At 44.0% G+C, this 72089-nt stretch overlaps 1 long non-coding RNA gene and 1 pseudogene across 1 annotated transcript; both read right to left on the reverse strand.

Annotated features, from left to right (window-relative positions):
- Window positions 1-8871: 8871 nt before the first annotated feature.
- On the reverse strand, window positions 8872-37239 carry LOC135057704 (uncharacterized). Its single transcript, XR_010244313.1, has 2 exons — window positions 37127-37239; window positions 8872-10341 (listed from the first exon to the last, which is right to left on the reverse strand). It is a non-coding gene; the product is annotated as an uncharacterized LOC135057704 (long non-coding RNA).
- An 18994-nt stretch (window positions 37240-56233) lies between these two features.
- LOC134892080 (5S ribosomal RNA) lies at window positions 56234-56352 on the reverse strand (annotated as a pseudogene).
- Between the last annotated feature and the right edge of the window lie 15737 nt (window positions 56353-72089).

Below are 72089 nucleotides of genomic sequence, written 5' to 3' on the forward strand. Positions count from 1 at the left end.
AAAATTTTACCGCAAGGCCTGACATCAGTGACAACCCACTGGAAGATGCAGAACTTACGTTCTACACGGACGGTAGTTGTCATAGACAGTCAGACTCGGGAGACTTGTGTACTAGATACGCAGTCGTAGATGACCAAGGCACCATAGAAGCGGAACCGCTAGGCCCACCTCACTCAGCCCAGGTTGCTGAACTGGTCGCCCTAACCAGAGCATGTGAATTGGCTAAGGGCAAATCAGCCAATATCTACACCGATTCTAGATACGCATTCGGGGTAGTCCATGATTTCGGAGCCCTATGGCGCCTCAGAAATTTCATGACGGCAGCTGGTACACCGGTAGCGCATGCAGCTCACATAAAAAGGCTTCTAACAGCGATACAGGAACCCGACAGAGTGGCTGTTATCAAATGTAAAGCACACACATATAGCCAAGACCCAGTATCACTTGGTAACAGCCGAGCAGACGAAGCTGCTAAATTAGCAGCTGCTACCCCCAGACAGACAGACACCACACAACTGATGGTATTTAATACCATCAACACACAGAAGTTGTGTGAGATGCAAAATTTGTGTTCCACACAGGAAAAGGCAGTCTGGAAGGCAAAGGGATATGGCCAGGAGTCCTCAGGACTCTGGACGGATGGACAAGGTAAACCGGTGGCCCCCAGAGCATATCTTCCATGTTTAGCTGAGGCAGCTCACGGGCTGACTCATCTGGGCAGGGAAGGGATGTGCAAGTTGGTAAGAGCATATTGATGTGCCCCAGGATTTTCATCTCATGCGAGTAAAAGGGCAATGTCATGCCTTACCTGTCTGAGAAAGAACATCGGAAAGGCAATACCTACAGAACCATCTCATATCCCACCTGCCGGCGGCCCTTTCCAGGTAATATAGATAGACTTTATTCAATTACCCCCTTGTCGAAATTTGAAATATGTACTTGTTTGTATAGATGTTTTTTCAAATTGGGTCGAAGCATTTCCGGCGGCCACAAATACCGCTATGTTTACTGCTAAGAAAATTGTGCAGGAATTTGTATGTAGATATGGTATCCCTAGAATTATCGAAAGTGATAGGGGTACCCATTTTACAGGTGATGTCTTTCAAGGAATGTGTAAATTGATGGGAATTGATAGCAAGCTGCACACTCCATACCGTCCACAGGCGAGTGCGAAAGTGGAAAGAGTGAACAACACTATTAAAAATAAACTGAGTAAAGTGATGGCAGAGACAGGATTGACATGGCCAGAAGCTTTACCCATTGTACTGTACAGCATCAGAACCACTCCCAGGTCCCCTCTTAATCTGTCTCCCTTTGAAATCTTGTTTGGTCGACAACCGCATGTTATGATTAACCCTCAGGATGATTTGAAGTGTAACAATGAAGTGACTGTAAAATACTTGATTAACATGAGTAAGCAGTTAAGGAATCAAAATGATAATCTGAAGTTAGTGATTCCTGATTTACCAGATAGTAATTGTCATGACATTGAACCTGGGGATTATGTAATGATACGGAATTTTCTACGCTCAGGTTGCCTTATTGACAGATGGGAAGGACCATACCAGGTCTTATTGACTAGCACTACAGCATTGAAGGTTGCTGAGAGAGAGACTTGGGTTCATTCGTCCCACTGTAAGAAGGTTGCTGATCCAGAGAGACCCCGTGATAAGGAACAGACGGTAGAGGTTGTATCACTGGAGTGTCTGTTCCAGGAGGATTGAGGCGGCACCTGAGCATTGAAAATCACAAGACCAAAAGCAGTTGTCGATCCCCTGTTCCCTTTTATTGTTTTTCTCCAACTTCCCATCCCCTCTCCCTCAAATTATTTCTCCCCCTTCTCATTCTTCTCCGTTTCCTCCTACAAGATGGACTTGCCCCAAGAGACTGTGATCCGGATTTTCCTGTTGACCATGATGTTGACCAGAGCAGTCTGTTTCGGCGAGAGTACCATGGAGGTCGAGAGAGGTTCTGGAATGGGTTCTGATGATAAAGATGGAGGCGTAGTTTTCCAAGAACAACTTAACCAACAAGTAAAGGCGAGTATCAGAAAACGATCCGATAGCATTGACCATAGAAGGAATTGTGAAGGATTGTTAGCTGAAGAAAACTGTATCTGTCGGCTCTGTAACAATGTCATTGAGGATGGGTGCATAAAGAAATGCCAATCCAGTTTTAATATCCATATGGACCGGCATCCATTGAGTGACTATCACTCCTTAGTGGGTAGTGTGTTAAATAAAACAGATTGTTGGGTATGCTCTCAAGTACCTCAAGGTCATAGCAAGTCAGGGCTAGTACCATTTCCTTTAACGTTAGGGGAGGTACTTGAGTTAAGTGGTGGGAGACCGGTGGACAGGAGGTTTAATATCTCCAGCCCTCCTAGTTTGAAGCTCCACCAATACCATGTGGATAGGTCCCTATTATGCTTTAACATCTCCAATCCCCGAAAGCCGGGAAATTGGGAAGTGTCATGGAGTAATCAAACCATGACCTTTTCACACAGAGCAGATAGAATGCCTACAGATACAGAGCTTATACGCCACATAGCCAGTAGAGGAAAATCTTTCCGGTATAGGTATACCTTAGGAAATAGGATTACGAGAGTTGGAGAGGTATCACCAGGATACTGTGCACATATCGTACAACCTGATACGTGTACTAAGCAGATGGAAGAATTAGGGTTAGGAGATTTCACATGGAAGGTGTGTGATATGGTTATGTCCTACTCCGTCCCATATGTTCTCCCCGATGATGCATATTTCATATGCGGGAGAAAGGCGTATAAGTGGCTTGCCCCAAACTCTGAAGGATTGTGTTATATTGGAAAAGTACTGCCTGAAGTAATGACTGTATCACATGTCAAAATGAAAGACATACACCGTGTTGCCCAAACTCCTTATACTCACACCCATTACGAGCACGTAGTTAAACGGCACCTGATAGAAAGAACAGAGCATCCGGCCTCTGACATGATCCATGAATCCACCGGGATTCAGTTTCTAATCACGTTAGATATCACTCGCACCGCTAGAGGAGTGTTGAATTATAAATACATATCTGCGCTCGCCAATTTGTTAGATAATATCACTGAAATGTATGATGACACGTTTAGGTATACTGGAAGAGAGCTTCAGGCTTATAAAATAGAACTGGTACAGCATAGAATGGTTCTCAATTACCTCACAGCAGTGACAGGCGGATATTGTGTCACACTGGCAACACAATACGGCGTGAAATGTTGCACATATATTACGAATAGCACCGAGGACCCGGTCGAGGTCATAGACCAAAAGATGGACGATATTCTCCAACTGAAGTGGGAATTTCGCAGGAGACACAATCTCACTCTTGCTGCTGTAGGTAATGAGCTGACTGGTTGGGTGTCATGGTTGAACCCGCGAAATTGGTTCTATGGTTTAGGAGACTGGGCTCAAGGAGTCATAATGGATGTTGGGAAGTTTCTCCTATGTATCTTAGGTGTTATCATAACGATTGGTTTGATATTTAGATGCGGTCAGGCTTTAATGAGGTGCAATCATCGTACTAGGGTAATGAGTTTAAGGAGTGAGGAAACTGTAATTCCAATGGACTTGATTTATGACCCAAATGTAGAAACAATGATGTGATGAAAATGCGATTTCTACGGTCCGTTTCTTTCACCTGTTTTTCCGTTTCCTCCAAGGTAAAAAGACCCACTTGGACGAGGAATTTGATGAGCCGATATACAGACAACAGATGGATTAAAGAAGAAGTTTTGACAACCTGATACACAGATTTTTGATGAACTATGCCATGGATCCCCAGTTTCCCTAGAAATTTTAAAATTACGCTAGCCCAACACTTTTGTAAATCTATGGACATTGACAGCTTTGCTCGCACCTTATGAGCAAAAGCACAAAGAAGACTGCATTCAACAGACACCAAACAAGACCTCAATCGACGAATGTACATTTACCTGACATAGAATACCACCGCATTTACCGTAATTATGTCTTTTCTTCATTTCTACAACCCTCAGGTAATGACACACATAGTCGATAGGGAATACAGGCACAGATATCAGCAATCACATATCTCCCCCATTCATGTATCATCAACTAAAATGTGCTCCCCCATTTTGTTACAACCAAAAAGCCGAAAAGAGCTCGGTAAAGTTTGACAGCCCATCCACAGACCCGTACCACGGGATAAGAAGGAATTCAAATGTATACTTCGCAATACCTCGAAGCTTGATTTAAAACACGTACGGCACGATGATACATGACCCCCAAGCACGGATTCATACACACATGCTTCTGCTATCTCACTAGGTCATACCCTTTTCCTACCTTCTCCTCTCCTCCCCTACCCAACCATGTAAATGTATTAACCCCTGACATATATTTTTCTCCTTTTGAAATGTTTTAGAAGGTGGCAGTTATTGTTGACTGCCAAAGGGTGGACTGTCAAAGTCAGAAAAATATCTGTATGCACACTACCATATTTGCACCTCACACAGGTCCGTGCTGCGCATGCGTACGCTCTCCCGTACGTGCGCATACTCACAGTCGCGGGCACCCGCAGGCGCACGGTATGCGTATTTACGGTGGAGTTTATGTGATCGTAGCGTGCGACTCAATCGTTACATATTTTAACTATATAATGTATTTTGTAGATCATGGTCCCTTTGATAGATTCTGAAAGTTTGGTTAATATAGAATGTTCATGAACAGAGGAATCCCTCTTTGTTTGATACGAAGGGTCAGACAGGAGTAATACAGTGGTGTTTAGTACCCATCGGAAGAGTATTTAATTAGCAATATTCCGGTGTTGGTTTGAAGCAGATTAATCGCTCGTGCGAATAGTTATGGACATAAGAAGTTTATGAACATTTACTTTATTTGCACTTACTTATCCATGCGGCGGGAAACCCAGTTTCCCTCCCACCTGAGCTGTTGGAAATAGTCACAGCCCACCTGTATGAATCAACCTATGACCTTTTGTTATGATGCGAGGAGGAATTCCTGTGTCCAATGAACAATGAGATTGTAGGGACCATTGAATTGCATTGTGTGTGGGGCATAAATAGAAAGGCCGATCACATCCAGCTCTCACTCTTCAACGGTTATCATTGCTGAAAATCGGGAGCTGGATGTCCAGAGGCGCATGCGATCGTTTCCTTTGTGCGTAAGTTTTTCTCCGCAACTATATTGATCTTCTTGTTATTGTGGGCCAATTTCTCTCTCTCTCTCTCTCTTCTCCTCTTTCTCCCTTATTCTCCTTTAAATAGTAATTGTATTGTATTTCCTGTGTAGTTATCTGGTTAGGTAGTCTATGTTATATTGTAGTGTATGATTTGTATTTGTACTAATTCTTTTGCAAGTATATCATCTAAAATATATATATATTAGGCGTTGGACCCTAAGCCCAGGTATCTGTGTATTTCTTATAGTGTTAAGTATTCTCAGAGCGTCGGTGACGCTAGAACAGCTTTAAAGGTAATAAGGATATACTGTGTTGCATTTACACTCTATCATACACTAAGGTTTTATTGCACAATACACTGTTTATGGTTTAGATACAAAGGTTTAACATTGTGAGCGTCAGCGCCGCTGGTGATCTCCTCGTGGTCCCGAGCGTCCGCTACGCTATAGCGAATCATTACGTTAGTCGGCAGCCAATAGCGTGCCTGCCTGTGATCTCTTGGCCGTGAGCGAACGTGACGCTTGAGCGTCTCGACTACGGCTAAGCGATTGTTACGCAACGTGCGTACCCTTACGGTACTTCATACGTAGATAGCGTACAGCGTTCTTAGACCTCATAAAGGGTATTACATAAGATAAATATTCTGCTTTAACACGCTATATAAGAAACTGTTCATAAATAAATAAATAATTGACAATGAACAGGTTATTTAGGAGCAAATCACCTAAGGATATTTGAATGCAATATAAGCTACAAGCTTCAAATACAGTAAAATACTATTGTCCTATTAAATGTTGCATAGGTTTTCAGATTTCTATAAATTCCAGAATCTTGAACAAAAGCCATATTAACCTTTCACTGCTGACACTGGCTCTGTGAGACCCAGCCATTCTGATTGTTGTTCTAGCTGGTCGAATTTCGGAGAAGGAGTGCTAAACTTTTTAGTACCTTCATATCGTGTTGCTTGCAGTCCGTTGTCAGATAAACAATAACGATGTGCTAGTAACGATTGCTGCAACAGCCCTTCCTTTGTCTGCCGGGTCTGAGAGACCCAACATCAGTACTGAAGTAACTATTTTGAGTGCCTGTAGTCACTGCTGTACGGATAAATTGCCACCGCTAGGAAAACGAAGGAGATGCAGCAAATGCACCAATAGAAAACCACAATATTACTGTGAAAAATGTAGTAATATTCTTTGTATACAGCATGCAAAATGTATGAGTGAGGAATTCTTTGTATACAGCATGCAAAATGTATGAGTGAGGAATGTTTAAATACTGGACAGGTAATGTAATAAATAATAATAATGTTTTCTGGGTGAATGAATAAAATAATTAATAGTTGGAGAATAACAAGAGGTTTCTACTTCCATTCCTGATGTCACTACTGATCAATATCCATAGCATTCCTAAAACAGCACATAAATCCAAATGGGTCTCACAGACCCAGCGTCAGTGTTCAGGTCACAAAATGTGGCATCAATACTTGAGGGTTAAAAACCTCTCTACAGTGCATCTGGCCCCCATACACTTGGTCCATCAATCATTCAGAAAATTGAGTTTATTGATTCTGGAATTCTGCCAGCAGATGCATAATAAAACACAGACATATAAACACTGGAAATGTTGAATATAAACAAATAGCAAATCAGTCACCAGGTGCCTTTGATGTTATTTTGTACTTTACTGCAATGAATGGCTTGTGCATCATGAGACTGATTTATAGTTGTACGTAAAGGGTCCTATTTACATAGAAGTAAAAGGCATATGCATGTTTATGATAGCAAGCTTGTGTTTTCTGACACACACATGTTAAATATGCAGAATCAAGTATACTTACACTTATTTTTCCCTGTCTGGGAGACTTCCAGGGTAATGGAGGTTCCACTGTGTGTGTGTGTGTGTGTGTGTGTGTGTGTGTGTGTGTGTGTGTGTGTGGGGAGGGGGGGGGGGGGGCAGGGATGGCAAATGACATAAATCGTGGCATCACACATTAAAGATGGACTATGATGAAATGATTCACCGAGGAAGTGGGCGGGATGTGGGAAGGTAATTGTTGCGATGTGTAGCCAATACACTACAATTGCGATAGCTATTGTGGCTAAGTTGCGGAATGCTTTGCATTCTGGAGCTTGGTGCGTTTTACAATTTAGCAACCACCATAGAAACCTAGAGGGGCTTCATTTGCATTTGAAAATGGAGCAACTGCAGCAGATATTCGAAACATCTGCTACAGTCCACTCTTCTTCAATCCTTAAGGTAAGTATTTTTTGCTGGAATGTTTATACTTTCTCCCAACTATAGTGTATTGATATTGATGGCAGAGTATTGCTGTGTTGGATAGGGATGTTAGTCCACACAACGGCACTTAACCAGATTGTTGGTTTATTCAGAAAACAGGAGGTAACAGTCCATTATTCACATATGAGGTTCTGCAGCAGCAGGAACTTACATCAAGGTGACAGGTTGATACAGCAGTTACACAGCGGCTATATCTAAGCAGGGTACGGCTGCTGTCAGACAAGGTCTCACTACGCAGGAGACTATAAGCTGCACATTCGTGCAGTCAGACTCTCCCAGGAAGAACTCAGAAGAAGTGCGCGGTCCCGTCCGGACAGTATCATCAGGCACCTCCTCCCGCATGAGCTAACACTAGGAGGTATATTTCTAAGGTCCTGATTTCATTCAAATTCTTTCGAGTTGTTTTTTTCTAAGTGGCTTCTCGGTAATTTACTAAACCTTAAACTCAGCAGTGTTTGGGGCATTCGTATTTTTTTCACTGCCGTCTACACAAATACGAATGAATACACCATCGGTCAAATGCACCTGTTATTTAATAGAACACAGTAATTTACCAAGGATTCGTATTTATGAAAGCGGTCAGAAATACCCTAAACTCGGCCGCAAAAGGCCTCGATTCGTAGAAATGTAGACATTTCAAATAGGGGTGTAGTATGGTATGCAGGTGGCTGGGCTCCCGGCGACCAGCATACCGGTGCCGGGAGCCCAACCGCCGGCATACCGACAATGTGGCGAGCGCAAATGATCCCCTTGCGGGCTCGCTGTGCTCGCCACGCTGCGGGCACGGTGGCGCGCTACGCACGCCACTCTATTTATTCTCCCTCCAGGGGGGTCGTGGACCCCCACGAGGGAGAATATCTGTCGGTATTCCGGCTGTCGGGATTCTGGCGCCGGTATACTGTGCGCCAGGATCCCGACAGTCGGCAACCTGAAGACCACCCTCAAACAGAACTGCTTTTGATGGCGTGTTTCTCATCTCTCACCACTGCCCAATTGCTAAGGTAAGTGTTATAATATCCCTGTATGGTTGTGAAGATAGTGTTTATGTTTTTGTGTTTTTGTTAGGTTTTAAACAAAATTACACTTTTGTCGGTGTGCAGTATACCTTTATAATGTTCAAAATTGAAAGCACATTTGGGTTAAACATTATAGTACTACACTATTGTATGTTGATGTGTGCTTAATTGGTGTATGTTTGCCCATGCTTTCACATCTCCCTAAGGACATTTTGTACAATTTGTAAAATTGTTATTAAGGACACTCTTCTTTACATCTTAACCAATGCTGCATTTGTAAGCTATGTTGCTTGAATGTCACCATGCATATTAACTACTTAAACAACTGTTTTATATTTATTCTAGAAATAATTGACAGACACCAGTGTTTGTTTTGCCTTGGTTTTAGTTTTTGAAAAGCGAACAATAAACCATGGCCTTAATTTTGCCAAAAACATGTATAATGGTAGTTGCATACAATTACCAATTTCCAATTAAAACACATGATTCTTTGTAATTATTTTGCAGGTCTTCTTTTGGATGTGGATGGGCCTTTGACACTTGTGTCTAGTCGTGTTCGACCAGAACGTCTTGGTGGCGAGGTGACAGGTGACACTAAGGGGGTTGTGGCTGTTGAGCTGGTACTTGTTTGCTCTGATTGATGCCTGAGATGCTGGGTTAGTGTAGTTAGAGTGTCATTCAAGTCTCTAGTAGCTGTCGCGTGGCTTTCCATTATTCGGACCATGCTCTCTTGTGTCGTTTGTGTGGCCGTTAACATTTGCAGGTATAATTGGTGGAGCCTGTGATTTTCATCCATAATACTTTGATAGGTGTCTAGCATCCTATTATTGTCTGCCGTCAGAAATTCCATGGTGTTAGCCTATTCTGGTGAGTTTAGTGGTTTGTCTACTGTTGCTTCTATATAATCTTGGTATGTGATGGGCCACACTAGCGATTAATTGTGTGTGCCTACGCAATCACTCTAGATTATTGCTTTGCTAAGTGGTCCAGCTGTCCCAGAAAGCCTGTTCCTGAGACTGTGGTTGTGGTGTGGTTGGGCTTATGTCCGGATGTGGTATCCTTTGCCTGGGCGGAGTAGACAAATGTGTGCGGGTTGGGTCAGGCAGGGGTATTGGTGTGAGGTGTAATGTGTATGTCAGGTTCTGGACTGGTGGAGCTGGCTGAACAATGGGATCCCCTGAAATGAGAGACCAGTTGCGTGTAAGTGTAAGCTTATTATCTAATCAAGAATATCGAATGTGTTTTGTTCCCTTGGCCTACAAATATTAAGTTACAGAAATTTTTAATTACTGGATGTTGTTTTTATTCACATTGTTTTTTTTTGTTTTTTTTATAGTTTCCAAGATGTTTGGACTATAATGTTTGGACTATAATGACTAACATAAATGTTGAGTGGAATGTGTTTGGTTGGTATGGGCAATAAGCCATCTGAAATAGAAAAGGCATCTTTGAAGAATTTGGACAATGTTTGGCATATGGTAAAGTGTGTGTGTGGAAGTATGTGACATTTTTGTGTTGTGTTTTAAAGCTTACCAGGCAGGTGTGGCGATTGTGGGGACAATGACTGTGGACTGTCGAGGAGTTGCAACGGTGGGGCGGCTGATACCTCCAACATGTGTCGACGTGGTGGTGTGATGTGTACTGGCCGGGAAGACACACCCAGACTGCGTTTCCGTGATGGCAACACGTGTGGATGGGCCTAAATTTTTTTTTTAATATTGTTGACAAATTGATGTGAAAACACACCCAATGCTAATGTTCTTCCCAGCATCATCAGCATCCTCAGCATCAGTAGGAGTGGAGACTGGCCCAGAGGCTGTGTGTGACTTTTTGGAAACTGCAAATGAATATGATGCAATTAATATAATTTTATTTAAAAAAAAATTAAAATAAAAAAAAATAAAAAAATATATATATATATATTTCTACTCATTCATTAATTAATGATGTATATCCGTATTACCAAAACATTTTTATTTGTTAAATACATTACAAAAAACTGTGCACATACTATCTAACAAAATATAACACATACTGCAACTAACCATATATTGGCAAAAAAAAAAAAAAAAACACTCTTGCATTTGGAAAAATATAATGCAGATGAAAAGACAGTATGGTTGCTTAATTTTTTAAACAAAATACCCAACCCCAATAAATAAAAGGTGTGCATGATCCAACCACAAAAAGCATGAATAAAAATTCAGTTTTACGACAAAAACCATAAAAAAGACAACCCCCCCAAAAATAAAAAAGGTTGTCAGCATACACAATGCCAAATTGACTACTAAAAACATGTCTCCTTATTAAAGACCAATACATTATTTTTTACGAACACCACAAAGCTAATTATTTTTCATAACAATAAAAGAACATCATAATAATTATTTAAACAAAAACACAACTTGCCAGCCAGCTTGGGCCGATCAGAGTCCTGGACAAAAGTCCTCCTCACTGCTTCCGGAGGAATCAGGTTCTGCAGGGGCACCTCATAATCCAAATAAGAGGCCACAAAAGGACGTCCGCCTCCTGTTTGGCGTGCAGACTTGGCCATTTTGGCTTTCACACGCCGCTTGATATCATAGAACCTCTTTCTACATGTGTCCTCGGTTCGCCTCACCAAGCCCTCACTATTAACAGCATCAACCACTTTCTTCCAGATGGCTGATTTCTTACAGGAGGATACCTTGGCATCCTGTGGCCGAAAAAGCTGCCGATGGTACCTCATAATCATCCGCACCAGGGCCTCATTTTCAGCAAATGTGAACTTAACATTGCGGCCTGACTTGGTCCTGGTGTGTGGCTGCGGAGCCACACACCAGGGGGAGGAGGTGGCATCCTCTGCCACCTCCTCCCCCTCTCCCTCATCACTAACCTCCTCCACCTCACCTACCTCACTGACCCCCTCCACCTCACCTCCCTCACTAACCTCCTCCATCTCACCAACCTCTGCATGAGACATACTGAAGACAACACAGAACACTAAAAAATAAAGACAAACAAAACACACTCCTCCTCTATCTCTACACAGTGCGCGCGCACACACACACACACACACACACACACACACACACACACACACACACACGACTTAAATCGAAAAAACACTGAAAATAAAAATGACACTAATAACTAACAAGACAACAATAAAGACTAGACACCTTTCAAACACAATTCAACAATCAGAGGGGCAGGTATATCAACCTGGGGAAGGCATAAGGAAGTGATAAACCAGTGATAAATGCAAGGTGATAAACACACCAGCTTATCAGCTCCCATATGTAAATTAACAGTTAGGAGCTGATTGGCTGTTGCATTATCACCTTGCACTTAACACTGCTTTATCATTGGTTTATCACTTCCTTATGCCTTCTACAGGTTAATATATTTACCCCATTATTCGAAATATAGACTAACAAATCACTCACCAACTCCTCAGACCACTATCTCTCTCCTCTCCACTAACTAAACCCACGAGGTGCGGACGGTTTGGGGCATATTTATATGGCTGCGCTTTGACACTCCCTCGTATTCTACACAACCAATCATGCATCACCTTCAAAATCAAACGTAAATGTAAAAATGCAGCCGCACTGTACTGAAAACACTGCCGCACTTGAAAAATACGAATCAGGCATCCGAACATCCATGTACGGCCGGACACAAACACATACGGCCGGAAAACACACACAAGAAATACGAATGACATCAACATCGGAAAATACAGATTAGAGAAACACGGTAGTTTAGTAAACTACCGATTACAAATACAAAAAGTTGCAATTTTGCACGGCCGATGCCATTCGAGTTCAATTTCGACTGAAATCGGCAGAAACATGATTTTAAGTAAATATACCCCTAGGAGGGAAACACTAGAGCAGGAAAGCTGATTCTAGAGTTGGGATGGAGACAGATCACTGAGTGCTCTACTCTCCAACCCCCCCTCCCCCCCCGACCCCCCTAACTCAGGGCTGTCTCTGGCGGTCACATATATAAACATAACACTTTATGGACTGGGGTCCATTTAGTACCATGGGGTATAGATGGGTCCACTAGGATTTGATAGTGTGGGCTGGCTCCTCCCTCTATGCCCCTCCTACTAGACTCAGTTTAGAAAATGTGCCCGGAGGAGCCGGTCACGCTGAAGGAAGCTCCTGAGGAGTTTTTTGCATTTATTTTTATGTTTGTTATTTTCAGGCAGGGCTGGTTAGTACCAGCCTGCCTGCTTCGAGGGACTTAGGGGGGGGGGGAGGGAACGGCCCACCTCTTGAAGGGTTAATGGTCCCGTTCCCCGCTAACAGGACACTCAGCTCCTGAGGGACCTATTCGCAAGCCCCACCATGGCGAGCGTACAGTACTGCAGCACGCCGCCACCCCTAACAGAGCCAGAAGAATGAGGAGTGGTGAGTACTGAGCCTGCGCCTCGACTAGCGGGGCGCCGGCAATTATGGCGGCATGAGGGTACGGAGATGCACGGCTTCTACGCGGGCAGAATGCGTCCCTGGACACAGTACACAACTGCGTCCCTGTACACTGTACACAGTACCCATACTGGCACAACAGCCTTAAAACGGTTCTCTCCATTTTAAGCACAAAAATTACCTCAGCCAGTATAAAAAAAGCGGGAAGACCTTGCGCCATTGAAGGGGCGGGGCTTCACTATAAGAGAATCTAGCAGCTCACCAGCGCCATTTTCCCTCTGCAGTGGACACAGACGCTGACAGGACAGGGGCAGACAGATCCTCCAGTGTGACTCCAGATTACCTCAGCAGTACCAGGGGGTCATAGAAGGGGGGGGGGGAGCAATTATTGGTGTACTAGGTCCCCTATCAGGGTACTTAGAGTGCAACCTGGCTAAGCTTTTTTAGCGACAAGGGCGCGGTGGGGGCTGGCTCCAAACAACTCTGTGTCTCCCTGAAGGGCTCTTTGTGGGTTAATTGTGCTTAACCTTTCCTGTGTGTGTGTGCTGTCACATTACATTATGTCAGACAGAGAGTGTGTGTCTTGTACCGCAGACTGTTCCTCTTCACCAGGGGGCTCACTACTGGGTACTCAGGGTTCACAGGCTAGCGAGGCTGAACCGGATTGGGTTAATTCTCTTAAGGGAATGATTTCAACTCTTTCTTAAAAATTGTCCTGCAATGAGAAAGAGACGCAATACTTAAAACAGACTGTGGATGAGTTTATGAACAGAGACTCAGTCCCCAAAACAGCGTCTCAATCCCCTCCCATTTGTCCGCAAAAGTGATCTCTTGCCCATATCCTGCAGTCTGACGCTGACAGGTCAGACATGGAGGAGGGAGAGGTTGACTCAGAGGGGTAGATGCAGCTCTGTCACAGGGTATAGAGGCTCTTATAGAGGCTATCAGAGATATTCTGCACATTCCTGATAAAGTGTCAGAGGAGTGTGAGTAATCTTATTTTAATGCGTCAAAGAAATTGAATACCCTGTTCGAAGAACCATGGGTTAATCCTAATAAGAAGTTTCAGATCCCTTAAAGGTTGCTCTCAACTTTTCCTCTGGAGGATAGTAAGAAATGGGAAAATCCACCGATAGTGGACGCATCAGTCTCTAAGGCTGTCACGTAAAAATGTATTGCCTGTTCCTGGTGCAGCCTCCCTGAAAGACATGGTTGATTGTAAAATTGAGACTACACTCAAATCATTGTACACAGCTGCTGGGGTGGCCCAAAGACCCACTATTGCATGTGCGTGGATCACTAAAGTAATTGCTAAATGGTCAGATAACCTAATTGAGGGGTTAGATTCCTTATCTAGAGGGGATGTTGTCTTACTCCTGCAGCATATACAGGACTCTGCGAACTTTATGGTGGAAGCCATAAAGGAAATAGGTGTGCTTAACGCACTCACCACCGCTATGGCAGTGTCGGCATGCAGGGGCTTGTGGCTATGCCAGTGGACTGCTGACACGGATTCCAGGAAAGGCGTGGAAGGCCTACCATTCACGGGAGAGGCCTTGTTTGGAGATGAATTAGACAAATGGATCTCCACAGCTACTGCGGGTAAGTCTACGTATCTTCCTTCCGCAGCCCCCCCAACCAAGAACACTTATTCAGCTTCTAAGTTACAGTCCTTTCGGATGGCCAGGTTCAAGGGCAAATCCAGAGGTGCTTCTACGTCCTCCAGCAGCGCAAGAGGTAAACCACGCAAACCAGCAACAGCAGGTGCTCAGGAACAGAGCTCAGGCTCTGCTTCCTCAAAAACTTCAGCATGGCGGTGGACCGCAATGCCTGGAGGGCTGTCAGGTGGGAGCACACCTACAATTCTTCAGACAGATCTGGTCAAATTCATGCCAGGATCCCTGGGTCATAAATCTTATTACCCCCAAGCTACAGACTGGAGTTCCAAGAGCTCCTACCTCTCAGATTCTTCTAATCAGGCTTGCCAGTTTCACAACATGCCATCCAAAAACTGGTACAGACTCACGTCATTGTTCCAGTTCCACCTCATCAGCTAAACAAGGGGTACTATATAGTTACATAGTTGTTGAGGTTGAAAAAAGACAAATGTCCATCGAGTTCAACCTATATTATAATTTATTTTTTTTTGTTAATTAAATGCTGTGTCCCTGGATATTTTTTTCCGCTAGAAATTTATCTAATCCATTTTTAAACTTATTGAGTCCACCATTACTACCTTATCTGGCAGACAATTCCAAATCCTTACTGCTCTGACTGTGAAGAACTGTTTTCTCCGTTGAGTATGGAATTTATTTTTTTCTCGTGTCCTATGTAGTGTTTTTTCGGTAAACAAATTGTTTGATAAATCCTTGTATTGTCCCTTAATGTATTTATAAATATTAATAATGTCCCCTCTCAGTCGCCTCTTTTCCAGTGTGAACATATCTAACCTTTTAAGTCTTTCCTCATAATCCAGTGCCTCTAACCCCTTAACCAATTTAGTGGCTCGCCTCTGAACCCTTTCGAGTTCCAAGATATCTTTTTTATAGTGCGGTGCCCAAAACTGTACACAATATTCCAGGTGTGGCCGCACCAATGAGTTATACAGTGGCAGGATTACACTCTCATCCCTTGTCTCCATACCCCATTTTATGCATGCTAGCACCTTATTAGCCTTTGTTTCTGCATTTTGACATTGCGTACTGCTACCAAGTTTATTATCGATGAGCACTCACAAATCTTTTTCAACTACCGTTATCCCTACATTTTCCCCAGTTAGTTTATAAACTGCGTGATTGTTCTTAGTCCCAAAGTGCATAACTTTACATTTGTCTATATTGAACCTCATTCTCCATTTATCTGCCCAGACCTCCAGTCTAGATAAGTCATTCTGTAGAGACTCAACATCCTTGTCTGAATTAATTATTCTACATAGTTTAGTATCATCTGCGAAAATTGACACTGTGCTTTCCAGTCCCTCTCCTAGGTCATTAATGAATATCTTAAACAGCAATGGCCCGAGTACTGAACCCTGCAGTATTCCACTGAGTACTAAAGCCCATTCAGAGTACATCCCATTAATCCCCACTCGCTGTTCCTTATTAAACAGCCAATTACTCACCCAAGTACAAATAGTGTTTCCTACCCCAATCTCTCTTAGTTTGAGAATTAGTCTCCTGTGTGGAACTTTGTCAAAGGCCTTAGCGAAGTCCAAAAAGATCACATCCACTCTTGACCCTGATCAATATTATCGCTCACTTTCTCGTAGAAGCTTATTAAGTTAGTTTGACATGACCTGTCCTTCACAAATCCATGCTGATTCCTAGTAATAACCTTGGAGGTATCCAAGTACTCTAGTAAGCTATCCCATAATATACCTTCTAGTATTTTCACCACTATAGATGTCAAACTTACTGGTCTAAAGTTCCCGGGAAGCGTTTTACTACCATTTTTAAATATTGGGACTACCTCTGCTATACGCCAGTCCTTTGGTATCATTCCTGATCTGATTGACTCGCTGAAAATCAAATATAGAGGTTTTGATATCTCTACATTGAGTTCCATAAGAATCCTGGGGTGGAGTCCATCCGGCCCAGGAGATTTATTTATCTTAATTTTACTTAGTTTCTCCCGGACTACTCCCTCGTTTAACCAAGTACCAAGCAACGGGTCGTTATTATAGTTTATGTTATGCTCTACTCTCGTCAACCTGTCCTCTTTCGTGAATACTGATGAAAAGAATTTATTAAATAAATCTGTTTTTTCCCTATCATCATTAATCAAGACATCCAACTTGCCCTTTAAAAGCCCAATATTCTTCCTTTTTAACCTTTTACCGTTTATATACTTAAAGAATTTTTTGGGGTTTGTTTTACTCTCTGTTGCGATTTGTTTTTCGTTTTCAATTTTAGCTGCTCTGATTGCTTTTTTGCATTTTTTGTTACATTCCTTGTAGAACTGGAATGATTCCACCGTTCCGTCAGACTTAAATGCTTTGAAAGCATGCCTTTTTTTTATCCATTTGTTCTTTGACCTTCTAATTAAGCCACAACGGTTTGAATTTCCTACTTCTGTTTTTGTTGACTTTGGGAGTATATAAATTAGTGTACTTACTGAGCACAGTTTTAAAAACTTCCCACATTTCAGCAGTATTCTTACCATGAAATACAATTTCCCAATTGATGTCCTTCATTGCTTGTTTCAGCAATATGAAATTAGCTTTCCTAAAGTTAAAAGTCTTAGTTAAATCCTTATATTGTTGTTTTTGGAAGCTGATATCGAATGTGATCATACTGTGATCGCTATTTCCTAGAGTCTCCCCTACTTTAGTATTTGTTATTATTTCCTCATTATTAGTTAGTACTACAGTATGTCCAGTATAGCCCTTTGTCTAGTTGGTGCCTCAATTAACTGGGACAAGTAATGATCTTTTAGCATGTTTAAGAACCTGTTTCCCCTATCTGTATTTACTGTTTCTGTGTTCCAGTTTATGTCTGGGTAATTAAAGTCCCCAACAATAACGACGTCCCCCATACCTGCAGTTTTTTTCGATTTGCTGCATGAGTTGTAATTCGTCAGCCACACTAATATCTGGCGGTTTATAGCATGTCCCTATTAAAAGTTTTTTTGTATCTTTACCCCCACTCGAAATCTCAACCCATAATGACTCTACGTTATCTCCAGTCCCCTCGTAAATGACTTCCTTTATATATGGTTTTAAGAATGGTTTAACATAGATACAAACACCCCCTCCCTTTTTATTAGTCCTATCTCTCCTGAAGAGGGTGTACCCCTCAATGTTTGCCGCCCAGTCGTGAGAATCGACTCACCATGTCTCTGTAATGCCTATTATATCATATTGGTTATTAAGTGCAATTGTCTCTAATTCCCCCATTTTACTTGTTAGTCTTCTCGCATTTGCAATTATACACTTAAGTTTAGTGATTCCCTGATCCACAAGTTTTGTTGTACATAACATTTCCTTAGGAACCTGGGTTTCCCTTAAATTACCATTGCTGACTATTTTTCTCCTTCCCCCCTCTCCACCCCCATTATACTTTATCCATCCCACTATTTTTCGCTGTCTAGTTGTCCCACTAATTCTTTCTAATCCCTCCCCCCAGGCACCTAGTTTAAAATCTCCAACCTTTAAACCATCCTTCCCCCCAGCACCGCTGCCCCCTCCTCATTCAGGTGCAATCCATCGCGACAAAAAAGATGGCGTCTGACTGAGAAGTTCGCCCAGTGTTCTAAGAACACAAACCCCTCCTTCCTACACCAGTCTCTAAGCCACACATTTACCTCCCTAATCTCCCTCTGCCTTCCTGGACTAGCGCATGGCACAGGTAATATTTCAGAGAATATTACCTTAGATGTCCTTGCCTTTAATTTTTGTCCTAGGTCCCTATAATATTTCTTAAGGACATCACACCTACTACTAACTTTGTTGTTGGTGTCAATGTGCACCAAGGCCGCCGGGTCTTTCCCGGCCCCTCCCAACAATTTTTCTCCTCGATCCGCAATGTGCCGTACCCGATCACCTGGGATAATAGAATCCCCTACCACCACAATTTGACTAGGTACCTCACTTTCTTTTTTTCCCTTTGTCCAGGAGGGATCACTCCTCTGGTTGCTAGAGGGAATGGTATCCTCCAGTGCCGTCATTTCCTCACTGCTAACTCCAGAATCTTCATACAGTCGGGCAAATTTATTGGGGTTTGGCAGGTAGGAGATGTCCTGTCTTCCCCTCCCACTCTTCTTCTTCCTTCTAACCGTGACCCAGCTAGCTACCTGATTGTCCTCATCTGCCGTTGGCCCCCCCTGCAACTCCTCCACCATTCTATCTAAGCTCAGTTCGAGATTGTGAATACTCCTCAGTCGCATAATGGTTTGCTCTAGATCCAAGGCAACCGTTCGCGTACACCTCGTGCAGATATATTCACCCTGGGCCGGTTGCTCCAGGTGCGCATACATCATGCACGACATGCACTGAGTGAGATTCTCAATCATGGCCGCCCCCATTTTGTATAAAAAAATCTAACTCCCGGTACCTATATAAAAACAATACAATACCGACTATGTATTACAATAAAAATAGTATTATTCCAACTTGCTTGTAGGTCCAAAACCGGACGGTTCGGTAACGCCAATTTTGAACCTCAAGTCGTTTAACCCATACTTATGAGTGTTCAAATTCAAGATGGAGTCTCTGAGAGCGGTGATCTCAGGTCTGGAGGAGGGGGAATTCCTAGTGTCTCTGGATATCAAGGATGTGTACCTTCACATTCCGATCTGGCTGCCTCATCAGGCTTATCTACGGTTTGCACTGCAGGACTGTCACTACCAGTTCCAGGCCCTGCCATTTGGTCTCTCCACGGCACCGAGGGTGTTCATCAAGGTGATGGCAGAGATGAGGTTTCTACTTTGCAAACAGGGAGTGAACATAATTCTGTACCTGGACGATCTCCTGATAAAAGCAGGGAAAGGTTGCTGGACAGCATTGCTCTTTTGACCAAACTTCTCCAGGATCATAGGTGGATTCTGAACCTTCCAAAGTCTCACCTAGAGCCAACACGGGGGCTCCCATTCCTGGGAATGATACTGGATATGGAGTTGCAGCAGGTGTTCCTTCCGTTGGAAAAGGCATTAGTAATCCAGTCGATGGTTCGCGATATCCTGAAGCCAACCCGGATATCAGTGCATCTATGCATTCGCCTTCTGGGAAAAATGGTGGCCTCTTACGAGGCTCTTCAATACGAAAGGTTTCACTCAAGACCCTTCCAGCTCGATCTGTTGGACAATGGTCTGGATTGCATCTACACATGCACCAGAGGATCCGTCTGTCGCCAAAAGCCAGGATCTCCCTTCTGTGGTGGCTACAGACTTCTCACCTCGTTGAGGGTCGGAGGTTTGGAATTCAGAACTGGATTTTGCTAACCACAGATGCAAGCCTCAGAGGTTGGGGAGAAGTCACTCAGGGGGTGCAGTTTCAAGGAAGATGGTCCAGTCAGGAAGCCGTCCTTCCAATCAACATTCTGGAACTCAGGGCTATATACAATGCCCTTCTGCAGGCCTCACATCTTCTTCAAGATCGGGCCATTTAGGTTCAGTCGGACAATGTGATGGCAGTAACGTACATAAACCAACAGGGCGGAATGAAAAGCAGAGCAACAATGTCAGAGCTGTCAAGAATTCTCCTCTGGGCAGAGAGAAATGCTGTGGCGTTGTCAGCGGTCTTCATTACGGGAGTAGACATCTGGGAAGCAGACTTCCTCAGCAGACACGACCTGCACCCAGGGGAGTGGAGCCTTCACCCGGAAGTGTTCAGGTGCTTGACAAGTCGAAGGGGAGATCCACAGATCGACATGATGGCCTCTCATCTCAACAAGTAGCTCAAGCGGTATTGTTCCCGGTTGAGAGACCCACAGGCGGTGGCAGTAGATGCCCTGACGACTCCATGGGTCTATCAGATGGTGTACGTGTTTCCTCCACTTCCTCTGATACCAAGAATTCTAAAGAGAATAAAAAAGGGAAAAGGTTCAAGCAATTCTAATTGCTCCGGACTGGCCAAGAAGGCCTGGTATGCGGACCTACTGGAGATGCTCCTCGAAGATCCGTGGCCTCTACCTCTGCACGAGGATCTTCTGCAACAGGGCCCGTTTGTCTATCAGGACTTACCGTGGCTACGTTTGATGGCATGGAAGTTGAACGGCTGATTCTAGCCAGGAGAGGGATCCCTAATAAGGTTATCCTGATTATGATCCAAGCCAGGAAGGAGGTAATGTCTAAGCATTACCATCGTATTTGGAAGAAATGCATATCTTGGTGTGAGAGCAGAAAATTTTCTGCAGTGGAATTCCATCTAGGACGTTTTCTGCTTTTTCTACAAGTAGGAGTGGATGTGGGCCTATTTCTGGGCTCCATAAAAGTCCAGATATCGGCCTTGTCCATTTTCTTTCAGAAACAATTGGCTTCTCTACTGGAGGTCCAGATGTTCTTGAAAGGTGTCCTGCACATCCAACCTCCCTTTGTGCCTCCCATGGCACCTTGGGATCTCAATTTGGTGCTGCATTTCCTCCAATCAGACTGGTTTGAGCCGTTACAGGAGGTGGACGTAAAATATCTTACGTGGAAGACCATCACACTGTTGGCCTTGGCTTCAGCAAGATGTGTGTCGGAGCTGGGGGCTTTGTCTCACAAAAGTCCCTATTTAATTTTCCATGAAGACAAAGCTGAACTCAGTAAGTTGGTGTCTGCATTTCACATCAACCAACCGATTGTGGTTCCGGTTGTCACCGACACCTCTGCTACTTCAAAGTCTTTGTATGTTGTGAGGGCTTTGAAGGTGTATTTGAAAAGAACAGCTCGTCACAGAAAGTCGGACTCACTGATTGCTCTTTATTGCTCTTTATGATCCCAATAAGATTGGGTGTCCTGCTTCAAAGCAGACTATTGCACGCTGGATCAAACTTACTATACAGCATGCTTATTGCACGGCAAGTTTGCCATGTCCAAAATCTGTACAGGCCCACTCTACTAGGTCGTGGGTTCTTCCTGGGTGGATGCCCGGGGTGTCTCGGCTTTAAAGCTCTGCCGAGCAGCTAATTGGTCAGGTTCAAACATGTTTGCTAAGTTCTACAACTTTGGCCTGTGAGGACCTTCAGTTTGGTCAATCAATTCTACAGGAACCTCAGCACTCTCCCACCCGGTTTGGGAGCTTTGGTACATCTCCATGGTACTAAATGGACCCTAGTAGGACGTAAGAGAAAAAGGATTTTAATTACCTACCGGTAAATCCTTTTCTCGTAGTCCGTAGAGGATACTGGGCGCCCACCCAGTGCTTCGTTCTTCCTGCACTGTTACTTGGTTACGTAATGTTGGTTCAGCCGTTGCTGTTTCTGTTTCAAGTTTGGTTAGCTTGACTTTACTCTTGTGTGTGCTGGTTAGCAATCTCACTACTATCCTTATCTATCCTTCTCTCAAAGTATGTCCGTCCCTCGGGCACAGTTTCCTAGACTGAGTCTGGTAGGAGGGGCATAGAGGTAGGAGCCAGCCCACACTATCAAATTCTTAAAGTGCCCATGGCTCCTAGTGGACCCGTCTATACCCCATGGTACTAAATGGACCCCAGTATCCTCTATGGACTACGAGAAAAGGATTTACCAGTAGGTAATTAAAATCCTATTTTTCTTATAACCGAAAACATATTTCTGCTGCAGGTTCCATTGGTTTCCACAGGGAAACATCGGGGTGTAGAGTGGATCTTGATCCAGAGGAACCAACAGGCTAAAGCTTTAGGCTGTCCAAGGATGCATTGGGGCCTCCTCTATAACCGCGCCCCCAGGCACTGAGAGCTCAGTTTTGAGTTGGTGCCTGCAGCAGCAGATCACCTAACAGGAGGGCTGCACTGGGCAGCCCTGAAAAGCTTTTTTCTGAAGAAATTTTGTATCTTGGCTGGGCTGTCAGCACTGTATGTCTGTGTGACTATTCATCACTGCAGCTCCATCAACTCCCATGGCGCGTCGCATACTGCCGCGGCCTGGTTCCCAGGTACTTGCATTGGAGATGTCCCGACTTAGGCACACAGACACAGACCGCTCTCCTGGATCGCATGGCTGCTATGGGGAGGAGGTAAGACAGTCCACATTTTGTCAGGAACATATTCAGCAGGTGTGATGATGGTCCCTTAGTTGACATATCAGCAGCATTGTTCTCGCTTGCTTTGTAATCCACATTGACAGACTTCTCAACTAACCCACAGATAAAGTGATGGCTAATGGCAATGTGTTTGGATGGTCCATAATACTTGGTGCTGGAAGACAAATCAATTGCACCCTTATTAGCAAAACAAAAAGTTAATGGTCTCACTGTGGTACAGAAGGCTAAGCTCATATAAAGTCTCCTTTATCCATAAAGTGCCATGTACTCCACCTCAGTGTTGGATAGGGCAACAGTGGGTTGATTCCTGCTCGGTCAGCTGACGGCTGCGCCTGCCAAAATGAACAAGTATCCCGTATAGGAACAATGGTATTCCTCATCATATCCCCAATCGGCATCACAGAAAACTTTTAAAGTTAAATCTTCTGATTTTGTAAATACCAACTTTAATAAACTTGTACCATTCGGGTATCTTAAAATTCTTTTGACTGCAATCCAGTGTTGCCTGCATGTGTGATGTCGGGGCGAATTCCAATACTTGCATACTTCAAGCTACCAACAGCATTTTGATAATGAATTTCTCTCATTTCCTCTATCTCCTCCTGGCTAGTTGGTAACATGACCTTTACCATTTTTATGCTTTTATCAATAGGACTGCTCACTGGTTTTGCATCAGACATTCCATACTTGCTAAGTATTGCCTCAATGTATGTCTGTTGATCAATTGTAACAGTCCCATCTTTCAGGTTTTGTACAATCCTCATGCCTAACAAATTATTAGGCATGAGGATTGTATTTGCAGGGCCTAGATCCTTTACCTTGAATCTTTGTTCAACTGATGTTTTACACCAGTAATGTGCTCTTCTTGACCTGCTAGCAATAGATTATGTACATACACACAACAGCTTTTCTTCTATGGTTTTCTGATATAAGCAGTGATCAGTCTCTGACCTAACAAAGTTCATTTCTAGCAGCACAGCATCCAGCTTTACATACCAACAATGACAACATTGCTTTAGTGTAAAGATTTCTTTAAGAGGCAAACTTTTCCCTCTTGGAACATACTCCCATTATTATGTTCAGGTAATTCCATATAAATCTCCTCAATTAACTCTCCATTTAGGAATGTAAAATAAAAGTCTAACTGATATAACAATAAATCATGAAGTGTAGCAATGGCAGTAACTAACCTCGAGGTGCTGTACCTTGCAACAGGCGAAAAAATCTCTCCGTAGTTGATCCCAGATTTTTGTGTGTATCCTTTATCAAAAAGGCAGGCTTTATAACGAGCAATAGTCCCATCCGCATTCAGCTTTTTACAAAAGATTCACTTGTTCTTGATTGTCTTACGGTTACTTGGCCTGTCAACTACAGTCTATGTACTGTTATTATCCAGAGCTGACAGCTCTGTATCTATTGCTGACTTTGATTCTTTCCAGTTGCTACTTGATTTTGCTTCCTGTATATATTGAGGTTCACCGTAATCTATGTTTGCATTTTCCTCACTGTATCTATTGGATGGAACACCTTTATTGCTCCTCATGGAACTCCTGTTTCCTGATTGAGTGTCCACATTAACACTTTCAGGTTCAGTTCCTGTTCCACTGTTTCAGTGATTGGTGCTGTCTCATGGAACACCACATCTCTAGACTTTAGAAGACGTTTATTTGTAATGTCCCAAAACCTGTAACCTTAGCTTTCCTCGCGGTATCCTAGCATGATACATTCCACTGACTTTGGATCTATTTTTCATCTTTTCTCCTTAGGTATATGTGCATAAGCTTTACAGCCGAAGACACGGGGATGATTGACTGTTGGCTTTTTTCTGGACCATGCCTCCACTGGCGTTTTACCTTTTATGGCTACTGTGGGCGCACGGTTTTTAAAGGTATACTGCAGTAGACACTGCTTCCGCCCAAAATCTTTTCTCAAGGCCTGCGTCACTCAACATAATCCGGTCTCTCTCAACAATTGTACAGTTTGCTTGCTCACTCACACCATTTTGTTCTGGCCTGTAGGCAATTGTTAGTTGATGCTGTATGCCATATTTCTTCAGGAATGCAGCTAAGACTCTGTTGTCATACTCTCCGCCATTGTCGGATTTCAAGACGTTTAATTTCAGACCCATCTGAGTCTCCACCAGGCTCTTGTATTCCATAATTTTACTGACAACATCACTTTTAGCTTTAATAAAATATACATGTGGCATCCTTGTGGCATCATCAATAAATGTCATACAGTATCTGTAGCCACTAATTGATTCCATCTCCATTGGACCACATACATCAGTATTCACTAGAGCTAGTGGTATTTCTGGTCTACTAACTGACTTTGTGAATGGGGTGCGAGTCTGCTTTCCTTTTATTCAAATCTCACACACAGGTCTCTCAGTATTACTCACAGTGATTCCAGTTGCCATTCCATTGAGTAGTTTCTGGATATTGTCATATCCCAAATGACCTAGGCGCCTGTGCCACAGCTCTAATGACAGGTTTGAATCAGAGGCCGCCATTGCAGAACACTCCTCGGTATCTAGGACATACAGTTGGTTGCACTGGGTTGCTGAAGCAATTACAGTCCCTTTCTCATTTTGCACCATACATTTGCCCTTAGCAAACTGGACTCTGTAACTGTTTCTCTCCAGGACGCTTATAGCAATAAGATTGCTCCCCAAATCTGGCACAAACAAGACGTCTTGGATGTCTGTAATAACTGTTTCACCTTTAATTCTTAGACGTACTGTGATTGTCCCAATTTTTTGAAGCAGTAAGTACGTTGTCTCCAATCTATTTTATTGTAATGGGTTCACATGCTCTCAGTGAATTGAACCACTCTTGATTACAACTGAAATGCCTAGTGGCCCGCGAGTTCATGTACCAGCAATCCTTCTTGTGACTATCTGCCACATTCGGTGCTGACTCATTTGGTTTGCGTGCCACTGTAATTTCTCAGTCTGCAATCTGAACCCTTGTGCCCCATCTTGTGACATACAAAGCACTTAAACTTGAGCTTTTTGGACTTAGGGGGTCATTCTGAGGTGATCGCACGTAGCAACTTTTTGCTGCCCATGCGATCAACTAGACGTCGCCTTTGGGGAAGTGTATTTCTACATAGCAGGACTGCAAATGCTTGTGCAGCCCTACTATGTAAATAACGTTTCCTGTAAAAGAAGACCAGGGTAAGAGTTACTTACCCTGTGTGATTGATCCAGCGATGCAGGTCCCGGAATTTACTTCAGACATCCGCCCTCCAAATGTCTGGACACGCCTGCGTTGGACTCACCACTCCCACAAAATGGTGAGTTGCCGCCCCGGAATGCCTTCCTGCTGTCAATCTTCTTGCGATCGCTCCAGCGATCGCTTTCTTTGTTCCTCTGGTCATTGCCTGGCAACGGCCGTCGCTGGGCAACGATGCGCATGCGCATTGCGGCCGCCGCGCTGGCACAGACCCAACCCATTCGCACGTCTGTGACAAAGAGCAGCATGTGAACGGGTCAGAATAACCCCCATAGTACCTTTTGTGAGTTTGGCAGAACCCTCAGCATGTGTCTCGACAGGAATACATTCTTGGTACTATAGCAGCTTGGCTCTTACAACTTATGTTGTCAGCTTGGTATCATTAGACGCCAACACTATTACCAGGAAATTGAATTCTGGTCTCAGATTTTGTAGCATCGCTATCGCCCCTTCCTCATCGTCCACCTGTGCTCTCACAGATGCCAACTGCTGAGCTAATGACAATATTTTATGTAATTGGTCATGTCTTTACATGCACTTAACTTTGTCCCGTACAGCATACGCCTTAAGTTTATTCTTCTCATCACGCATTTTATGCTAAGAAAACTGGAGCTGTACTCCCTTCATCAGACCCTGTGTGTTTTGCTTTTAGAATAATGAATGAGTCCATATAATGTGATTTTAATGATAATCTACAAAATATACAGATGCAGAATTGCCTCTTCTAATCCCTTAGTTCTATATAAATATTTTGAAGATAAGTGCTGAGCTATAAGAGAACGAATTTATTGACCACAAAAATGCAGACTTAATGACTATGGAGAGCTTGATTTGCATGCATAGAGGTCACATTAATCACATCTTAAGTGCCGCATGGCAAACGTGATTGAGACTTGTCCCCCAGATTTGCGTTGATGATTAACAGAATGAATTGATATGACTATTGTGTGTTTCACATAAAGAACCGGTGTAATTCTGCATAATTTCACCCCTAAAAATAACGAACTGAATAAGGCATGATCTGTACATTGCTGTGAATGTGATCACAATACCACACACCTCTTTTTCATTTACATAATCCTACTATGTATTCTGAACTCGTCATATCTGAAACCACCCCAGTGATATCAAAAGTCAGATATGTGATCCGCTGTCTGCACATTGCACAAGAGAAAGCAAATAGAATATTCCTACGGCACGTGCTACAGACATGGCAAAGAATAAGAAAAGGAGTTTCTCTGACGTCCTAGTGGATGCTGGGAACTCCGTAAGGACCATGGGGAATAGCGGGCTCCGAAGGAGACTGGGCACTCTAAGAAAGAATTAGGACTACCTGGTGTGCACTGGCTCCTCCCTCTATGCCCCTCCTCCAGACCTCAGTTAGAATCTGTGCCCGGCTCGAGCTGGATGCACACTAGGGGCTCTCCAGAGCTTCTAGAAAAGAAAGTATATTTAGGTTTTTTATTTTCAGTGAGATCTGCTGGCAACAGACTCACTGCTACGAGGGACTTAGGGGAGAGAAGCGAACCTACCTGCTTGCAGATAGCTTGGGCTTCTAGGCTACTGGACACCATTAGCTCCAGAGGGATCGAACACAGGCCCAGCCTCGGTCGTCCGGTCCCGGAGCCGCGCCGCCGTCCCCCTTGCAGAGCCAGAAGCAAGAAGAACGTCCAGGAAATCGGCGGCTGAAGACTCCGGTCTTCATTAAGGTAGCGCACAGCACTGCAGCTGTGCGCCATTGCTCCCCATGCACACCTCACACTCCGGTCACTGATGGGTGCAGGGCGCTGGGGGGGGGGGCGCCCTGGGCTGCAATAAGATTACCTTACATTGGCAAAAAATACACATAATATAGTCATTAAGACTATATATGTGTAAAATCCCCTGCCATATATCCATAAAAAAAGCGGGAGAAGTCCGCCGTGAAGGGGGAGGGGCTATCTCCCTCAGCACACTGGCACCATTTCCTCTCACAGCTCCGCTGGAAGGACGCTCCCCAGGCTCTCCCCTGCAGTTTCCAGGCTCAATAGGGTAAAAAAGAGAGGGGGGGCACTAAATTTAGGCGCAAATACTATATATATATATAGCTGCTATAGGGTAAAATCACTCATTATAGTGTACATCCCTGTGATTTATAGCGCTGTGGTATGTGCTGGCATACTCTCTCTCTGTCTCCCCAAAGGACTTTGTGGGGTCCTGTCCTCAGTCAGAGCATTCCCTGTGTGTGTGTGGAGTGTCGGTACGGCTGTGTCGACATGTTTGATGAGGAGGCTTATGTGGAGGCGGAGCAGGTGCCGATAAATGTGATGTCACCCCCTGCGGGGTCGACACCTGAGTGGATGGATATGTGGAAGGAATTACGTGACAGTGTCAACTCCTTACATAAGAGGTTTGATGACATAGCAGATGTGGGACAGCCGGCTTCTCAGTCCGTGCCTGCCCAGGCGTCTCAAAAGCCATCAAGGGCTCAAAAACGCCCGCTACCTCAGATGGCAGACACAGATGTCGACACGGATACTGACTCCAGTGTCGACGACGATGAGACTAGTGTACATTCCAATAGGGCCATCCGTTACATGATTACGGCAATGAAAAATGTGTTGCACATTTCTGACATTAACCCTGGTACCACAAAACAGGATATTATGTTTGGGGAGAAAAAGCAACCTGTGGTTTTTCCCCCTTCTGAAGAGTTAAATGAAGTGTGTGATGAAGCGTGGGTTTCCCCCGATAAGAAACTGGTAATTTCCAAAAAGTTACTAAGGGCGTACCCTTTCCCGCCAGAGGATAGGATACGTTGGGAGACATCCTCTAGGGTGGATAAAGCGCTCACACGCTTGTCAAAGAAGGTGGCACTACCGTCTCCGGATACGGCCGCCCTAAAGGAGCCTGCGGATAGAAAGCAGGAGGCTATCCTGAAGTCTGTATATACACACACTCAGGTATTATACTGAGACCAGCTATTGCTTCAGCATGGATGTGCAGTGTTGCAGCTGCGTGGTCAGATTCCCTGTCTGATAACATTGATACCCTTGACAGGGACACTATATTGCTAACTGTAGAGCATATAAAAGACGTAGTCTTATACATGAGAGATGCACAGTGGGATATTTGCCAACTGGCATCTAGAATAAATGCAATGTCCATTTCTGCCAGGACAGTATTATGGACTCGGCAGTGGACAGGTGATGCGGATTCTAAAAGGCACATGGAGGTTTTGCCTTACAAGGGTGAGGAATTGTTTGGGGATGGTCTCTCGGACCTCGTTTCCACAGCGACGGCTGGGAAGTCGACATTTTTACCCCATGTTCCCTCACAGCCAAAGAAAGCACCGTATTATCAGGTACAGTCCTTTCGGCCCCAGAAAGGCAAGCGGGTTAAAGGCGCGTCCTTTCTGCCCAGAGGCAGAGGTAGGGGGAAAAAGCTGCACCAAACAGCAAGTTCCCAGGAACAAAAGTCCTCTCCCGCTTCCTCTAAGTCCACCGCATGATGCTGGGGCTCCACAGGTGGAGCCAGGTGCGGTGGGGGCCCGTCTCCGGAACTTCAGCGACCAGTGGGTTCGCTCACGGGTGGATCCCTGGATTCTACAAGTGGTATCTCAGGGGTACAAGCTGGAATTCGAGACGTCTCCCCCTCGCCGTTTCTGCAAATCAGCCTTGCCAACTACTCCCCCAGACAGGGAGGCGGTGCTGGAGGCGATTCACAAGCTGTACTCCCAGCAGGTGATAACCAAAGTACCCCTCCTTCTACAGGGACGGGGTTACTATTCCACAATGTTTGTGGTACCGAAACCGGACGGTTCGGTGAGACCCATTTTAAATTTGAAATCCTTGAACACTTATATAAGAAGGTTCAAGTTCAAAATGGAATCGCTCAGGGCGGTTATTGCAAGCCTGGACGAAGGGGATTACATGGTATCACTGGACATCAAGGATGCTTACCTGCATGTCCCCATTTACCCTCCTCACCAGAGTACCTCAGATTTGTGGTACAGGACTGTCATTACCAATTCCAGACGTTGCCGTTTGGTCTGTCCACGGCACCGAGGGTATTTACCAAGGTAATGGCCGAAATGATGATACTCCTTCGAAAAAAGGGAGTTATAATTATCCCGTACTTGGACGATCTCCTTATAAAGGCGAGGTCCAGGGAACAGTTGTTGATCGGAGTAGCACTAGCTCGGGAAGTGCTACAACAGCACGGCTGAATCCTGAATATTCCAAAGTCGCAGCTGGTTCCTACAACGCGTCTACTGTTCTGGGGAGGGTTCTGGACACAGAACAGAAAAAGGTGTTTCTCCCAGAGGAGAAGGCCAAGGAGTTGTCATCTCTAGTCAGAGACCTCCTAAAACCAAAACAGGTGTTGGTGCACCACTGCACGCGAGTCCTGGGAAAGATGGTAACTTCTTACGAAGCAATTCCATTCGGAAGGTTCCATGCAAGGATCTTTCAGTGGGATCTGTTGGACAAGTGGTCCGGATCGCATCTTCAGATGCATCGGCTGATAACCCTGTCTCCAAGGACCAGGGTGTCGCTGTTGTGGTGGCTGCAGAGTGCTCATCTTCTAGAGGGCCGCAGATTCGGCATACAGGACTGGGTCCTGGTGACCACGGATGCCAGCCTTCGAGGTTGGAGGGCAGTCACACAGGGAAGAAACTTCCAAGGACTATGGACGAGTCAGGAGACTTCCCTACACATAAATATTCTGGAACTAAGGGCCATCTACAATGCCTTAAGTCAGGCAAGACCCCTGCTTCAACACCAGCCGGTGCTGATCCAGTCAGACAACATCACGGCGGTCGCCCATGTAAACCGTCAGGGCGGCACAAGAAGCAGGATGGCAATGGCAGAAGCCACAAGGATTCTCCGATGGGCGGAAAATCATGTGTTAGCACTGTCAGCAGTGTTCATTCCGGGAGTGGACAACTGGGAAGCAGACTTCCTCAGCAGGCACGACCTCCACCCGGGAGAGTGGGGACTTCATCCAGAAGTCTTCCAAATGATTGTACACCGTTGGGAAAGGCCACAGGTGGACATGATGGCGTCCCGCCTCAACAAAAAGCTAAAAAGATATTGCGCCAGGTCAAGGGACCCTCAGGCGATAGCTGTGGACGCTCTAGTGACACCATGGGTGTACCAGTCGGTTTATGTGTTCCCTCCTCTGCCTCTCATACCCAAGGTACTGAGAATAATAAGAAGGAGAGGAGTAAGAACTATACTTGTGGTTCCGGATTGGCCAAGAAGAGCTTGGTACCCAGAACTTCAAGAAATGATCTCAGAGGACCCATGGCCTCTGCCGCTCAGACAGGACCTGCTGCAGCAGGGGCCCTGTCTGTTCCAAGACTTACCGCGGCTGCGTTTGACGGCATGGCGGTTGAACACCGGATCCTAAAAGAAAAGGGCATTCCGGAGGAAGTCATTCCTACGCTGATTAAAGCTAGGAAAGATGTGACCGTAAGACATTATCACCGCATATGGCGAAAATATGTTGCTTGGTGTGAGGCCAGGAAGGCCCCAACGGAGGAATTTCAGCTCGGTCGATTTCTGCACTTCCTACAGTCAGGAGTGACTATGGGCCTAAAATTGGGTTCCATTAAGGTCCAGATCTCGGCTCTGTCGATTTTCTTCCAAAAAGAACTGGCTTCACTGCCTGAAGTTCAGAATTTTGTTAAAGGAGTGCTGCATATTCAGCCCCCTTTTGTGCCTCCAGTGGCACCGTGGGATCTCAACGTGGTGTTGGATTTCCTAAAGTCGCATTGGTTTGAGCCACTTAAAACCGTGGAGCTAAAATACCTCACGTGGAAAGTGGTCATGCTGTTGGCCTTGGCGTCGGCCAGGCGTGTATCAGAATTGGCGGCTTTGTCATGTAAAAGCCCTTATCTGATTTTTCATATGGATAGGGCGGAATTGAGGACTCGTTCCTAATTCCTTCCTAAGGTGGTTTCAGCTTTTCATGTGAACCAACCTATTGTGGTGCCTGCGGCTACTCGGGACTTGGAGGATTCCAAGTTACTGGACGTAGTCAGGGCCCTGAAATATATGTTTCCAGGACGGCTGGAGTCAGGAAAACTGACTCGCTATTTATCCTGTATGCACCCAACAAGCTGGGTGCTCCTGCTTCTAAGCAGACTATTGCTCGCTGGATCGGTAGCACGATTCAACTTGCACATTCTGCGGCTGGACTGCCGCATCCTAAATCTGTAAAAGCCCATTCCACGAGGAAAGTGGGCTCTTCTTGGGCGGCTGCCCGAGGGGTCTCGGCTTTACAACTTTGCCGAGCTGCTACTTGGTCGGGTTCAAACACATTTGCAAAATTCTACAAGTTTGATACCCTGGCTGAGGAGGACCTTGAGTTTGCTCATTCGGTGCTGCAGAGTCATCCGCACTCTCCCGCCTGTTTGGGAGCTTTGGTATAATCCCCATGGTCCTTACGGAGTTCCCAGCATCCACTAGGACGTCAGAGAAAATAAGAATTTACTCACCGGTAATTCTATTTCTCGTAGTCCGTAGTGGATGCTGGGCGCCCATCCCAAGTGCGGATTGTCTGCAATACTTGTATATAGTTATTGCCTAACTAAAGGGTTATTGTTATGAGCCATCTGTTCGTGAGGCTCAGTTGTTGTTCATACTGTTAACTGGATATAGTATCACGAGTTGTACGGTGTGATTGGTGTGGCTGATATGAGTCTTACCCGGGATTCCAAATCCCTTCCTTATTGTGTCAGCTCTTCCGGGCACAGTTTCCCTAACTGAGGTCTGGAGGAGGGGCATAGAGGGAGGAGCCAGTGCACACCAGGTAGTCCTAATTCTTTCTTAGAGTGCCCAGTCTCCTTCGGAGCCCGCTATTCCCCATGGTCCTTACGGAGTTCCCAGCATCCACTACGGACTACGAGAAAGAGAATTACCGGTGAGTAAATTCTTATTTTCACTACAGTTGAATAGTTTGCATGCGAATGAACCAGTGATCTACGATCCAAGCAAAATGAAAATAGAAGATAATGTGTGTGATTTACAGTATCAAGTCTTCCAAAGAGGGGAGCGGTGGAGAAGTTGCTTCTATTTTAGGAAGCACTTGATAAATTCTAGCTAGAAGCTGATTTGTTACTATAGGCTACTTCTCCATAAAAGTATTTTTAATAATATTCTATATAAAAGACTAACAGTGCTCCTTACCTTTACGAGGGGAATTCAAGTGTTTTGCGCGCCGGTGGCCACTAGATGGTGCCAATGGAGCAATTCAAGTGTTGCTCTATTTGGGAGTGCACATCCGCAGGTGCTGACATTACAGTTATGTTGTTGCATCATTTTGACGGGCTGGTAACTAGTATATATATATATATATATATATATATATATTAGTGCTGGGCAAGATAACGCGTTATTAACGCGTTAACGTCACAAGGCAATAACGGCGATAATATTGTTAACGCCGTTAACGCTGCTGCGCCGGAAGCAGTAGCGGAAGAAGCCGCCGGAAGCAGTAATTTATCTGACCCCCTTGATGGAGAAGCCGCTGGATGCCGACGGAGAAGAGGAAGCCACCGGATGCCAACGGAGAAGAGGAAGCCACCGGATGCCGACGGAGAAGAGGAAGCCACCGGATGCCGACGGAGAAGAGGAAGCCATCAGCCGCCATAACCTCTTGAGACTGAGACATCTTCACAATATCTCTGTGAGTACTGGTTTTTATACAGGGCCCTAGCAAAGGCATAGGATTCCCTTATAGCTGCTCTTTAGCATTTAGTTTTTAGTTAGATAGGTAGCAATTAACTTAGAACACAAGCGGGAGCTGCGCCACGGTGGGACTGGGTGAGTGGGATCCCGTAGCGCGCGCTGGCCGGAGCTGGGTAACTTAGTTACGCGCGGCTGAGGAGAAACCTCGGTCGCGTGGGATGCAGCGCGCAGGGCAGCTCTTCTCTTCTCCGGCGGGCGCCGCTGTGGGACTGGATGAGAATGGTCCTGCAGCGTGCACGCTGGCCGGAGCGCAAGTATCAGAGACAGAGCAGGAAGCACTTCTCCTCGCCGGCGGCTATTCACTGGTTCTATCAACGCCGCTGTGGGACTGGATGTGATGGGTCCCACAGCACGCGCACTGGCGGGGGTCAGCAGCGGCTCTGTGAGACGCGCAGATTACTGGGGAGATGGTGGTAGAGTGAACAACCCCCCCCATGACAAGATTGTTCAGTGGCCATTTTTAATTCCAATTCAGGCGCCAACCTGAACCACGCCCCCCTCTCCCTCCCATATGAAGACATGGGGAGCGGTCTCTTTAGCTCTCCCTGCTGTCCAGATTTTATATTATTATAAGCCATATCACAGGAGAAGCTGTTAAAAGAGATAACAGCGCCCTCTGCTGGTATAGTCTATATTTTAGATAGGTGAGGATCTCCTGCAAAGTAATGATGTGTATATAATATACCCACAAGAGTGACCCCAATTGACTTTGCGGTCTACCGCAGACCGCAACGTTCCCATCATTGACTAGAATGGAGGAGCGCTCCCCTCCATTCTAGGCAGTGCGCTCGTCCTGATTGACAGGGCAGGAGTGCACAGCCAATCAGGAGTACAAAAATACAGTTTTTTTTATTTATTTATAAATTTTACTTTATTTATTTAAAAATGTTTTCACAGAAAATGGAGAAAGGAACCGAAATCTTACATGGACATTTTCATTTTAAATCTCTACCAGATGGCACAGTTGATAAAACCAAAGTTATTTTTAAACACTGCAAAGCTGAATTTTCTTATCACCGGAGTACTTCGAGTCTGAAGTATCACTTAAATGCAATACACACAGTTGATGCCAGCAACTCACCGACTCAAACAAACAGTGGAGGGAAGCTTCGGCAGACTACATTGGATACAGCGTATGGGAGAAGTATAGATAAACAAAAGCAAGAAAAGCTAACAAATAACATAGCGAAGTGGATAGCTACAAACTGCAGGCCAATAATTAGTATTGTCGAAGATGTCGGTCTGAGGAATGTTCTTAGGATCGAAACGAATGACAGCACGTATGAGCCTCCCTCAAGACGCACCATCACAAGAAGAATACATGACTTGTATGAAAATGAGAGGACTACAAAAGCGATGGCGTTACAATGTGCACCACATGTTGCTCTCACTGGAGATTACTGGACATCGCTGGGTAACCATAATTACCTCAGAGTTACAGTGCATTATATTGATGAACAGTGGGAGCTACATTCACATGCTCTGACTGTACTGAAAACAGAAGAGAGACATTTTGCTGAAACGTGCGCTGAACATTTTATTCATGTTGCACAGGAGTGGAACATTTCAGATAAAGTTGGCACACTTAGCACAGATAGTGCAAGAAATATGATTGCTGCTGCAAGACACCTGCCTTTTGAACATGTCCCCTGCACTGCGCACAGTCTCCAGCGTTCTGTCACAGTATCTCTGCAGAACAGTGCATTTGACAATGTCCTGGCCAAATGCAGAAAAGTTGTAGGCCACTTTAAACACAGTCCAGCAAGTGCTGCAGAATTACAAAAACAACAAATTCAACATAGACAAAAGAAGGAGTCGCTTATACAAGATATTCCAACCAGATGGAATTCGACTCTGGACATGATAAAAAGTGTCTGTAGAAATGAACAGCCACTGAGGGATGTCCTCACCACACACAACACCAAGATTGCCATGCCAACTACAGCTGAAATGGACAAACTGCAGAGGTTGGAAACGCTACTGGAGCCCTGCAGGTATATTTTACATACTTCATATATTTCATTTTTCCACTGTCCTGTCTGTAAAAAATATAGCATGAATGGGATGTAGTTAGGTAGGTTTAGGCACTTACTGGTGGTGGGTAGGGAGCAGGGAGGGTTAGGGTTAGTAGGGAGCAGGGAGGGTTAGGGTTAGTAGGAAGCAGGGAGGGTTAGGGGTAGTAGGGAGCAGGGAGGGTTAGGGTTTGGCTGCATGAAGGGAGAGTTAGGGTTAGGCAGCACCAGCGGACTTAAAGGGTTAGGCACTATGCAGGGAGGGTTAAGGGAAGGGAGGGTTAGTGTACTTACCGGGGACTTTAGGGTATCTGGATTCCAGGATGCCCTGCCTGTCTTCTGACCACCAGCATTCTCCCGTACCCAAAGAAATGGGTTTGATTTTTTTTGCTGTTGCAGGTATGTGACTGAACTTCTGGGAGGAGAAAAGTATGTTTCATGCTCTGTGGTTCTGCCTGCTTTTTGCCATCTCTCTCGGGTCATGGAGAGTTCAGATGATGACCCTGCCTACGTGGTCAAATTTAAGTCTACATTCAGAACAGACCTGGAGACACGCAAAGAAAATGCCAACATTGCATATCTGAAGATTGCTACCGCATTGGACCCTAGATTCAAGGACCTCAAGTGTATACCCAGAGCTGAGAGGGGTGAGGTGTGGGTCTTAGTCACCAACTTACTAAAGGAACAGAGGTTTGTTGCAGAGAAACCTGTGGAAGCAACAACATCAGAGCCACCAAATAAAAAGTTAGCCCTATTGGCTGCTTCATCAGAGTCTGATTCTGAACAGGAGGAAGATTCAGTTGAGAACAGTGTGCGTCGATTCAGAGCGGAGCCCACCATCAGTACAGAGTACTGTCCATTAGAGTGGTGGTCCAAACATGCAGGCTCACACAGCAGGCTGGCCTCCATTGCACAGAAGTACTTGGTCACACCTGCAACATCAGTACCCTGTGAAAGGTTATTTTCTCTTGCTGGTCATATTGTACAGAAGAAGAGAGTTTCTTTATCATCTGAAAATGTAAATAACCTTGTGTGTCTTAGCAACTGGCTTGGTGCAGAGGAGTAAATAGATTACACACCTAAAATATATCTGTCCAATCTGGTGGGAACAAAAATCTGGGAAAGAAAACAGATTTAGATTCTCAGAAAACATGTTTTATTTTTAATTTTAATTTTTAACGTTTTTTAAATGCTACTGTGTTAAGGGAAAACTGCAAACCAAATGTTATTGCAGTGTTGTTTAATGTTATTGCACTGTTGTTCATATAGAAGTACTAAAAGTGCGCAATACACCACTTTTAAATTCATTATTGACTTTAGTCGGCTAACAATACGATTAATCGCTATTAATCGCATGAAATCCTGCGATTAATTGCGATAAAAAATTGTAATCGTTGCCCAGCACTAATATATATATATATATATATATATATATATATATAATGGAGGATGCAGCACTCACGGCTATGATAAATAAAACATGGCACCACAAGCTGCAGTATCGACGTTTCAATTCGTTGGAATTGTCTTCAGGATACAACAAGAATAAAAAACATGGCTTACCTTATATCCCCTCACCAAAGTGCTTGCAGGTGCGCGCTGGCCGTTAACGGCCTTCCGGCCGCGGCACCTGAAAATGACGTCACTGCGTTGCGGCGGACGTCAGCGCATCCCATCACCATTACAACCCGGGGAGTGAACATAGACACAAACTGCGGAAACAGTAACAAATCATGAAAACAATGTAACCAACATATAAAATGCATTACATTAAGACTATACACAAATCACAAAGCTGCAAGAGATACATAATTAATCACGTCAGTATCACATTATAAATGTCACAAACTATATATGAATACATAATGGACTTAGTAATTAATTAAAACAAGAAAGAGGTATTACGTCATTTAGACCTTTAGGACTAACAATATCCAGGCGTAGAATCCAACGGGATTCACACCGTAATAAGGCTGATCCTCAATCACCCCCCCTCAATGAGGGGGGTATATGATCGATCATACGATATTTCAGGCTCACCAAGTTAAGGCGTGCTTCTAGAAAGTGACGTGCGACTGGCTGATCACTCGAGCCGTTGGCCAGAGCCAATCTAATGAAAGACCGCACAGGCAAACAATTTGGTAAATGACATATGATGATGTACCTCCCAACTGTCCCAATTTTCACGGGACAGTCCCGGTTTTTGGGACTGTCCCGCTGTCCAACAGTGTCCCGCGTTGGGGGGGGGGGCAGTTGGGAGGCTCCTGTAGTCACTGCTCTATTCACAGGACACAGAGGGAGAGGGGCCATGCCAGCAGCTCACAGAGCGCTGGCCATGCCCCCTCAGTGACAGAAAACGGTGGCGTGGCAGGTGGTCGCAGCATTCCCGTGAAGCCATGCCCCTTTTTTCGAGACCACGCCCCCTATTCGGGCGCACAACTTTTTACCTGAACGAGGGTGGCTAAAGGTATCTCCTGTAAGCATAATTTTACAAGTAGTACATGCACATTTGAAACACCCATTCTGTTTATGCTGTAAAAAACCCAGGGGGGGTTTACCTCACCCTGAGATATCAGTTTTAACCAGTATGTCATGCAAATTTCTTGATCGTTTATAGCAAGACATCAATTTAGTATCCCACAATTTTAGATCATCATCTGATTGGATAAGGTTCCACTGTCTCTTAGAAATTGTATTAATTTTATCAGATAAGGTATTAAATTGGTTAACCCATGGAAGTACTAATTGGGAATAATGTTCATCTTTTTTCACTAGCAAGCTTTTTCTATCCATAGCAAGGACTTTATTTTTAGATGCTAGCAAGTTTTTAAGACTATAACCTCTGGCAAGAAATGTATTAATTAAGTCATCCATTTGTAGTGACGCTGTCCCAATATCGCTATTGATCTGCATAATGCGGATCATTTGTGAATATGGCAGGCCACATTTTAAACTTTTCTGGTGACAACTAGTACCATGCAGAAAGGCATTCCTATCAGTACTTTTTGAATACATAGAGGTACTTATTTTAGAGTGCTCTATGTTAATAATAACATCCAGGAATTCAGTGCTATGTTGATCCATCTTGGATGATAACTTCACTGGACTGGTTGTCATGTTATGATTATCAAGAACCTGATGGACTAATTGGACAGATATTCTTCAAAGCCAAAAGAGGAAGTAATAAGGTATCTTAACTATTGTTGGTAGGCAATTGCGTACCTAACACTCACAATGAGAGTTGTTCTGATCCTCATATAGTGGTTTCCTTCGACAGCAGACCGACGGCATCAAATCTCCCAACATGACCCTCTCCAGGAGAGACAGAATGCTCTCCTTCTGTACTTTTCTCTTAATTTATGATTATGTGTGTTATGATACCTTTCTATCAAGGTGAGCATTAATGGAAGCCAAGATATTAAAAAACTTTTATGTGCATGTTTCAAGAATCCTGAGTGTGAGTGCCACTACATACTGTAGGGGCATGATCAGTGGTGGATCTCCTTATTCCTTCTGGTGGTGGATCGTCATATTTAGAAACAACCTACAGAGGGGACTGATACAAAACCCTTTGAGACAAAACGTCCACATAGCTAACCCCAGGGACAACAATACCAAATCAATTCTAGAAAAAGAAAGGTGGGAGGAGAAAAAATAGGAGCAACAATGAACTCCAGGATTATTAAGACATCTCATGGACAAAACCGAAAAGGTGCTGGGCTCAGGATGGTGGATGAGGGTGGGGGGTGGTTGTCGTCTCCCACCATATGTCTTTGATACCATCCAGTACAGCATTAAAATCACAAATACAAATCACAGGAACATTAGGGAAAGTGGTTGAGAATTCACAATACTGACAAAGAGTCTAAACGAAAAAGATTTGTGAATAAGGAAGGACACTTCTCTAGGGTGAGGATGAAAGGTTTAATTATAGGATCAACCTACCCAGGGTTTCTTTATGACAAATTCTTATTTTGATCAAAGTAAAGGGCCCCATACACTACAACGATATGTCTGAGGCTGAAGTCGGAGGCGATTTCCCTTGAACTCTCCCGTGAGCTTCCTGGGAGTGGTTCCATACGATTCCATACAATTTGGTACATTTTGCATGTGATATATCTTATGCGATCCCAGCCATGCCTGCAGGAACTGACATATCACGAGTGCAGCACTAACGATCTAGGGGCGCCAATCCGACCCTCACGGGAACGCGTATCAGATCGGAAACACATCCAAAATGCCTGATTTTCACCAAAATATTGTCCCGAATGCCCGAAATTGGATGAAATTGGGCATTAGCATTCTAGTGTAACTCTTAAGGAGACAGATAATACCCGGAGCATGATCCATAATATCCTACTATGTTGTAGATCCAAGAATTTCTTAACCTTCCATGACAACACTGTTAACATATAAAATAACCTAAACAATGAGTCGATGACCTCAACCCCCCCCTTATTCACGCCTCACGTCCCCACCAAGCTTCTTATTAGCATGCCTCTAACAATAGCCTCTGTGAATGTTTGAAGTCTCAACACTCCCCTCCCCCCAACTCCAGAAATGGTCACTCCTGTTCCATGCTATCCACACTCTGTGGCGGACGTAGTTCTGGTGCAAGAAAATTTTCATGCTTTTGGCCACCCCACCTTGCTCTCCAGGCGCTTTTACACTGTACTGTATTCCTCTAGCACACAGGTTCTTGTTTTGCAGGTCACCTGTAGATTTTTAAAATGTAACAACAGTTGGTGATACACAGTGCAGCTGCTGGGTGACATGGAAAACGTGAACCGTGTGGGGTCCTGAGGACCGAGTTTGAGAACCACTGCTCTAGCATATCCAAACATATCGGTGTCGCCATCCTGATCCGTACTAAATTGCCTTTCACCCAAAGCTCTGTTTTTACCAGCTCAGATGGCCGACTAGGGCCCTCATTCCGAGTTGTTCGCTCGCTAGCTACTTTTAGCAGAAATGCAAACACAAAGTCGCCGCCCTCTGGGAGTGTATCTTAGCATAGCAGAATTGCTAACGAAAGATTAGCAATTGCTAACGAAAGATTAGCAATTCTGCTAATATTAGCAGAATTGCTAATGAAAGCAATTTCCTTGCAGTTTCTGAGTAGCTCCAGACCTACTCCTAGATTGCGATCACCTCAGTCAGTTTAGTTCCTGGTTTGACGTCACAAACACATTTCTCCAGCCACTCCTGCGTTTTTACCTGGCATGCCTGCGTTTTTTAGCACACTCCCTGAAAACGGCCAGTTTCCGCCCAGAAACACCCACTTCCTGTCAATCAGCAGAGCGATTGAAAAGCTTTGTTCGCCTGTGAGTAAAATAGCATAGTTTTGTGTAAATTATCTTAGCGCGTGCGCCCTGAGATGCATACACATGCGCAGAACTGCCGGATTTTAGCCTATTAGCAATTCTGCTAAAATTAGCAGCGAGCGAACAACTCGGAATGAGGGCCTAGGTCACCTGGATGCCACTACTGCTATTGTCTATGCCCCTAACGTAGACCAGCAATGGTTTTTTTGGCACACTACACAAGCGTTGTTTGGGCTATCTGTTTCTCAGTGGTGTCTTTAATTGCATCATCGACCGGTTTGCCTCCCAGGCCCAACCCAATGCATGTCGTGTCTCCAGATCTCTCACTTAACACGTCAAAGGGCCAAAATAATGTTTACACCTAAACCTGGTAAAGATCCAATTGTTCACTGATTACCACCCAATTTCCCTGCTAAACACTGACCTTAAACTTTTTTGAGCCAAAATTCTGGCGATCAGACTGAACATTCCCTGATCAGGTAGGCTTTGTACCTACTAAACAAGCCCTCGACAATACTAGATGCATGGTGGACATAACTCACCATATTAATACTCTAAAACTCCCATCCCTTCTCCTTTCCTTAGATGCTGAAAAGGCATTTCATAGAGTATAGTGGCCCTTTATTACCCACACCCTTCTCAGCTTTGGGTTCAAAGGTAAATTTGTCCGGGCCATCAGTGCTGTCTATTATAATCCCTCCCCCTCTGTTTTAGCAAGAGATCTTCTCTCAGATTCCTTTAGCATCTCCAATGGCACTAGGTAGGGGTAATCTCTCTCCCCACTCATTTTTACTGTGGACATTGAGCCCCTTGCCTGCTGGTTTTGAGCTAACCCAGACATCTCTGGCATCTCTATTGGCAGTTCTCAGTATCAAATTTCGCTATTTGTTAATGATGTCCTCTTCACCCTTACCAACCCTCTAATCTTCCTGCCACACCTATTCCAGAATTTGTCTCTTTATGGCCATTTTTCAGGTTACAAAATAAATAATGACAATTCGGAAGCCCTGCCTTTCCATATTCCAAGATCGGTTCTGGACCTCTTACAACGGACTCCATTAAATATCTTGGAATCCATCTTGCAAAATCATATGATAGTCTATATAAGGCCAGCTACCCCTCCTCTGTTCTGCGCCATTGAGTAGGATATCTTTAGCTGGCGGACTCATTTAATCTCCTGAATAGGCCGCATAAATGAGATAAAAATGAATGTCCTCCCCAAATTACTATACCTATTTCAGACTCTCCCAGTGGCAGTCCTCTCCCAAGTCCTCTCCTCTCTTCAGTCCTTATACTGTAAGTTTATCTGTAGTAATAGGAAGCCCTGCCTGCAAGGGACGTACTCCTCAAGAGTCTACAGTAGGAGGTCTACAGTGTGCCTTCCATTGCTTTCAAAATATTAACAGATCTGAGTTAATCTCTGCACATGCTGGGGCCTCCCCAGCAAAGGGTAAGGCCACCCAGCATGTGTGAGGCCTACCCCCAATGCGTCTGCAATTAAATTGCATATGCATCTGATATTAGTTTGACCCCTGGCAGCGCTCGGCCAGCAGCCATCTTTGTTTTGGAGCAGCTACGTATTATGTCATGCTGTGTCCCATGAACGCCCACCGCTGTTAATCACATTGCGTACACATCCTTCAGGTCTGAATGACCCCCTTAGTTGGTGGCCTGTCACTCCCCTAAAGGCACTTAGTGATGAATTAATTTGGAATCTGATCTGGGTAAGGTGGCATCCATATCCAATTTTCCATGTCTTCTCTGCATGCAAAGGCTCATCTCTGCTCATTTGGTCCCCACAGTCACTCTATCAATATGGGACTCTTTTGCCCCCAAGTTAGCTCTTTCTACCTTCATCTGAAACACCCTTGTGGCACCAACCCTTTCCCCCTTGGCCAATCATCTCGTATGGCATTTACTTGGACGGCAGCCAGCATCACCCACTTCCTTCATGTTCTCGGTAGATTTGCTCTGCAATTATTCACTGAAATATGTGAGAGACATCTCCTTCCATAATACTTTTTTTTACCAATACCTCCAAGTGCGGAACTTTATCACCTCATTCATTCCCACCACTGACTCTCTTTCCGCAACCCTACCATGATGAAACATCTATGTATCTATTGGCCCATGGACATAGGAATTTTTTTCCTTATTATACAACTCGATTTCAACCCTGAACCATTCACCCCTGGCTGCACATGAAATTTTGTGGGAATTTGATCTAGGTATTTCCCTGGGGGAGGAAACCTGGTAGGAAATTTGTCTAAATGCATCAAAATGCTTCAGCATCTACATCAAAGAAAATTCCTAGAAAGTATATTCCTGTTGGTACCTCATCGCGGAATGCTTACACCAAATATACCCTAAACCCTCCAACCTTTGTTGGCATCACTGTGGCCAGTTAGGCTCCATTTTTAATACAGTATTTGATGGACTTTTCCATAATGGGCCTTTTGGGCGATGGTTCATTACTTTTATAGCACTTTTAAACACCCCTTTTATCCCAGACTCACTACTCATATGTGCCCCAATCTGCCAGTCACCCAAGCTTGTTAACAACTTGATCCTGCATATCTCTTGTGCCGCTATATACGAAATTGCTAGAGCCTGGAAGCAACCTTCCCCTCAGTCTTGTTAAGAACTGAGTTTAGTTTGTGTCCAAAATGGAGTACGTAACCAGTCTCCAAATCAGCATAGTGGATAAGTTTCATGCAGGTTGGTCTCTTGAATCCAGTCACTGTACAGGATCAACAATGTGACCGTTCCTGGTCTCATTGAATAATTTTTTTTTGTTTTCTTCTTCTTCCCGTCTTATCCATCATACTTCCCTGCTACCTGCTCCATCCCCCCTCCTCTCTTCATTTCTGGCTCGCCTCTCTCCCTCTTTGACTCCCACTCTTTAACCCTTTGTTCTTTTCCTCCCTCCTAGCTCATTGGATATGCATGTGTTGGACCAATTGTTTCTATCATCACCTGGGACTACTGACACATTCTTTTCTCTACCTTGATACTCTTACCTGTTCTTTTTGAGAGTCTCATCTCTTATTACCCCCTCGCTGACTCCCACTTTTGTCACCGTCACTTCTCGGAATTTTCCCCAGTACATCACCTCTATATATCTTTACATGTTAACCTCACAGGTTTAACATTGTGTGCCCTGTTGTTCCACTTTATATATTTTGTTGCACTCCATCTGTGTCCTACTAGCCATGAAAAATGTTACTTTAACGTTGTCATTTTCATATCACCCTCTGTAACTGTTTTATGTAAAACTAAATAAAACTGTATGATTAAAAAAAAAAGAAAAATAGCCTAAAACAATTGACAGAGCAAAAGTAAGCCCTCCTCCCCCCTGCCCCCACCGACCGCAGTGTAACCCAAACCCACATGTTTCTCACCAACATGTTATCTAGTAAAATCAGTCTAGTGTGCATAGAAAGTAAAATGCTAACAGCAAGCAATAGAGTCATCTTTCCCAACATCCCCCTCCCTGCACTCAAATCCACCAGAAAAGGTAAACCTAATCCCTAACTACTGTAGGATAAACCCACAACTAACTACCACTTAAATAGGATGCAAGGTGGTGTCAACTATACCCCCAAAGTCCATTGCGCAACCAGTTCGGGAGTAAAGGGGCTGATGGTTTACTCTAGTGATGTGCACCGGAAATTTTTCGCGTTTTGTGTTTTGGTTTTGGGTTCGGTTCCGCGGCCGTGTTTTGGATTCAGACGCGTTTTGGCAAAACCTCACCGAAATTTTTTTGTCGGATTCGGGTGTGTTTTGGATTCGGGTGTTATTTTCAAAAAATCCTAAAAAACAGCTTAAATCATAGAATTTGGGGGTCATTTTGATCCCATAGTATTATTAACCTCAATAACCATAATTTCCACTCATTTCCAGATTATTTTCTTAACACCTCACACCTCACAATATTATTATTTTTAGTCCTAAAATTTGCACCGAGGTCGCTGGATGGCTAAGCTAAGCGAAACAAGTGGACGACACAAACACCTGGCCCATCTAGGAGTGGCACTGCAGTGTCAGGCAGGATGGCCCTTCAAAAAAATAGTCCCCAAACAGCACATGATGCAAAGAAAAACAGAGGCGCACCAAGGTCGCTGTGTGACACTAAGCTAAGCGACACAAGTGGCCGACACAAACACCTGGCCCATCTAGGAGTGGCACTGCAGTGTCAGACAGGATGGCCCTTCCAAAAAATTGTCCCCAAACAGCACATGATGTAAAGAAAAAAAGAGGCGCACCAAGGTGGCTGTGTGACTAAGCTAAGCGACACAAGTGGCCGACACAAACACCTGGCCCATCTAGGAGTGGCACTGCAGTGTCAGGCAGGATGGCCCTTTAAAAAAATAGTCCCCAAACAGCACATGATGCAAAGAAAAAAAGAGGCGCACCAAGGTCGCTGTGTGACTAAGCTAAGCGACACAAGTGGCCGACACAAACACCTGGCCCATCTAGGAGTGGCACTGCAGTGTCAATCAAGACAGGATGGCCCTTCCAAAAAATTGTCCCCAAACAGCACATGATGCAAAGAAAAATGAAAGAAAAAAGAGGTGCAAGATGGAATTGTCCTTGGGCCCTCCCACCCACCCTTATGTTGTATAAACAGGACATGCACACTTTAACAAACCCATCATTTCAGTGACAGGGTCTGCCACACGACTGTGACTGAAATGACTGGTTGGTTTGGGCCCCCACCAAAAAAGAAGCAATCAATCTCTCCTTGCACAAACTGGCTATACAGAGGCAAGATGTCCACCTCATCATCATCCTCCGATTCCTCACCCCTTTCACTGTGTACATCCCCCTCCTCACAGATTATTAATTCGTCCCCACTGGAATCCACCATCTCAGGTCCCCGTGTACTTTCTGGAGGCAATTGCTGCTGGTGAATGTCTCCACGGAGGAATTGATTATAATTCATTTTAATGAACATCATCTTCTTCACATTTTCTGGAAGTAACCTCGTACGCCGATTGCTGACAAGGTGAGCGGCTGCACTAAACACTCTTTCGGAGTACACACTGGAGGGAGGGCAACTTAGGTAGAATAAAGCCAGTTTCTGCAAGGGCCTCCAAATTGCCTCTTTTTCCTGCCAGTATACGTACGGACTGTCTGACGTGCCTACTTGGATGCGGTCACTCATATAATCCACCACCATTCTTTAAATGGTGAGAGAATCATATGCAGTGACAGTAGACGACATGTCAGTAATCGTTGCCAGGTCCTTCAGTCCGGACCAGATGTCAGCACTCGCTCCAGACTGCCCTGCATCACCGCCAGCGGGTGGGCTCAGAATTCTTAGCCTTTTCCTCGCACCCCCAGTTGCGGGAGAATGTGAAGGAGGAGATGGTGACGGGTCACGTTCCGCTTGACTTGACAATTTTCTCACCAGCAGGTCTTTGAACCTCTGCAGACTTGTGTCTGCCGGAAAGAGAGATACAACGTAGGTTTTAAATCTAGGATCGAGCACGGTGGCCAAAATGTAGTGCTCTGATTTCAACAGATTGACCACCCGTGAATCCTGGTTAAGCGAATTCAGGGCTCCATCCACAAGTCCCACATGCCTAGCGGAATCGCTCTGTTTTAGCTCCTCCTTCAATGTCTCCAGCTTCTTCTGCAAAAGCCTGATGAGGGGAATGACCTGACTCAGGCTGGCAGTGTCTGAACTGACTTCACGTGTGGCAAGTTCAAAGGGTTGCAGAACCTTGCACAACGTTGAAATCATTCTCCACTGCGCTTGAGTCAGGTGCATTCCACCTCCTTTGCCTATATCGTGGCCAGATGTATAGGCTTGAATGGCCTTTTGCTGCTCCTCCATCCTCTGAAGCATATAGAGGGTTGAATTCCACCTCGTTACCACCTCTTGCTTCAGATGATGGCAGGGCAGGTTCAGGAATGTTTGGTGGTGCTCCAGTCTTCTGTACGCGGTGCCTGAATGCCGAAAGTGGCCCGCAATTCTTCGGGCCACCGACAGCATCTCTTGCACGCCCCTGTCGTTTTTTAAATAATTCTGCACCACCAAATTCAAGGTATGTGCAAAACATGGGACGTGATGGAATTTGCCCAGATGTAATGCACGCACAAAATTGCTGGCGTTGTCCGATGTCACAAATCCCCAGGAGAGTCCAATTGGGGTAAGCCATTCTGCGATGATCTTCCTCAGTTGCCGTAAGAGGTCTTCAGCTGTGTGCCTAATCTGGAAAGCGGTGATACAAAGTGTAGCCTGCCTAGGAACGAGTTGGCGTTTGCGAGATGCTGCTACTGGTGCCGCTGCTGCTGTTCTTGCTGCGGGAGGCAATACATCTACCCAGTGGGCTGTCACAGTCATATAGTCCTGAGTCTGCCCTGCTCCACTTGTCCACATGTCCGTGGTTAAGTGGACATTGGGTACAACTGCATTTTTTAGGACACTGGTGAATCTTTTTCTGAGGTCTGTGTACATTTTCGGTATCGCCTGCCTAGAGAAATGGAACCTAGATGGTATTTGGTACCGGGGACACAGTACCTCAATCAAGTCTCTAGTTGGCTCTGAATTAACGATGGATACCGGAACCACGTTTCTCACCGCCCAGGCTGCCAAGGCCTGAGTTATCTGCTTTGCAGCAGGATGACTGCTGTGATATTTCATCTTCCTCGCAAAGGACTATTAGACAGTCAATTGCTTACTGGAAGTAGTACAAGTGGTCTTCCGACTTCCCCTCTGGGATGACGATCAGCTCCCAGCAGCAACAACAGCAGCGCCAGCAGCAGTAGGCGTTACACTCAAGGATGCATCGGAGGAATCCCAGGCAGGAGAGGACTCGTCAGACTTGACAGTGACATGGCCTGCAGGACTATTGGCTTTCCTGGGTAAGGAGGAAATTGACACTGAGGGAGTTGGTGGTGTGGTTTGCAGGAGCTTGGTTACAAGAGGAAGGGATTTAGTGGTCAGTGGACTGCTTCCGCTGTCACCCAAAGTTTTTGAACTTGTCACTGACTTATGATGAATGCGCTGCAGGTGACGTATAAGGGAGGATGTTCCGAGGTGGTTAACGTCCTTACCCCTACTTATTACAGCTTGACAAAGGCAACACACGGCTTGACACCTGTTGTCCGCATTTGTGTTGAAATAATTCCACACCGAAGAGCTGATTTTTTTTGTATTTTGACCAGGCATGTCAATGGCCATATTGCTCCCACGGACAACAGGTGTCTCCCCGGGTGCCTGACTTAAACAAACCACCTCACCATCAGAATCCTCCTTGTCAATTTCCTCCCCAGCGCCAGCAACACCCATATCCTCATCCTGGTGTACTTCAACAGTGACATCTTCAATTTGACTATCAGGAACTGGACTGCGGGTGCTCCTTCCAGCACATGCAGGGGGCGTGCAAATGGTGGAAAGCGCAAGCTCTTCCCGTCCAGTGTTGGGAAGGTCAGGCATCGCAACCGACACAATTGGACTCTCCTTGGGGATTTGTGATTTTGAAGAACGCACAGTTCTTTGCTGTGCTTTTGCCAGCTTAAGTCTTTTCTTTTTTCTAGCGAGAGGATGAGTGCTTCCATCCTCATTTGAAGCTGAACCACTAGCCATGAACATAGGCCAGGGCCTCAGCCGTTCCTTGCCACTCCGTGTCGTAAATGGCATATTGGCAAGTTTACGCTTCTCCTCAGATGCTTTTAATTTAGATTTTTAGGTCATTTTACTGAACTTTTGTGTTTTGGATTTTACATGCTCTCTACTATGACATTGGGCATCGGCCTTGGCAGACGACGTTGATGGCATTTCATCGTCTCGGCCATGACTAGTGGCAGCAGCTTCAGCACGAGGTGGAAGTGGATCTTGATCTTTCCCTTTAACCTCCACATTTTTGTTCTCCATTTTTTAATGTGTGGAATTATATGCCAGTATCAATAGCAATGGCCTACTACTATATTTACTGCGCAAAACTAAAGTGCACCACAGGTATAGAATGTAGATGGATAGTATACTTAATGGATGACGAGTGACGACACAGAGGTAGGTACACAGCAGTGGCCTACCGTACTGCTATATATAGTATACTGGTGGACATTGTCAGCAAACTGCTAAACTAGTCTAAAAAAATGCACCACAGGTATACAATGTAGATGGATAGTATACTTAATGGATGACGAGTGACGACACAGAGGTAGGTACAGCAGTGGCTTACCGTACTGCTATAAGTATATATATAGTATACTGGTGGACACTGTCAGCAAACTGCAAAACTGTCTAAAATGCACCACAGGTATAGAATGTAGATGGATAGTATACTTAATGGATGACGAGTGACGACACAGAGGTAGGTACAGCAGTGGCCTACCGTACTGCTATAAGTATATATATAGTATACTGGTGGACACTGTCAGCAAACTGCAAAACTGTCTAAAATGCACCACAGGTATAGAATGTAGATGGATAGTATACTTAATGGATGACGAGTGACGACACAGAGGTAGGTACACAGCAGTGGCCTACCATACTGCTATATATAGTATACTGGTGGACACTGTCAGCAAACTGCTAAACTGTCTAAAATGTACCACAGGTATAGAATGTAGATGGATAGTATACTTAATGGATGACGAGTGACGACACAGAGGTAGGTACAGCAGTGGCCTACCGTACTGCTATAAGTATATATATAGTATACTGGTGGACACTGTCAGCAAACTGCAAAACTGTCTAAAATGCACCACAGGTACAGAATGTAGATGGATAGTATACTTAATGGATGACGAGTGATGACACAGAGGTAGGTACACAGCAGTGGCCTACCGTACTGCTATATATAGTATACTGGTGGACACTGTCAGCAAACTGCAAAACTGTCAAAAATGCACCACAGGTATAGAATGTAGATGGATAGTATACTTAATGGATGACGAGTGACGACACAGAGGTAGGTACAGCAGTGGCCTACCGTACTGCTGTAAGTATATATATAGTATACTGGTGGACACTGTCAGCAAACTGCAAAACTGTCTAAAATGCACCACAGGTATAGAATGTAGATGGATAGTATACTTAATGGATGACGAGTGACGACACAGAGGTAGGTACAGCAGTGGCCTACCGTACTGCTATAAGTATATATATAGTATACTGGTGGACACTGTCAGCAAACTGCAAAACTGTCTAAAATGCACCACAGGTATAGAATGTAGATGGATAGTATACTTAATGGATGACGAGTGACGACACAGAGGTAGGTACACAGCAGTGGCCTACCGTACTGCTATATATAGTATACTGGTGGACACTGTCAGCAAACTGCTAAACTAGTCTAAAAAAATGCACCACAGGTATACAATGTAGATGGATAGTATACTTAATGGATGACGAGTGACGACACAGAGGTAGGTACAGCAGTGGCCTACCGTACTGCTATAAGTATATATATAGTATACTGGTGGACACTGTCAGCAAACTGCAAAACTGTCTAAAATGCACCACAGGTATAGAATGTAGATGGATAGTATACTTAATGGATGACGAGTGACGACACAGAGGTAGGTACACAGCAGTGGCCTACCGTACTGCTATATATAGTATACTGGTGGACACTGTCAGCAAACTGCAAAACTGTCTAAAATGCACCACAGGTATAGAATGTAGATGGATAGTATACTTAATGGATGACGAGTGACGACACAGAAGTAGGTACACAGCAGTGGCCTACCATACTGCTATATATAGTATACTGGTGGACACTGTCAGCAAACTGCAAAACTGTCTAAAATGCACCACAGGTATAGAATGTAGATGGATAGTATACTTAATGGATGACGAGTGACGACAGAGGTAGGTACAGCAGTGGCCTACCGTACTGCTATAAGTATATATATAGTATACTGGTGGACACTGTCAGCAAACTGCAAAACTGTCTAAAATGCACCACAGGTATAGAATGTAGATGGATAGTATACTTAATGGATGACGAGTGACGACACAGAGGTAGGTACACAGCAGTGGCCTACAGTACTGCTATATATAGTATACTGGTGGACACTGTCAGCAAACTGCAAAACTAAAATGCACCACAGGTATAGAATGTAGATGGATAGTATACTTAATGGATGACGAGTGATGACACAGAGGTAGGTACACAGCAGTGGCCTACCGTACTGCTATATATAGTATACTGGTGGACACTGTCAGCAAACTGCTAAACTAGTCTAAAAAAATGCACCACAGGTATAGAATGTAGATGGATAGTATACTTAATGGATGATGAGTGACGACACAGAGGTAGGTACAGCAGTGGCCTACCGTACTGCTATATATAGTATACTGGTGGACACTGTCAGCAAACTGCTAAACTAGTCTAAAAAAATGCACCACAGGTATACAATGTAGATGGATAGTATACTTAATGGATGACGAGTGACGACACAGAGGTAGGTACAGCAGTGGCCTACCGTACTGCTATATATAGTATACTGGTGGACACTGTCAGCAAACTGCTAAACTAGTCTAAAATGCACCACAGGTATACAATGTAGATGGATAGTATACTTAATGGATGACGAGTGACGACACAGAGGTAGGTACAGCAGTGCACTCTGCACTGTACTACTCCTATACAATATTAATTATACTGGTGGTCCCCAGTCCCCACAATAAAGCAGCACACTGTGAGCACAGATATGGAGTGTTTTTCAGGCAGACAACGTATACTGGTGGTCACTGTCAGCAAAACTCTGCACTGTACTCCTGCTATAGCTGCTCCCCAGTCCCCACAATTAAGCAGTGTGAGCACTCAGCACAGATATATCATGCAGCACACTGAGCACAGATATGGTATGGAGCGTTTTTTTCAGGCAGAGAACGGATAAAAAAACTGGTGGTCACTTATCAGCAAAACTATGCACTGTACTCCTAACAGCTGCTCCCCAATCCTCCCCACAATTAAGCAATAAAAAACAAACAAGAATCAACTGTCTTCTACAATAAACGGAGAGGACGCCAGCCACGTCCTCTCCCTATCATCTCCAATGCACGAGTGAAAATAGCGGCGACGCGCGGCTACTTATATAGAATCCGAATCTCGCGAGAATCCGACAGCGGGATGATGACGTTCGGGCGCGCTCGGGTTAGCCGAGCCATACGGGAGAATCCGAGTATGGCTCGGACCCGTGTAAAAAGGGTAAAGTTCGGGGGGGTTCGGTTTCTCGGAAACCGAACCCGCTCATCACTAGTTTACTCCAAATCCACAAACAATAGAAGTCCCAGACATATAGGTAGGAGCAATAATACTGGGAGAAAAGGGACAACAATGAACACCTAGTTGGGAAATACTGTACAATAGACAACAATAGAGATCTTTACAATATCAATAACATCATCTGAAATAATATGTAAAACAGGTAGAATAAGAATTAAGATGAACCCATGTCAGCCCAGGGGACCATCCCATCTGGGATTCTGAAGATCGATCCAGGATGCAGCTGTATTAGGGGAGTCGAAGAAATGATAATTGCCATTTGACACCAGCTGCAAACAAGCAGGAATAAGCATGATATAGGGTAGTTGTAGATCCCATAATAACATTGACAAAGTATGCTGTGACCACTGGATTCCAAAAGACCTGTGTACCTAGCAAGACAGAGGATGATATTATGGTCCGTATTGTGCTTGATTCTGGCAATAATTGTCCTTGATGGAGCCCCCAGAGCACTAGTAGATATACAGTGCCTTGCTAAAGTATTCACCCCCCTTTGCATTTTTCATGTTTTGTTTCCTCACAACCTGGAATTAAAATGGATTGTTTGAAGGTTTGCACTACAACTTTGAAGATGTTTTTTTTATTGTGAAGTATACAACAATTAGGACAAAACAACAGAAAACTTCAGTGTGCATAACTATTCACCCCCCCCCCCCCTATAGTCAGTACTTTGTACAGCCACCTTTTGCAGCAATTACAGCTGCAACTCGCTTTGGATTAGTCTCTATGAGCTTGCCACATCTTGCCACTGGGATTTTGCCCATCCCTCAAGGCAAAACTGCTCCAGCTCCTTCATGTTGGATGGTTGCCGCTTGTGAACAGCAATCTTCAAGTCTGATTACAGATTCTCAATTGGATTGAGATCTGGGCTTTGACTAGGCCATTCTTCCAACACATTTAAATGTTTTCCCTTAAACCACTCAAGTGTTGCTTTAGCATTATGCTTCGGGTCATTGTCCTGCTGAAAGGTGAATCTCCGTCCCAGTCTCAAATCACAGGCAGACTGAAACAGGTTTTGCTCAAGAATATCCCTGTATTTAGCACCATCAATCTTTCCCTCGACTTGAAACAGTTTACCAGTCCCTGCTGCTGAAAAACATCCCCACAGCATGATGCTGCCACCACCATGTTTCACTGTGGATGGTGTTCTTGGGGAGATGGGATGTGTTGAGTTTGCACCAGACATAGCGTTTTCCTTGGTGGCTGAAAAGTTACATTTTAGTCTCATCTGACCAGAGCACCTTCCTCCATACATTTAGGGAGTCGTCCACATGCCTTTTGGCAAACTCAATACGTGCCTTCTTATTTTTAACACTAAGTAATGGCTTTTTTCTGGCCACTCTTCCATAAAGCCCAGCTATATGGAGTGTACGTCTTATTGTCGTCACATGCACAGATACACCAGTCTCTGCTGTGGAACTCTGCAGCTACTTCTGGGTTACCTTTTGGTCTCTGTGTGACCTCTCTGATTAATGCCCTCTTTGCCCGGTCTGTGAGTTTTGGTGGCTGGCCCTCTCTTGGCAGGTTTGTTGTGGTACCATGTTCTTTCCACTTGAAGATGATGGATTTGATAGTGCTATGGGGGATCATCAAAGCTTTAGATATTTTTTCTAACCCAACCCTGACTTGTACTTCTCAACAACTTTATCCCTGACTTGTCTGGAGAGCTCCTTGGTCTTCATGGTGTAGTGCCTCTTGCTAAGTGGTGTTGCAGCCTCTGGGGTCTTTCAGTAAAGGTGTGTTTATACTGACAGATCATGTGACACTTAGATTGCACACAGGTGGACATCATTTAACTAATTATGTGACTTCTGAAGGTAATTGGTTGCACCAGAACTTTTGAGGGGCTTCATAGCAAAGGGGGTGAACACATATGCACATGCCAATTTTCAAATTTTTATTTCTAAAAATTATTTTTTATATACATTTTTGTCATTTCACTTCACCAACTTAGACAATTTTGTGACGATCCATCAAATAAAATTCAGATAAAAAAAATAAAAATAAATTACAGGTTGTAATGTAACAAAATAGGTAAAAAGCCAAGGGGGTGAATACTTTAGCAAGGCACTGTATGATGAGCCCTTTTAAAAATAAATTGTGGAGTAAGCACATCTCATTCAAACATGTGGGGTCATTCAAGTGCGGTTGGATTAGCTATCACTGCTGCTTCCTTGGAAGCAGCTGTGATAGCGCTGTATGTAGATGCAGCAGGAGGCATCTATTACATGCAGGCCACGTCTGCAACAGCAGTGATCTGACTTGTATCCTAAGATCCTAAGATGCAGCATAAGATCAAAGCAACCACCATCGGTTGGCTTTGCTGCACCCATGGTGCCGCACAAGTCGCCCATTGCAGAGGCCAGGATATCTCCTTCCTATGGCCGAGATCCCTAGCCTTTTTCCACCCCCTAAATGGCGGCAACATACCTCCATTTGTCCAATCAATGAAAGTCCGATGCTGGTCTGCATCCAATGCGGTAGGACCCATTCGCGCATGCGCACATCGGGTCCTGTGCATGTGCACAGTACCAAAATAGGTACTTTGCGCTGATAGTCTCAGGTGCAACCACTCATGAATGACTGGCATAGGGTGGAGCCTTCAGCTTTTTCAGGCAATTCAACCAAATTTTATTCCAATGAAGCACCCCTCAATATTTGTGAGCTGTTGCTGGCATGCTGTCATCTGGGTTTCCAAAGAAGTCATCTGGAAGAGGTGCTGCATTGTCCTTCAGAATACAAATATGATTTTCTGTCTCACCAGTGCGATCTATCATCTTTTGCATATCTTGTCAGATAAGGGACAAATCAATATGGACCTCCACAATACCATCTATCACCTTCTTCTCAGAATCTGTAAAAGCTTGCAGAAGCTGCTCCAGTAACAGCTTGTGTTTGCATGGAGGATGGTAGAATATCCACAGCATCAGTGGTAGAGTCTTGATAAGAATCAGTGCATGAAAACATATCAAGCATGACAGCAGCCGAGGGCTGAGAGTTCCAGTTCATGGGGGAAGGGTGTGAGGAGTATATCCGGAAGCACAGTAATGACGACCGCACATAGAAGAATTGCAGAGGTCACAACACAATCAGGCCAGAAGCAGGTAAGAAAACAGCAGCGGTGAGGCAGGTCAGGAGAGTAGAGTCATCAGCAGGTAAGTATCTCACCAGCACAAAGTTGTCCCCCCTGCAAGTTGATATCCACTGAAAAGAAAATCCAGGAAAGGCACAAGTCTCTGCCTGTAAATTTCACATATTGCAATGTACTTCTTGGCTCAGCAATTAACATTTTTAGGTGACATTCACTCACTCACTCACTCACTCACTCACTCACTCACTCACTCACTCTTACACCCAGCTGTATTTCACTGCAGCCTCCACTTCAATGACTGCATTTAGGGGACAGGTAAATCCTGAACAGATGTTTTTATCCTGGTGCCTCACCCCCAAGCATACCACAATACTGTATATCATTTCAAAGTTTTCCCTACTGTCACTTTAGGACCACCTCTTCATCTATTTCAACTATTTCCCTTCTAAAATATAGGTTATTTATTCCTTAGATTAGTCATGTGAGTGAGGATACAGTGGAACTCCAGTATAAATGTCACTATTGTATTGTTGAACGCTTTTAGAACATTTGCAGAATTGTGGGCAAAATGAGCTTTTCTATATAAAGTGCTCCTGGACTGTACAAAAGATATCGCAGTGAAAGCCAGGCTGATGCCAGGTTTCCATCACCTCTGCGGTTATTCAAAAATCCCATATTTTGGAGGGGAGAAAAATGCAGTGTTGGTAGATTTTTCAAATAATCAGTTGGAAGGTTGGATCTTAATAGAGTATATTGACCAAAATGGTTTAGGGTATAAAGTAGTGCATATGCGATGTGACACCAGTTTGAAAGATATGGAATAAGTCTGAATATGTAGGAAAAGAATGATACAGGTAAGTTATAGAAACCAACCACTTCTGCTTTTGCTCATCTGTTGCCATCGAATGAATAATGAGAGAGTGTATATGCCAAATCATCTGGTATTGAGGTAAGTATAGAACACTTCTGCTTTCCAAGATAAGTATCACAGTTCAGCTGATTCTTTTTTCTACAGTACCTGGTATTCCCAGAAGGTCCCCCTTTCTGGTACTGACCAGGCCCAACACTGCTTGGCTTCCAAGATCAGATGAGATCTGGCATATCCAGTGTGGTATGACTGTAGATAGTGGATAAACGTTACTGCTAAACGCATGGAATTACCTGTATGTTGGAAGAGAGTGTATAGAGATGGCATAAGTCACAGGGTGTGATCAGGAAACAGTGAAGAGTTGAGGGCTTGGTATGCTATGTGCAAAAAAAGAAACGTAGTGTACTTCTGCTGTCCACTAGGGGGCCCCTGGTACTTGTATCAGCATTGCAGGGTGCAGCCTTGAAAGTGAATGAGAGAGTACAGGAATTAATCACAAGAATGATAGCAGAAATGAGTAAGCCAATAATTGGCCTGGCGTCAAAACAGCAAAAGTGCATACTACTTGTAAGCTTGGATGTAGAAGCTCTCTATACGAGTATCAATCATGATCTAGGCACCAAGGCCGTGTAGCATTTTTTACAGATGGAAGGAATGGATGATTTTCAAGAATTCCTATTGGTTCTACTTAACTTTGTCCTCTGCAAGAACTACTTTACATTTAATAACTACTTATACACCCAGGAATGCTGAACAGCTATGGGGCAGTTTCTGCCTCCACGTACGCTAACCTCTTCCTGGGTTGTTGGGAGAAAGAATTTGTATTCCATGAAAACCAAGAGCATTACAATAAACATATCATCTTATAGACACACTATATCGACAATATTCTCATGATCTGGGAAGGAACGCCAGATGAATTATTACAGTTCATATCACATCTGAACCCCACCAATCTAAACCTCTCCTTCAGTCATGAGCATAACAGAGACAACATTACCTTCTTGGACCTCAGGATATACAGAGACACTGATAACAAGCTAGCTACAGAGATCTACAGAAAGAAAACTTCAACCAACACTCTGCTACATCAATATAGATCACATTTTCCACCAACAGTTCAGAATATCCCCAAAGTGGAATTGTTTCGATTAAAAAGGAACTGCTCGAGTAGCGAAATTTATGAAGAGAAAAGCAAAGATCTAATGATGAGGCTCAAAGAACGTGGATACAGCTCTAGATCCATAAAACAGCAGAGAAATCCCTTCAGCAAACCACAAGGTAATCCTTAGTCTTCCACCAGAAACCTCCTTCCAAGAACAAGAACGTTATAAGTTTTGTAGGCACATTCTGTGAAGAATGGAAAGAAATTAGGGGAATTCTACAACAACATTGGCCAGTTCTTCTTTTGAATAATGACTTATCCACTAAGTTAAAGACCTCCATCAATATGAGCTAGTGACGTTCGCCCAAACTGAGAGACCAATTGGTCCAGAGTCACTGTACATCACAACTTCCCAGAGAACCAATCATAACAGTCTCCTACCCTTGTGGAAATTACAAAGCCTGTCAGTATACTTCCAGAACCACTGAAATAGTGCATAAATACAACAATCAAATCGAAATCACAGATTACTTCAATTGCAGAAGCACTAATGTTGTTTATTGCATAACATGCCCATGTCATAAAAAATATGTGGGTATGACCACCCGCATGCTCAAACAAACGGCACTCGAACACATCACTTTGGTTCGAAATGAAAAAATGGATCAACAGAAATTCAAACAACTTACTGCGGTTGCTAAATATTTCCTTCAATGTCATTCTGGCTCGCCCAAAGATCTAAGAATTTCTGGTCTTGAACAGATTAAACTAGTAATTAGTGGAGGAGACATAACGAAACCTTTGTTGAAAAAAGAGAGTGAATGGAATTTCAAACTTGGGCTAAATGAATATATAAATTATGGGGTTTTTCTCGAAGGATAAAGTACCTCAACCAGCAATTATGTCCTCACACATCGGATGACTAATCAGAACCATGGATACCATGTGTGGAGATGCCCACTGCTCCACTGATTAAGTCATCACTTTTTCACCACTCATTTGGTACACAATCTCCATAATCATATACTGTATTTAAGAATCAATTTGAACCACATATCCGTATTCACAATTGCATCAGTGTGCTGCATACCCAATTATTATACTATCATATTTATTTAAGATTCTCTTTATATATATATATATATATATATATATAAAATTCCAAAAAAAGACAGCGGCACTCAAGGATTTGTAAATGGAAAAAGTGTATTCAAAATCGTTTACATGAAGCCGACGTTTCGGGGCTCACATGCCCCTTTGTCAAGGTGTGTGTGTTACACACCTTGACAAAGGGGCATGTGAGCCCCGAAACGTCGGCTTCATGTAAACGATTTTGAATACACTTTTTCCATTTACAAATCCTCGAGTGCCGCTGTCTTTTTTTGGAATTTTGCATCATCACCACAGAAGGCACCGAGGTTGGTGATACAAGACAGGAGAGTGCCAGTCCATTTGGGAGGTATATATATATATATATATATATATAAACTCTTCTCTATGTGAAGCGGCACTCTCCACTCCTCCTGGGAACTGGCTCCGGTGCCCTCCACAAGGCCTGTATATCCTTACATATAGATAGTTCAGAGGCGGCACTCGGAGACTGAGTCAATATGTGAAAAAAGCCCACGTGTTTATTCGACGTTTCGAGGGTCGAGCCCCCGTCTTCAAGAAACACAACACACAAGTGACAATGTATAACAACACACTTAAATAGCTTACCCCTCCTTCGGACGCCAGCCCCCGTTGTGAAAACGCCGCCCGCGGCTCTGGGTCCCACACTTTCAGCCAGAACTTACCACGTCACAGGAAGGCGCGTCACCACGCCGTCCGGCGGCGTCCACAGCGGCTGTTGGCATGGGGACAGATAGTTACCGCCATGGTAGCAGTGTAAACAATGTGCTTAACATAAACAAAAGTGACATCATAAATCTATTGCCAATGCCTTGACAAAATCACGTGAACAATATCATACTACATATATTCATAAAACAATCTCTATTCATAAACCTGGTGAAATTGCAAACATTTAAGACACACTGAAGTAAATTACTCAGTGTGAAGCATTATGTGAAAAACATCTAAATATTAAATATTAAAAATTGGGAAAAAAGGTACTGCAATCTTTCTTACCTATCTCATACTACATAAACTTATATAAATAGCAATCTTCCTTAAAAGCGATCAAACAGAGCTATATGCTATGCGGCTGCCATTCTAGATCTATTATATCTCGATTAACTCTTTACATAATTTATTACGACGCTATATATCCAGCCTATATATTTCTCATGGCCTCTATATGGCCTGACACCTAATTACTGCGTGCTGCGGTGTGCATTATACATTAAGGCAATATCATCCTATAAAAAACAGTGAAGGCCCAAGCTGTCATTTAGACCTCTAGGATAGATGGTATCCAGCTTAAATATCCAGCGTGATTCTAATTGTAATAGCTTTTTGGCTCGATTGCCCCCACGTAACGAGAAGGGGACTTGGTCCACAATCTTGTATCGTAGGGATGCCAGTGTGTGTCTCATCTGGGCGAAATGCCGCGCCACCGGTTGTTCACTACTCCCTGACTGTAGTGCTGTCCGGATGGTAGACCGGTGTTGGGCCATCCTTTCCTTAAATTGACATTGCGTCTTCCCTATGTAGTATAAACTACACGAGCAGATTAGTACATATATGACGTATGTCGAGCTACATGTTAGTGGCCATCTAATGGACACTCTCTTCCCAGTATGGGGATGTACAATGTAATCCTCAGTCTGCATGAAGCTGCAAGTCATGCAGCCGAGGCACTTAAAGCACCCCGGTTTTCGACTGAGAAAATTAGTACATTGTGATGTGCTTTTTAAACTCGTAACATAATTTTTGACCAACAGGTCCTTAAAGATTAGCACTCCGCGTGTAGCAGGGCAGGATTCTGCTGTGATGCAAAGCGGGTAAACTGGGGTTGGATGCAATCATGGGCCATAATTGCTTCATCTGTGTACAGGATCTGCTACTAGCTGTATTAAATTCATTGATCCATGGCACTTTATTAACCTTGGGCTTGTCTACTTGACTTTGTAGCAATTCCACCCTGCTTTTAATGAGAGCCTTTTTCTTGGCTGCTTGTAAAAGCTTCAGGGGGTAGCCTCTCTGTAAATATGTGTCAGTCATGCGGTTAAGTTGTACCTCCAATTCCTCAGGGTCGCTAGTGATCCTGCGCACCCTCAGGAACTGGGAAAATGGCAGTCCCCCTAACCGCCGCTGGAGGGTGGAAACTGTCGTACTGCAACAATGTGTTGCGGTCCGTGGGTTTTGAATAAATAGACGTCTGTATGCTGCCTTCTTTAACCATAATCTTGATGTCAAGATAACAAATTTCACATGTACTCGTGGTCAATACTAATTTCACCGGGCTATCTGAGGTGTTGTACTCTTTAATCAGTGTGATTAAGGTCTGGGACGTCCCATCCCAAAACACCAACAGGTCGTCTATGTACCTGTAATATAGCATTATGCGGGTGGAGATGGTTGGGTCAGTGAAAAACAGCCGTCTCTCTACCTCCCACATGTACGAATTTGCTAAAGACGGGGCCACTGCCGACCCCATTGCACACCCAGATACTTGTTTAAAGAACCGCCCATTAAACAAAAAGGAATTCCGCGTTAGTGTGAATTCCAATAAATGCAAGAATAACTCAATATCTGGGCCTTCATAGGCCTTATTGTGTGTGATGAGGTTCCTTACTGCCATGATCCCTGCCTGATGGGGAATGCATGTGTACAAACTTGTTACGTCAAGAGTCGCCATGGTCATCCCACTGGGCACTTTATCAAAAGTTAACAACTTTCTTAGAATCATGTTTGAATCCTTGAGGTAAGGAAAATGTGGCCTGCACACATGGCTGCAAATAGGTGTCCAAAAAGATGGAAATTGGCTCGCACAAGGAACCCCTTGGCAAATAATCGGCCGACCCGGGTGATTCCGTGCATCCTTGTGCACCTTTGGGATTGTGTAAAAAACCGGGACAACCGGATGCGTGCAGGTCAATTTACTCTGTACCTCAGCTGAAATCGTGCCCCTACTCCTAGCTTCTCCCAAAATTGCATCAAGCTCTACCTTAAAGGCCACCGTGGGGTCACTGTTTAATTCACTGTATGTTTCATTATCTGCTAACAACCGATCACATTCTCTAATGTAATCCGTGGTGTTCAACACCACTATACCACCCCCTTTGTCCGCTCCCCTGATGATGATGTCCTGCCTGTTCCTAAGTGATCTTAATGCAAGGTGTTCTTTCTTCGTGAGGTTTTTAGGCATCATAGGGGGAGGTACATCCTGAATGGTGTCCATCATGCGGGAGAAAGTTTTTATTGACGGGTGGTTTGACACCGGGTCGAACTTGGAGTTTTGACCTAATATCTTGATCTGAGGTTTTAAGCCAGTGTCTAGTGACTTCTCTGTTGTTTTCCCAAAATATTCTTTTAACTTTAATGTCCTGTGAAATTTAAACGTCTCAACCTTCCAGCCAAATTTGTTTGGTGCATTAGTGGGAACATAGGAAAGACCCTTGCTTAACACCAATGTTTCTGCTGGGGATAATGTTGTAGAGGATAAGTTAAAAATTAATTCCATGTCGACCGTGGGGACGTTTAAATTTCACAGGACATTAAAGTTTAAAGAATATTTTGGGAAAACAACAGAGAAGTCACTAGACACTGGCTTAAAACCTCAGAAAGGCTCTGAACTATCTATCTATCTATCTATCTATCTATCTATCTATCTATCTATCTATCTATCTATCAATATTTATATATATATATATATATATATATATATATATATTTATTTATTATTTAACCAATACAAATAACCCCATTTTTTTCACGTCACAATATAATTTATGTACACCATTACCCCCTCCTTTCCACCATATTCCTCACCAATACATATTAAACCTCAGATACACTTTACCACCACATCCCGTCATCACACAGCATACCCAATCCTGCAACATGCTAGCACCATGATCCTCCCTCACATAGATTTGCATAAACAACACCTCTCTGCACTCTATGCCCCCCTTTCTCCCCCTTTCCCCTCCCCCACCCTCATCACACGGTTTGCAGTACATTTATGACCAACACATCACATTTATTGGCTTGATACACACTTTTGCTTTGCCACCCATCCCTTGCTCTATTAATAATACTTTTACCCCATACGATATTCTATGACCATCTCACACACGTAACACTCCTCTCACCACCACACCATATTTACACCAATGTATACACTACATCAGCCTCATCACTCACACCATCCCTATCACACAGCTGATAGTATAACAGTACAGGTTGCACATAAACTCAATATTTCACATCAAGGTACTTCAGTATATGTATATATAGACTGTCCAGGAGTTGGCAGATGCTTTAGTCCAGGTCTGGGAGGAGATCCCTCAGGAGACCATCCGCCACCTCATCAGGAGCATGCCCAGGCGTTGTAGGGAGGTTATACAGGCACGTGGAGGCCACACACACTACTGAGCCTCATTTTGACTTGTTTTAAGGACATTACATCAAAGTTGGATAAGCCTGTAGTGTGTTTTTCCACTTTAATTTTGAGTGTGACTCCAAATCCAGACCTCCATGGGTTAATAAATTTGATTTCCATTGATAATTTTTGTGTGATTTTGTTGTCAGCACATCCAACTATGTAAAGAACAAAGTATTTAATAATAATATTTCATTCATTCAGATCTAGGATGTGTTATTTTAGTGTTCCCTTTATTTTTTTGAGCAGTGTGTGTGTATATATATATATATATATATATTTATTTTCATTGTATTTCATTTAATATTTTATTTCATTATTATTATTATTTTTAAACACATTTTTATTGTATTTTTCTTAAGAAAGTACAAATGACAGCATATAATAAAATAATGACAGCATCATGATATACAATAGAGCTACAATGAATTGGATCGCAGATGCAATTGGGCAGCATTTCAGACTCCCCACCCACAGGAGAGCGGAAAAAATCCAGAATATAGCCGGAAATCAGTAATAAACAGCTGTATAATGAATAGCGATTTCACAGTCAATCAGATTGAAAAATAGACATAATGATAATATGAATATTCACATCGCAAATTTAAGGACACTGTCAAAAGGAAAGAAACAAGACAAAACAAAAAAGAATAACCAGTAACTGGAAATAGTAGAAGGGGGGGTTATACAAGGAAGGCTTCATACATATACAGATGTTCAAGGCCATCTATCGATTAGATCAGTAAAGGGATCAGGTGGGTGCCATTTATTTAATTATTATTACTTTTTTTATTTTCAGTAATATTTTCTTATATATTTTTTAATTTGTATTTTTATTATTATTATTTTATTTTTATTTTATATCTTTTTACATCTTTTTTTCATAATTTATTTCTCTTTATCGTTCATTAATTTATTTATTTATTATCATAATTATAACTGTGCTTTACTCTATATACACATTCACATTATTTTCATTACTTTCAGTTATATTCCTTTATCTCCCCTTATTCAGATCATCAGATCTCTGTATAGAACTTTAATTGTATTACTCTAATGAGAATAGGTATACAGAATACCAAGGCAATTATTATCAGCCACTCCAGCATTATTCCCTCCATCCACAAGGCGACCCTTAACCATATGTGTCAATCATCCAGGATTTCCCAAGTTCAAACCTAGCATCTGATTGGTCAGTGCGGCCAATATAGCACCTCACACGGGAACTGTCTGACCTGACGATCAGGTGAACAAGCTTCCCGAGCAAATGGTCGACATGGGACTGTTTTTGGTGTCATTTTTTCCGTAACATGACTAGGAACCCCAATTAGTGTACCACGTCCTCTTGCATGGCTTGCTTCGCTCGCCATGCTGCGGGCAAGGTGCCTCGCTCCGTTACCGCTGCGCTCAGCACAGGTTACCGTTCCCAAACAAAGTTCATGTGGATGGTAAAGTATGAAAAAGATGAAAGTCTATTTTAAAAAAAAAAAAGCCATGTTGACCTTTTCAGGTGTCAACCTGTCCTGTGTCGACCATTTTCATGTTTTGACCATATGTCCATGTCGACCATGTCAATGTTGACCAATAGTGGTCAACCTAATGACTGTTGACCTTAACATGGTCGATCATCCAAATGGATACCCCTGACACCACTAAACTACGGAACACTGGTAACTGTCCTGATAGGAGAAATGGCGCTGATATCATTCACCATCCATCCCCGGCTGCAACAAACTCCAGAGATCTGTGTTATTGTATATATACACTTTGATGTAAAGTGGTCCAATTAGTGACCAACGCTTACCTGTGGATAATTACTGGGGCCATGATACATGGTTATGATATACCATTAACAGCACTTGCGATATTATCTTACACCTAGTGGTAACCCTGACAAACCCAGTGCTACTCTGAACGGTGTGTTAAACTCTGCAATACAAGCACCTATGTTTGATTTCCTTACATTTGTTTCGTATATATCTTGATATCTACAGGATGCGGTCAAGATCCCGCTGGACGGAATCCCGGAGGTCGGAATAGCGACACCGGGATCCCAACCGGCACAATCCCAACATATTCTCCTTCCCATAGAGGGAGACTAAATTAGTGTGCCCGCAAGGGGCTGCGTTGTGCTCGCCCCCCTGTCGGGATTGTGCCGGTCGGGATCCCGGTGTCGGTATTCCGACCGCCGGGATTCTGTCCGGCAGTATCGCGTACTGATCCCATATCTACACACTGGTTGAATTTTATATGCCAGTTGTTTGATATGATCATGCTTACACATTTAGCTCAGCATACTTTACATTTCTGACAAAAGATTTGCCAGTTAAACATATGCCATTGCAACACTGTATCACTTCTTCAAAAGTTAGAGACAGCAAGTCTTTGTGTATTGAATTGTGTATTAATTCTGTATCTTCTGCACTGAAATTTTAAACAATATCTATGACTCAGCTATAGATACTTAAACAGAAACATTACACCTGACTTGTGGACCAACTACCTGTACTTAAGCCTCTTTCACATTGTGTGAGTACTGTGGGGTCTATTTTCTAAGCCTTGGACGGAGAGAAAGTCGCTGGAGATAAAGTACCAGACAATCGGCTCCTAACTGCTATGCCACAGGCCGTGTTTGAAAAATGGCAGTTAGGAGCCGATTTTATCTCCAGCGACCTTATCTCCATCCAAGGCTTAGTAAATAAAAAAAAGTGTTTTTGTGATCGTCCTGATATCTTAAATGTCTAATAATAAAAGTTACGTTTTTATATACATCTTTACCCACCATTATTATACTACATGATATTACAAGTGTGCCCCAGATAGACTGTACAGTCTTTTTGCCCTTGTGCAAAACCCCTGAAAATATAGTTTGTCTCTGAACTACTTTCTGGGAGCACCACAAACCTAGCACTACTGTACAACACCTGATGGGTGACATCAGTAGCTTAATGCTGATACTATACTGTAATTCTTGACAACTTGATCATGTCCTGTGCAGATCCCAACACCTCCCAAACAATAAAGATTTTTCAAATAAAAAACAGAATTATCCTTTAAAACAAATGAACGAAGAAATACAGTCAGACAATTCTCAAGAACCATCCACATAAGATTCATCATCACTTATTGCCTTTCAAATGGAAATAGTTTAGCATAGAGGCACAATGTATACTGCAGACACCATTTTCTTGCAGTAACATCCAAGTTTCACAATAAAGTATTTTTCACAAATGTAAATATGTAGAATATTGATATTTTTATTTTCTAATATTTATAAATGATCTATTATATAATCTCCAGGGCACTTGCACGCCCCTTGCTGACTGCTCCCTTACTTGCAGTAACGAGGAAGGTATATTGGTGGAGAATGGATCCCTGGGCACTTTGTTGTGGGTTGTATTCAGCCTGATCATGTCTTATTCTAAGTATACTTGGATTTATGCTCTGAGTTGCCCAGCAAAGTTCATCTTGCTGTATCACTTGGAAAGCCTGTTAGCTGAATAACATTTCTCTATGGTGGACTAACCTGGACTTTGCTAAGTATCTTACTATAGTGATATGATTTGTGCATACTGAAAAGAACTGTGCAGCATTTCATTATAATGCAAATAATCTGGAGTATTCTGAAGATCTGCTCAATAGCTTGCTGCTGTGCAATATACTTAGAAAGAATTGCGCAAAATTGCTCTACAAGGCATTTATTTATGCATGCAGAAACTGTGTTACTACTTATCAATTCAGATCTCTACTGTGGAATATAGGGCTTGATTCAGACCTGATCGCTGTTGTGTGAATTCACACAGTGGACGATTATCAAATGACTGTGCATGCGTATGCACCGCAATGTGCACGTGTGATGTCAAACAGAATGGTGCAAAAATTTTGATCGCTAGGCATACGCAAGGTGATTGACAGGAAGCAGACATTTGGGGGTGATTACTGGGCATTTTCTGGGAGTGTCAGGAAAAAATCAGGCAATCTCAATAATTTTCTGGGAGGGTGTGTAACGTCAGCTCTGGCCGCGATCAGCCTCTTTCTATCGCACTGTAGGAGTAAAGGTGCATACACACTGGGCGTTTTTTCCCAGCGTGTATGCACAGCGATGATCGCTGACATCGCTGGGCTTAAAAGCGCTCAGTGCATACACACTGAGCGCTTTTCCCCGCTGTCCAGCGATGTCAGCGGGGGTGAGCAGCTTTCCATAGCAGGACGCTATGGAAAGCCGCTGACCCCGCGGTTCATCTACTGGTAATACCAGTAGATGAACGGCGGCCGCTGGCGATGAAGCGTGAGCGCGCATCAGCGATCACCGCCCATCGCTTGTCCATACACACTGGGTGGCTTTGAGCTGAAAGCAGCTCAAAACCCCAAACGTGAGCTGCTTTCAGCTCAAAATCGCCCAGTGTGTATGGGCCTTAAGTCTTGGCCTACGCACAGGCTGTACAGTATGGAAAAATAATTTGACGGTGAGTGAGTTGCAAACAGATTTGCAGATGTCCGCTGCCTTGCAAAGTTTTCGCGTAGCGTACACATGCATTCGCACACTTGCACGGGGTGGGTGTTCATTCTCTATGGGCTACGACTATCTGATCGCAGACCTCTGCAAATTTTTAGCACAGCGATTAGGTCTGAATTAGGCCCATAATTGTGCTGATGAAAATAACTGTGCAGTATTTATATATAAGGCATTAACCTATATGTACAAAAAAAATTGTTACTTCTCATCAACTCTCTATTTGAGAGAATTGTCCAGCAAAACATTTGTTTCTATTACTGTATTAGGAAAACTATAAGTAGGTGGGTTCTGTAAGCTCAAGATTACGATAGGCACTCAGAACAAATATTTGAGCATCACTGCTATATCCAAAGATACAGCTGCAAAGCTCACTGCATCTATCTATGAATCAGGTCCTCTGTGTCTGGGACAATTTAGTATGTCAGAATGGCCCCTAGATTCAATTTAACACATCTACACCTGCTAATTACCAGCCCCACCTAAAAATCACCCCAGTTTCCCTTCAATCCTCCTTTAACGGTATCGTATTTTTACAAGGCAGTGAACAAGGACTTAATTACACTCTTAAAAGTAAATCAATTAACACTTGTAGCTTGCTGTGCTAATGAGACTGATGCCTCAGCACTCCCCGTAGAAAAACCAATGTTCGAACATTAGTTCAGGTGGAAAGATTCCCAAAAAGAGCAGGTGCTGTGAATGAACAATATGGGTAATCACTGGTCAGGGACAGCAAGGAAAAGATTTCTTGAACATGGACAAAGTCATTGGGCTTGATCCACCATCACGTGCACCATCAACACTTGCAACAGCTTTTGGCCGACACTTTGTCTTCTCAAATTCCTCTATACATGCCCACTGTGGCTGTGGATCTGCATTTGGAAATGCAGCTGCATTCACTGACACTCCCATGATACTTCCATAACACGCCTGTGAGATGCCCCTTTCTTTGCATTCACTTTTGGTCATCACCTTGGAACGCCCATGGTGTTGTGCCACCAGTTCTATTGCCACTAACTCCAAGCACACCAGTGATCTCTGTGTACTGTCAGAGGAATGCATGGGCCATAGGGGTTTTCAAGATTTTTTTGTGCATGCGCAGTAGGAAATAGTTGCACAATTGAGCAGTCATCGGCATTGGGTCCACCTCTGAATCATTGTGTATAAGTAATTCGCATGGTCTAACAGTTTGAAACTTTCTGATTCTTAGGGACTTATTCATGGGATACGGTCATTAGGTCGACAACACTTAGGTTGACAGCCATTAGGTTGACCGCTATTGGTCAACATGCATTAGGTCGACATGGTCATTATGTCGATATGAACAAGGTCGACATAGAAAAAGGTCGACATGAGTTTTTCAAATTTGTTTTCATTTTTTTAACCTTTTCATACTTTACGATCCACGTGGACTACGATTGGGAATAGTAACCTGTGTCGAGCACTGCGGTGGCAGAGTGAGGCACCTTGCCCAAAGCATGGCCAGTGAAGTGAACCATGCGAGGGGACACGGTGCACTAATTGGGGTTCCCCGTCACTTTACGAAGAAAACGACACCAAAAAAAGTAAAAAAAATCATGTCGACCTTTTTCCATGTTGTCCTTGTTCATGTCGACCTAATGACCATGTCGACCTAATGCATGCCAACCAATAGTGGTCGACCTAATGACTGTCAACCTAATTGTGATCCACCTAATGACCCATACCCCTTATTTATACAGCTTTTTTTTTTCTTTTTTTTTCTTTTAGGAAAATCCCACCAGAAAACTGACATTTTAAGAGGATTTCTACATAAGTCTTCCCTGATGTATTAAAAGAGCACTTGTACTGTAAATACCTGCTGCAGCCCCTCTATTTTTCGATTTTCACAGCAGTTCCCATTAGAGATGTATGCCGACCCCGTATTTTTGTTTTTGTTTTGGATCTGTGTTAGTTTTGTATTTTGGTTCTAATCAGGGCTATTTTTGGTCTGGAATGCTCCGGAATGCCGTTCCTGAAGCTCTTTTCGAAAATGACATCACCAGGAATGGCGTTCCGGAACGTCTACAGCCTAGCCCTGTCGCTGCTGCCTATGGCGCCACACTTTCCCTGTCTGAGCCTGAGGGTAAAAGAGTGCAGGACACGTCTCTCCTTCCCCTCGCTGTTACCCATCTCTTTCAGCCATACAGGGTGCGCGGACCAGCAGCAGCAGCTTCTGATTGGCTGCCGGCCCATGAGCTTTGATTGGCTCACGAGCCGGCACCATATTTCAAATGGCCGCCAGACTGGAGACGGGACACGGCAAGGGGAAGGAAAGACGTGTCCTGTGCTCTCCTCCCCTCAGGCTCAGACAGGAGAAATGGAAGCAGAGGCGGCAGCAGCAGACAGAGGAGTGAGCAGCGAGCACTATTATTGGGGGCAATGTGGGGACATGCTCAACATTTACAAATATATAAGGGTACAATGCACAGAACTTGCGTGGAACCTGTGTTTTGTAAGATCAACACAGAGGACACGTGGACACCCGCTTAGGTTAGAGGAGATTTCGCACACAGCGGCGAAAAGTTTTTTTCACAGTGGGACAATACATATCTGGAATTCCCTGCCTGAGAGAGTAGTAATGGCGGACTCAGTCAACACTTTTAAGAATGGTCTAGATAAATTTCTAATTGATACGGATATACAGGGTTATGGTGCATAGTTACACTATATAACACACTATAGTTATAAAAAAAAAGAAGAGGTAAAAACACAGTTTCCGACATCAGTAACAGACAAAATTAATCAAAAAAAAAAAAAAACGGCGTAGGATACCACAAATGGGTTGAACTCGATGGACAAATTGTCTTTTTTCAACCTCAGATACTATGTAACTGGCACTACTGGGGGGCAATGTGTAACTGGCACTACTGGGGGGCAATGTGTAATGGGGGCAATGTGTAACTGGCATTACTAGGGGGGCAATGTGCAACTGTCATTACTGGGGGCAATGTGTAACTGGCACTACTGGGGGGCAATGTGTAACTGGCAATACTGGTGGGCACTGTGTAACTGGCATTACTGGGGGGCAACGTGTAACTGCCACTACTGGGGAGGCAATGTGTAACTGTCACTACTGGGTGGCAATGTGTAACTGGCACTACTGGGGGGCAATGTGTAACTGTCATTACTGGGGGGCACTGTGTAACTGGCACTATTGAGGGGCACTGTGAAACTGGCACTACTGGGGGGCACTGTGTAATTGGGGCAATGTGTAACTGACATTACTGGGGGGCAATGTGTACCTGCCATTACTGGGGGCACTGTGTAACTGGCACTACTGGGGGGCAATGTGTAATTGGCACTACTGGGTGGGTGGCACTGTATAACTGACAATACTGGGGGCAATGTGTAACTGGCATTACTGGGGGCACTGTGTAACTGGCATTACTGGGGGCAATGTGTAACTGGCATTACTGGGGGGCAACGTGTAACTGCCACTACTGGGGAGGCAATGTGTAACTGTCACTACTGGGTGGCAATGTGTAACTGGCACTACTGGGGGGCAATGTGTAACTGTCATTACTGGGGGGCACTGTGTAACTGGCACTACTGAGGGGCACTGTGAAACTGGCACTACTGGGGGGCACTGTGTAATTGGGGCAATGTGTAACTGACATTACTGGGGGGCAATGTGTACCTGCCATTACTGGGGGCACTGTGTAACTGGCACTACTGGGGGGCAATGTGTAATTGGCACTACTGGGTGGGTGGCACTGTATAACTGACAATACTGGGGGCAATGTGTAACTGGCATTACTGGGGGCACTGTGTAACTGGCATTACTGGGGGCAATGTGTAACTGGCATTACTGGGGGGCACTGTGTAATGGGCACTACTGGGAGGCAACGTGTAACTGGCATTACTGGGGACAATGTGTAAATGGCACTATTGGGGGGCAATGTTAACTGACAATATTGGGGGAGATGTGTAACTGGCAATACTGGGGGAAATGTGTGACTGGCAATACTGGGGGCATTATGTGTATATATGGCACTGCTGAGAGCATTATGTGTATATATGGCACTGCTGAGGGCATTATGTGTATATACGGCACTGCAGGGGGCATTATGTGTTTTTTTTAAATAATAAATTATGTACCAATTGATTCCTCGCACCTTTGGTAACTCCACCTGCATCACTGCCAACTCAGCCCTGCCCACAGTTCCTGAACCTATTTTCCTACAAAATTAGCACTTGTTCTAATTATCTGCTGTATTGCTGTTGCTCCTAGAAATAGGGAAGAGTTCTTTTTAGAACTATTTGAGCAAATAAACTTCTTCTGCCTCAAGATGACAGCTTCATCTTGTGACCTGCAAGGCTATACCAAACATTGCTCTGTTCCTTGGCTGTTTTGGGTAACACCCAGCGTCTCCAAGCTTCGCCTTCCGCCTGCTACCGTGCCGTGCATGGGCAAGCAACTAGAGGGAATTCGTCAACGCCACATAGGTGGGGTAAGACAGCATGTCGATGCATACAGAGCAGAACCGTGGTTCCAGACGCCACTACAAGGAGGAGTCTGGTGATGGCAGCATAGTACCTGCCCACTGCACAGTGGGTGGAGTCAGTAACAGGCGGTTACTGGTGGTAAGCGGGAATCCCCTAATTGGCCAGGTCCCATGTGACCTAAACTCCATTCTGACACGAGGCGGTGACGGCTTTCGGAACATCTGGTCACGATCGCACTTAGCCAAAATGTAATTTTGTTAGCTACTGTGTCACACCAGCATATTCCTGCACTATAAAGATAAAAAACAGTGTTTTGCTATCTGCCTACGTTAAAACTAGCTCAGCCATTAATAACACTAAA

The sequence above is a fragment of the Pseudophryne corroboree genome, chromosome 3 (genome assembly GCF_028390025.1).
Source record: "Pseudophryne corroboree isolate aPseCor3 chromosome 3, aPseCor3.hap2, whole genome shotgun sequence".
NCBI lineage: Eukaryota > Metazoa > Chordata > Amphibia > Anura > Myobatrachidae > Pseudophryne > Pseudophryne corroboree.